Source organism: Netta rufina (genome assembly GCF_964035555.1).
Source record: "Netta rufina genome assembly, chromosome: 15".
NCBI lineage: Eukaryota > Metazoa > Chordata > Aves > Anseriformes > Anatidae > Netta > Netta rufina.
The window spans coordinates 13,729,324-13,779,969 of NC_140138.1; the positions used below are offsets into that span (position 1 = coordinate 13,729,324).

Genomic DNA, 50,646 nt, shown 5'->3' on the forward strand with positions numbered 1-50,646 from the left:
TTCAGTCACCTGTAACCTGCAGGTTGCTGGTACCATGCTGACCTGGGTGTTGCAGGTGCTTCACTGCCTGGCAGTCCCGCCTTGTTATTTGCCCAGGCATGATGGGGATCCTATGAAAGAGCCATCTCTCCATCTTTGTCTTTCTGTGCTTTTTGTGTCTGCAGTTTGGAAGAAAATCAATATTGCTGTTTGTTGCTAAATTGTCAGACAGCTTTTGATGCTAATATCTGATGAAGCAGACATGCTGGTGTAGATATTTACTCTCAAACAGGTTCCCTATCACCCACCATCTGCTTTTAAAGGGTCTCTTTTTTTCCTTTTTTTTTTTTTTTTCTTTTTTTTTTTTTTTTTTCTTTTTCTTTTTCCAGTGACTAATGGTGCATTTAACCCCGGAGAGCCTGTGATCTGAACATCAGAAGGTTTCTGCAGCAGAGGAACAGAAAAAAAGGAGGCGGGGGAGGGAGGGTGGACGAGTTTCCTGTTGTTCTGAACTTGGCTTACTGGTAGGGTTCTCAAATCAAACTAGAAATCTCACCACTTAAGGCAGCCACCACTCAAATCCTTGAGAGTGCTGCCAGACTTGCATTACGCTCTTGTTCAGTCTTCAGGCCAGAGCAGCGCAGACCCGGAGCCAGCTCTGTGCAGGGTTTAAGGAGCCAGCCCGTGGCGCTACCCTGGACAGGCCGGCCACACCAACCCTCTGTCCAGTTCCTCTGTTTGCACAGGAACATTAACAACGCCTTCTTCGTAAAGAAACATGAACATTACAGATGAAAACTGGGATGGGAGGCCTTCCATTTGCTTCTGTAGGATCAGAGGGGAAGACCAAAATTTTTCACTAGAAAGATGCGAGGGAAAGCCCATGAGGATGGCACAGATTCTTTTCTGGGGGGTAAGGGCTGCAGAGGGCTTTGCAGAAATATCGAGTGTGATTTCTGGGAGCAAGGCAGAATTCTGCGGTTCCTGAAAGATTCAGGAGGAAATTTCCTGTCATGGTCTCTTGGCTGAATTAGGTTTTCCGTTCAGGAAGGTGTCAGACAGAATAAGTTACCCCAGTTCCCTCAGGTCCTGCGTGGGCAGGACTCGCACCGCGCTGTCAGCGTAACTCCTGCTGTGCCAGGAGTTCCAGCCAACAGCTGTGCTGCTAGCCAAGTGCCAGAGCCAAAGGACCGTATTCACTGAGCTTGAACCAAGAACCACACTGGGATTTGGTCTCCAAAGTCAAAAGGCACATCGCACTGATCCACATGAGAGCCTCCTTTTTCTTTTCTTCTGGGGACGAGCCCAGTAAAGCACAAGGTTTTTCTTGAATTACAGTTTCAATTTGCACATTAATCATTCGGTGCGCTGGACATGACTGCATGGAGCGGTGTTCTGAGAAAGGAACTCAGGCAAGCGAAGTGTGCTGCAAACCCTGATTCAGCCTGGGCATTACATGGAGCAGGGAGCAAACAAGAACCCTGGAAACTGAGCAAGGCAGGAGATGTGGGGAAAGCAGAGGAACTTATAAGAAAGGAATCAGCTGAAATCCTGTGTACCTTTTAATGACAAACAGCACAAATAGCACAATACCATTCAGTCCTCAGAAGTGAAAAAAAGCAAGGGAGATAGCAGCTACACCAAGAGGGAACACATTTGATAGGCTTCACAGTATAAGCTGATTAATGCTGAATGATTCAGAGTACTCAATTCAAATAATTGCAAAATCCTAGAATGTTGTTCTCCCAGAAGTCCCAAATCCCTAACTGTGACTTGCTTTTTGAGTCTACAGCAGCCAGCACGGTGACTGCTGCTTGAACATCTCCCCTTAGGTGACCGAGCATTGTACCCTCACAGCAGCTCCAGGGTTCACGCAGTTCTGGACCCCCAGAGCTGAAGTTGGCCCACCTGAATACTGTCTCTCTACCTTCACCCTTGCTACAGAGTTTTCCAACCCTAACCCATGAAAATAGCTTGGCATAAAAAAATACAAATACTTCTAACAGGTTTACAGGCATTTTTCCAGCTTTGGCAACTATCTCCACTTAAGGTTCATAAGCAAAAGTCTGCTTTGTGTGTGTTCCTACCCCCCTGCAAATTGTGCTGCCAGAGCTGTCTGTGCTGCAGACAGACCAATTGACAGCTTAGCCTCCAGCCAGAATTCTGATTCAAAGGAATATCAAATTCTGTGTAATAAAGTTTGCATGAAATTTTTACCTGCAACAATTCCCAAATGTGCTGAACTGCATGATACTGACTTATATAACACATCATTTTAGCAGCAGAGTTAAATATAATGTAAAGCCAGATTCAGTGCTTTTTTTCCTTGTGATCACAGAAATTATTCCACATCTGATAGCTATAAGGCCTTACTTCAATTACTTTGTAGAATATAAAAATCAAATACAAGATTTTCTTCAAAACGTGCTTGAATCAAATTAAATGCTTAAATGTAGATTTTTAAAAATACTTCGACTATAAAAAAATAAAAAAAAAATAAAGCCAGAAATATTTCTAGGTAAGAGACTGAAAGTATGTGAAATACTGAAAAGAACTACTTCAGTATTACTTAAAAACTTTTTTTTTTTTTTTAATGAAATGTCAGAATTAAAACATTTTTACAGACAATTGATTTGGATGAAAACACATTTTCTAACAGCACAGTATTCCATTGAAAAAATTTCCAATTGAATTTTCTAGTGGCCAATTTTTCAATGACATTTTCCAAAGAACAATCCACATCTAAAAATTTTTCATCCACCTCTTGTGAGCTCTTAAATGAAAGAAGTAGTTTTCCAGTAATATATTACGAAAGACTGTTATTATTTAATGCTTTAGAACTTCTGAAAAAAAAAAAAAAAAGAAGCATACTGAATACGGGACAATTACCCTGATTTTCTGATAATTTCCTCTTTAGCTTAAAATACAGATTATGGAGAAATGTTCACAGACTACAGTTAGAAATGTTGTGAGGTTTGTTTTAAAATGGATTAATGTAAATGTTTCTTACCTCAGACAGACAAATACAACTGTTATCCACACATGTCTCTGTCAGATGGCTTGATCTGAACTCTGATGTCCAGCCATGGCAGCCAGCTGTAACGTGGGTCTGCAGCTTGATTTTATTAGTCTCGGATAATTTGTCTGAATTACAGTGGTACCTGCAAGTCCTGTTGTTGATTGCAAATCTTATACCAAGTGCTGGCTAACAATACAAAAATACCCAAAGAAAATCCAACTGAAAATTTGTCAAATCCTTACACTTCCATGAGATCCAGCGGAGACCTTGTTTTGGACTCAGTTGTGACACTGCTTACAACAAACATTTACAGTATTTCCAGTTTCGATTGCCTTTTATTAATAATTTCTTCCAGTTTCTCAACAAAATGATCATTATTGATCCTTGACCAATAAGCTGACTGTGCATGGGTGGGCATTCGTTTATGTGATCAGAAGCTCAAGAAGCATATTACATGTGCATGTGAAGAGGGAAGTGGTTGCTAGATTAAAGTCATACCTCGTAAGTAAGACTTAGCAGAATCAAGAATAGTGAGAAAATCTACAGCCCAAGTTCAAAGTTTGCACTTCAGATCTGCCAGTTCAGGACTTGGAATTCACACAGTCTCCAATACTCTGCCATTTAGGGAAATTCATGGCCTCTTTTCAAGCCTGTAGTTTTGAATATATTTCAAAAGACACAGAGGTTAATTTCTTCCAGTTTAGATGGACAGCATTTGGAACTACATCAGAAGCACTTCTTCAGCTAGTGTAAATGATGATGGCCCTTACTGCTCTGCTGCACTTCTGGGAATGTGCTCCAGTTACAGATTTGCTTTTTGAGTTCACATCCAGAAGTCAAGGGGGAATATAGTTTCCAGTCCTTCTCCACTTAGTCAAAGAGAGATGAGGGTTATGAATGCCACAGCACATAGCTCTGCCAGTGAACTTCACTTAAGAGTCTGGTTGTCTTGTGTCAAATGAGTAGACAACCTCAATGCCTTACAGCATCTGCAGGACTGGGATTTTATGGATTTGCTCAGATATCGAGAAGAAGAATGTGTTCTGTGTATTTGCTCCTCTCGTTTCACAGAAATAATTAGATTTGTCATTGTTCCCTGCCTCCATCTCTAGTCCCACCTTTTCCATAAGGTGGGTTTAGCTGTCCTAAAATACAGATCAAAAAGCTAAATGCTAAAGGCCAGGCAAATTTTCTAGTTTTCTTCTGTAGTCCATGAAAAGAAAGAGACAGTTCAGAGGGCAATTTATCTCATCCTAAGATAGCCATCTACAGTAAGTTAGACAAATAGCTCTTGGGAGGTGTATCTCCATTCACTGTGAAAGGAACCTCCTTCAGACTTTGGCATCCACCTCTTCCATGTCTGAAGTTAAGTGAGATAAATCACATCCACAGCTGTTGTTTGTGTAAAGAGGGCTCAGAACTAAGGCAGTGGGGAGAGAAGACCACTGCAGGAGCAGCCATGAGAGATGAAGATCCTTCAACCCCTCCTTCCAGCTCCCCGTCTGTCCCAGCCACCCCGCCGGCTGTTCCTGATCCCTGCAGCAGGGACACGGGGTGAGCTCTGTCCTGTAGGCAGGCAGCTGGCTGCTCCTGCAGGCTCTGAAGCTGATCTGGCTGAACTTTTTTTGCTGAAGCAGCCCAGGAATGTTCTCGCAGGCCCACCCCTTGCTCAGCTGCGGACTCAAAACTGTCACGGTAACAAAGCACAGGCAGCTGTCGCACAAGGTTGCATGATCAGGACATTAGGAATGTCTGCAAAAATGCTCCTGGAAGGCTCAGCTTTCCCAGCCAACACTTTGTTTTCTTGTTGAGCTACAGAGGCTCTATGAAGAATCGTCCAATTTGTTCTATATATACCCCCAATCAGCTGTTATTCTTTGCCCTGGAGGGAGTTGCAAATTGCGGATGCAGCCTGCACTTTGTGAAGAGATTGCAAAATAGGAGTATCCCCCTGCTTGCGCAGTCCAAACAGATGGCATTGGGAAGGTAAAAAGCTATTCTCTGAGAAACGCTAGCTATGAGCAGTCTTTCAAACATTAATAATGTGAAAAACACAGCAGCAGAAAGTTAGATGTAAGCTGACATAAATGACTTCTGGAAGACAGCATTAGTTAAAAAAATGATATGCATAAAAGTAAGAGAAGAGCAGAAAAGCACAGTCATGTAAGTTAACATGAACTGACCCAGCCCACCTGGGAGACACCCCCAACATCAGAAGCTTGTCACCACGACAGTGCAGCAGTTAATGTAGTGAGGGCAACCAGGCCAGATGTTTTGCTTGGATTCTCTTTTTTTATTGCAAGCTGCTGCATGCTGGCCTGAGCTACCAAGACAGGGGACATGGGATGAACACAGAGGCAGAGATAAGTTTGTTTGTTATTAAATGCATCTTAAAAAGGAGGGATATGGCAGGGGATGAAAGATCTAAGGATAATGAGATGTGTACCTCTTCATCCGTAGGTCAGATTTTATTGCATTTCAGATCAGCAACTGTGCAAGTCATAATTATCTGATCAGTTTTATTGAATCAATTTGGCAGTCTCAGTGCAGTGTCTGATGTATAGAGGAAAAAATGTAAAATCCCTAAGAGATTTAGGAGTCCTAGTCCCACTCATTTTTTGGTGGAACTTAAACTCTCTGAGGAGTCGAGTGCTTTTGAAAATGGGATGTGGTCTTCTAAGTCATGTACACACTTTTGAAAATATTATACTAGCTGGCCACAGCACAGTGTGACACTCACTGGTCTCCTTGCTGTCAGTCATGGCAGAGAGGTCAAGGACTGAGTGGCTCACAGCGATTACTGGCTTATGAAATTCTCCTTTTCCTCTTCTCAGAACAGTCCCTCCTGTTGAGAGCAGGCATGTTGGCAGGCAATGATGTTGTACAGAAATACAGATTTCAGTGGAGAAACAGAGAACCTTGCTGCCTAGAGAAGGCACAATAGAATTTTCCACAAGTAAAAAAGATGGTAAAAATTGAGAGACATACAAATTAATACAATACAGAGGCAGGGAAAAACTAAATGAAACATTGGCAGATCTGGAAAGATCTGATGTGTCACTGGGACTGTGGAGTCTTTTCATTTTTTCTTTCTGTAAGTGCCAAGACTAAAAGAAAACCCACAAAACTGTTAAACAGGACTGGATTTAAAGAGGAAGTGAAAATTGTCATTTTAATTAATGCCAGGAATTACAGCTATTCTCTTCCCTTCTGATTGAAATGGTCACAGAGAAACAGGGCTACAGAGCTGCCTCGGCCACCAGCGGTAGTGTTTCTTTTGCTACCATACAGCTTCCTTACTGGAGTATTTTTGGAACCTCACCTCGGGATGGGTGCAGGACACGTCTCAATTCCATATCCTTTAGTCTAATCCTCATGCTTTATTTCTCTTAGATTTCACTTATTTGGTCTCATCAGAAGTGTTTGATGGGCCAAATGTGAACCGTGTCTTTACATAATAAATTACCCTAAGCTTCTTTGCAAGATCTTTGTCCTTCTGACTCGCTAAACAGCTGCTGTCCATTAAAAGATGCTGGTGGGTCAGAAGCTGTGGTGGTGGCTGTGGTCCGATCCACACCCTAGATCCCCAGCATCTGAGACGTTGGCTGTTCAGCACAGTTCCAGTTCCATTCCATACACGCATTCTGCCAGTAGCAAGTCCCCAGCCAGCAAGGGTGAAACAGAAGAGAGCACTGGGCACTGAATCAGAGAATTCTGTGAGCCCCTGCTCCACCTGGATATGTCCTCTTGTCACCAAAGAGCTTCATTTTACTTATTTTTTTATAGCTGATCTTCATCTACCCAGATGGTTTTACGCTGCTCTTCTCCGATCTTGTCTTTTATTACTCGGATAAGATCCTCAATACTGCTCCATGCATCTGCCTCTACAGAGGCATAAAGGCATGGCAGTGCCTCCAGTTCTTTCTCTTTCAGACGGCACATTCGTAAAAACTCATCTTCGGTCTCTGGCTTTGGCAGTAGTTTCCTGTATCAAATGAGCAGACCAAAAATAAATGTCTTGCACTGTAAGTGAATCCCGTAGTCCCGGCTGCCCTATCAAGAATTTATTTTCTACTGATTATATACAAGCAATAAAAGCAGTGGAGAATACAGCTACTCCAGGTCTATCCCCCCCTCACCTCCATCCTGCCCCCAAGGAAAAATACTTGCTATGGGAAAATAATTTAAGAGGGCTGAATGTAGGGAGAGTGCAAGTGTTTGTGAACTTTCCTCTTACAGCTAGTGTTACCTTAAGAAATGCTGTAGGAGTGTTAAGCATAGAGAAAAAGACATATTCTTCAGTTTTATCCTCCCACAATGATCACTGCTATCAGGCACAGTGAAAGAATGTAAAATTTGGGGAATTCCTTCTTCTTCCTGGTCAATATTTCAGGAAGGAGACATGGTAGGAAACAATGCACACACAGACACCAGATGAAGAAAGAAGAGCACCTGCATTTCTCTCAGTGATAACATTATTGGACTTGAGAATCACTCACTGAATAAGACAGAATATCAAATATGCAAAAGGTTTGATATTTTACCTGAACCTCTTGATGTTTTTCTCTGAGACTCTGATAAAGAGAACAATAGGATATATCTTGGCTTTGATTAAATCCTTTGTGCAGCTTATTCCAGCTTCCAGTAGACAATGCTTATTCTAAAAACAAAGTCATAACAGCGTTACAAAGGAACATTCATTGCTGTAGAATCTTGAGATAAAGGTATCCATACCTTATGGGGTCAGCTGAAAAGCTCTCCATTTACCATTGAACTGATTTAAAACCTTTTAATCAAATGTACATTTAAAGTCCCAACTCCTCCTACTGGTTTACAACTAGCCAGTCAAATAAAAGTGAAGCTTAATAGCTTTCTGAAAAGGTTTTAAATAGAAATTGATTGATCTAAAATTGAAGAGTGTGATAAAAGTTTTACATATATACACAAACACACACATGGTCTTTGTTCAGAGAGAACATCTACTGCAACTACTTGTATGAGAAAAAACATCACTTTAATTCTCCTTTTCTCCATGCTGTGCATCAAATCTACTCTACTTGATATGAGATCTCTGTCTTTGACATCGTTATCTTTGTACTGTACACCCCTGTGTCTGTGTTTCAGGCTATCCTTTCTTTTGTCTCGGTCCTTGTATCTCTTACTCTCTCGCGCATTCACATATACTTACAATACGAAAAGGAACTGAATAAGGGATGAAGCACAGAAAATGAAAGGATATTTTGCTGCATCAATGTGGGTCATCACAGGGAATGCGTGAGAATATAAAAGGATATAGCTGAGGATGAAAAGGAAAAGGAAAAGCAGGAGCACAAATAAAAGCCATGTGAGAGAATAAATACAAATCTAAGATTTAAGGTGGGCAAGAAAAAGAACATGCAACTATAAATTGGTCAATCTCTCATTCAAGAAGAAACACACACTGCAGACAGATTCACAGACAGCCGATGCAATGGATACAGAGTACTCTCAGCACCTTGGCAGTGACAGCCTCAATATTGGCAGGTACAATGCATTCGTATGTGTTCAGATTCTTTTCTCTGCTGAAGATGATAGTCTCCATCTTTTGCTTCCTTAAGAACTCTTCCTTTGTTACAATATCTGGTAGGAGAAGTGGATGAGGACAAAAATCATGATTACAACAGCAGTACACCTAACAACTGTCCAATAGTACTTCACCCAGGATGTCAGGATGGTTCAGGGAAAGAAGATGAACAATGAATTGTCTTCTTAACAGCTGCCTCATTTCTTCCATTAAATTCAATTAAAGCTTAATCTGATCACAGCTGAGCACCTCAGCTATATCCTGCACCAATGAGTCCTTGGGCAATTACCACAACACTATGAAGGCATTAAATTAAAACAGTAAATACAATTCCAGCACCTCATGTTACAGAGTAACATTACAGGGCTAAAGGATGCTGAGAAATGCTAAAAAAAGAAGGTCGCTTCGGTACAGGATCCTAAAACATGGATTTAGTGTTCCAACATTTGTGTTTAAAGTTTCAAAAAATTTTGGCTTAGGTTGCAATGTGTGGTACTGGTCCCCTTGTGAATTGCAGCTCTACATCAAAGCTTTTGTTTTATATTGCAAGACAGGGGATATTTATTATGATACTTAACTTTTCAGTTTCTCTGTCTGGATAACTATAAGACTGTACTATGTGGTGGGTATTCAATATTAGTGTAAAAATGAAACGTCAGCTGTGTTTAATGCTGTGTTGTATACAATCCTGCCCTACAGCAATCACAGTACTGCATATTGCTTTAATAGTAAATACTTAGAATGGAAGAAAATCAGTCTTTCAAGCAGATCAAATGCACAATCTTCACAGCCTTGGACGAGATAGAAACATAAAATCGCTCTAGGGAAGATATTCCTCATAATAGCAAATACTAGAAACAAATTAATCAAAATTTCACATTGCCTAGATATGCAGTATGCAAACAGTATGCAAACAGAAAGAGCACTCACAGCATTTCAGTCTCTGAGGGGCATCCTAGCAACCACACAGCATACACATGGATAATATTCACAGACACAGAATCTCATAACTGTGTGCATTGGCTGTCTCAAAAACATTCAAATATCTCAGTCTCAAAAAACAAGATTTGTAGTTGTACACCACTCTGATATGACTTAAAAACCTCATGCAACGTGCAATAGGGCATGCCTTTGTGTATGTGCACATACGTGTATGCTCGTATCTCCAACACCAAGGGTTGGCAGTCTTTATCCCATTACCTGGCTTGCATATGTTGAATTCCAGGGCGCCTCCAGAGTTCAGAAGCTTCTGTACCAAGGTCTTGGCAAGCATGGTGGGGGTGAAAAGAACGGGGCGCCTGCGCTCACAGTGGATGGGTCTCACCAAGCTATAAGGGATCAGGCTGAGCCTCTTATTGATTTCACTTTCAGAATCCAAATCTGAGTAGAAAACAAGACATTCATGCTGGCATTTCCTCTCCATCAGTATTTGGAGAAAAAAAAGAAGAAACTTGTGAACCAGAAATGACATGGTTATTCATGCTGGTTCTCCTCTCTCTAATGCCAGGGTTATCCTTACTATATATCCAGTAGTAAAATGTCCGGTCTAACACTAAATAATTCAAGTGCGTTTTGCTTTCATGAGAGCATTTCATTAACAGAAGACTTGCTAGGAGAATCTTTCTGCTAATAAGTTAATTGCTTTAGACAAAGAGCAAGAGAGAACCTGGGAAGAACTGCCAACAAAACAGGAAGTTTCAGTGTTGTAAGCTTGCTCATGAAGGCTTGGTTCCCCAAAGTACTTTTAGTAAAATCAGTCTTTTGGTAACAAACACTGCCTAATTTTTGCACAGAGTAGAACAGAGAAGCTAGTAATAGGGAAGTCCTATAACATTTTTTAAAGCCATGCAGTTAGTTACACAGTAGGCCTTCATACCAGCACCCCATGTGTAAAAGCTATCATTATTTTATATCCATACCTTCCAGTTTATCAGGTGAGGGTTTCTTTGCTTCAGATGAGGTCCGTGCCAGACCAGAGGGCCAGCCAGTGACGATACGGACTCGCTCATTGCTATTCATGCGCTTATATTTGTTTTCAGACCTGCTGACAAACTGAAAAGGTGAACAAAGAGATTTGACCCTCATTACTTATGTTCTTTATTCTCCTATGCATTCATCAGTCCACGCTTGTTATCTATGAGATCTGAATTACCTATGTCTATCAAAGACAAAACTCCATGGATCTGCAGACTAAATTCTAAGTCTCTTTAAATATCATAGATCTGATTCACAGCCTTTGTTAATGCCCTTTGGGATTTCTTATTTTCTCCTCTGCTCTTAAGTGGCATGCTTTTCTTTTCCTTGGCAGAGCTCGCTGCTATCATGAGTCAAAGCACTGATGTATCCACAGCAGATTAACACACACACACTGAGTATCTGCACAACAGCATTGCAGATCATACCCACAGCTCTGCCCCTTCTGTGTACCACAGAGAAGTCTTTATGCAACCTCTATACCTGAGGTAGAGTTTCTGGGGAGATTAGGATAGCCTGAGAATATCTGTTATTCAGATCTACTATTTTAGACATGCCACTGAGTGTTTAAACTTTATTACCTGTAATATTTGACCCAAAAGAAAGCTTGCTCTGGACAGGCGAGGGCTGGCTTTTGGGTCATTTGGTGGTGCAGGCTCCTCTGGCTGCAATGTATTCTAGTGAAAAAAATATATATTTTTTTTAATCATAGCATCAGAGAAACAGAACAAGCAGAAGCAGATATTTTGTATTTCCAAGTAAAAGGGATAGTGACTGATTTATATCTACCCCAAATACAATGTTCTAAACAAGCTATAGCACTTCGGTTACTGCTCTTCCACATTCCTTTCTTCACAGGAGATTGCACTCCACAGTTTATGATGGAGGTAATTTCTGTATCAAGAAATAGCATGCAAAGCTTTTGCTCTCACTGGCATCGCTGCTGGTGCTCTCCATCCCTTTGATGAGTGAGGACTGGAGTACAGGATGAATGCATAGCACAACCTTGACTGAAATCAAATAATGTGGCTCCAGTGTCTCTGCAAATGTTAGAAGTGTGTATGTCTCCTAAGCTCCATTAAAAGTTCTAGAAAAGAACTCTGGTAAGTAATACATCGTGAAGTTAGTTTTTAATTGTGGAAAGATCGAATCCTTGGGGTTAAAGAAAGAAAAATAAAAGTTCTTTCACTGATGGAAAAGAAGAAACTGGCAGGGCTGTTGTGTGTGAAGACTTGAAAATCCCACTTTTCTCCATGGCATGTAGGTTGGGAGACAAACATTTTTCTAATGTGGGACAATAACAGCTCTTCGGATTAGACAATTGTTCACAGCAGGAAAGAAATAATTCCGATTATTAACTCCAAGGACACAGCTTCTTCCTCATACGGATGTGATGTTGTGTTAGAGGTTTATGGGAAGAGAAGAATGAAAGGGATTAACTATGACACAGAACAGATACTATACTTTTAAAGTGTTCTACCTTATAGCAGGAAGGGTTAATAGTGCACTGGAGGTAGGTACATTGCCAGAGACAATATTATTTCAAGCAAACGTAGGTCACCCATTACCTGAGACAATCAAAACCTACACAGAGTGTAAATAGGAATTCCCATAAAATTAACATGATGAACAACAACTACCAGTGGAGTAATGGATTTTAAGAAGACCTTGTTTGTAGGTCCTTACCCGGAGTGCCCGAAGGGTATTATATGAGCTTTCTGTCTCATCTCTGCTTCCTCTGTGCATCAACCGCTGCAGCTTCACCAGAAGAAGTTGCTGGGCTCTGAAAGAAAGAACGAAATCTCATAGATCAAGAAACCTTTGAAACCCCTTAGAAGAAAGGCTGAACTGCAATGGGTCTGTGCTGACAGAAAAGATTAAATAGAAATAGCAGTGAGGACTGAATAAATGACATAGTAAATACAGGAATAAAATAATGAGCAGGACTGCAGTACAGTTAAGGATTAAAGAATCTCCATGATGTATTTTCTTATGCTTCTTTTTCAGAAACCCACATTATTCTTTTGGGTGAGATGTGCAGCCTCCTTTCTAAAGTTTTACAGCTCATATTACAGCTTAACACCACCTGGTCTTTTCCTAAAAATGAAGACATACACTTCTTTTCTACAGCAGCTATTAACTTTCCTATTTACAGAACCACTGCTCTCAGTCATGGTCACTCTGCATTACACTCACCTGCTGTAGCTGGGGATGGTCCCTGTTTCCAGATCCCTGTCCGTGAAAGGATCAACTCTGGCACATAGCCACTCATACTTTCCCTGGTACATGGTGTCAAGAATATGAACAATCTCATCACATTTCACTGACAGGGAACAGCAGTCCAGCTGGCTGGAGATGTTCAAATTCAAGCGGATATGGAACGAGTCCCCCGATGTGATAAGCCCTTCTTCCAGTTCTGACAGCAGCTTTCGGTAACCTGCAGCAATAAGGAAAGGGGCAAAGCATGATCAGCCACTGGTCAAAACCTCAGCACTGCTGTATTCTGGGGCATCCTCTGAGAGAAGTCCAGCAGAAACTTCAGAGACTCCTCTGAGAGAGGGTTTGTACCTCTAGAGTGCTAGTTGCACCAGTTACAGCAAGGTTATGGGTCTGCACCTTAAAGACACCAACAGGGCATTGGTTCAGAAACAGGTCATGCTGTTAGTATCAGAATCTGTGAGAATATTCCCATTGTCGTGATACCTATAACAGATAACCCTACTTTCAGTGCTCCAAACTCGACCTGTAAAACAGAGAACTTCTCAGCAAAGATGCAGACATAGCTGTAACTCTATCCTGTGAGTACAGCTTGAGTTTTGCCACCAGTTTTAATGACAAGCTATTTCCTTTATTATTACCCCTAATTGGCACTCCCACAAACTATAACATGCTTTATCTACCATTAAGCAGTGCTCAAAAATTTACAATATTTTTTCCTACCTTTGAAAACATAAAAGAAAAGCAAAGACATCACTTCCTGTGTGATTTATTCAGCTGAAATTCTCTAACCAGAATAAATAAATAAAACCTGAAAACTCATATATACCGGTAAAAAATGGATTTGGGAATGTAATTTTTGATTCACAACCCCAAAGTATCATCACAAGCCTTGAACACTAAAATCAAATTCTATCCATCACACACAAACTCCAGATGTTAAGGAAAAGATAAAGCCACAAAGGTAATAAACAGGGCAACTCCATCAGGTAAAATGCTAAATGGACTTTGGCTAGATAAAAGACGATTCAGGTCACCACACTGTATTACAGAAAACGGTATATAAAAATAAGTTTCTGTTTTGTGAGTCATGTAGTTATTGGCCCACCATGTAAATTCTTCAGTCCTGTAGTGACAAGCATACGGGCTTTTTTTTGTTTGTTTGTTTTCAGTTCATAGCTAAATCTGGAGCAGTTACACAGGATAACTAATATGGGTGGACATGCTTCAGATTTATGCCAATATAAAGGATATTTTGGTTCTGTTATTCTCATCTGCACTAGTTAGTACAATAGACCTGGAGCTATTAGAGATGAGAAATACTTTTGGTCTTACCTTCATGATTTGATTTATACTGGAGTGTTACTGGACCACTGCATCTCTGAATTGTCCAGTGAACTTCTTCCTTTGTGCAAGTATCCAAGGGAACACTCTGATTTTCTCCTTTGATGCAGCCTTCCAACTAGATATGAAAGAAATATTACTATCCAGTGCAGGTTCAATCTCTGAGTCCATTATACCATTTTTAAAGTGGCATAATCTTCTCATTAATCAATCCAGACATTTTGCCATCAAGATGCAGATTATGTTCCAATTACGTAGTTTCTTTTCTCTCAAATTAGGAATGTTAGCAGTCATGGACTCAAGCTGCAGGTCTTTGATAAACTGAGTAGTAAGTAGTGCAAGAATATCAGTTGTTTTTTGTTTGTTTGTTTGTTTATTTCCCTTTGAGGTATTTTAATGGGATAAAAAGGTTTGGGATCATTGGCAATGGAGGGAAAACTCTAAGCAATAAGCAACTTAGCAGAAACATCACTGAAGTGCTTACATGATGCTGGGTACAGCTATGCAGCTCTGCAGCCCTTCTTCCCATTCATATTGCAGCTGTACACATTTCTGTCTCATTGCACTTCCAGTGCCAGGATAGACCACTCTAAATAATGGTTTAGGAGTCATCATGCTGAGCTAAGTAGCATGAGCTTCCTTTCAGGCAACTACTGGGAAGCTGAGAGCAACTCCCACTCTACTCTTTTCAGAAGGGCAGAGCATTTAGGAAAGTGTCAGTTACTCTCATCTCTTCCATACAGAAGTAGTGTAAAGTGAAAAGGAGTATGTGTCTCTGTGTTGGATGACCATAAATAATATTCTCCCATAATTTCATAGTCAATATCAGATTATTTTTTTCTCTAAAAGAATTGTATGGGTTGCCATTAACACAAGGTGAAGGAAGACAGGAAAGAAAGTATTGTGATGAGCGTGATGTGCAGGTGCACAGACATTTAATGCTGTGTGTTGATTATTTTATGCTTACCAGTAGGAGTTGGTGTCCCTCCCGAAGACCTGCTTTCTCTGCAAGTGATTCTGTCTTGACAGAGCTAATAAAGCTCCCTTTATCGTTACCTCCAACAAGAGTGATTTCTGAATTGAGACTGTCTCCATTCAGTGTTATGCGCTGGATGGTATGGCAGGAGTTTCTGATGCGACCAACTGATGTGACAGAGGGACGAAAAGGTCTGTGTTTGTGAAAGGAGGTAAGAGTTACACTGTTATCTCATCTTTTAACCACCAATCCAGAGTTAAATGCATGCATGATAAATGAGAGACATATAAATAAGCTTTTAATGTTATCAAGTATTGGAATATAAGGGCTCTAAAAGAAATTCTTCTTATTACTGCCTAAGTTCTAGAGAAGAGCAACTGCTTCAAGTACTCAGATGTATAATGGCAACCTCACCTAGGAACTTGTGGGAGAAAGATAAGAAGAACACAGGGATAAATTTAAATTTCCAGAACATGTTGTCCGCCTTGAAGTTTTTGAAATTTTAAGGTGATTTTCAATGTATTACAGGATATGAAAGTGGTTCAAAATAATGTTATACTGCTGTCAACATAAAGAAGTAAAGACTTAGCACAATACCATGAGATCTTTGTGCCAAGTGACAACTTGTGACATGGTATTCCTGTCAATATATATCTCCAGTAACTAATAGATCAATGGGGGTCTCTGTTTTTGACAGGTAAACTGGCATCTCAAATACCTTTCCAGAGAGAATTTTCTAAATATGGAGTTGACATGCTCAAGCTCATAGGCATCCAGGCCTTCTGACTGATGAGAAGAGGAGGAAGAGTGAACTGAAGGAGCTCCATGTGAGTGTCTGTCATGACTGTCATCTGAAAAGAGTAACAAAAATGAAAATGAGTCCAAGACAGAGTGACAAAGATGGAAGAGGTGAAAATGGAAGTTTGATCCTAGCCAAAACTGAATGAGGAAATTCTTGATAAGAGACATGATTCACCTCTATAGACCATGGCAAGGAATTCCAGTCTTTCTTACTAGACCTACCCACTCGCTCTTACAGATCCATTCAGTTTGGATGGGATCTCTGGAGACTGCCTGATCAACTCCCCTGCTCATAGAAAGGTTAAACAGAGGGGAATGCTCAGGACTTGGTCCAGCTGAGGTTTGTGTATCTCCCGCCACGGAGGCACCTCAATCTCTCCAGACAACCTCATTCCACTGCATGATTGATCTTGCAGTAAAAAAGTTGGTTTTTTTTTTTTTTTTTTTCTAATAAGTGTAAACGCTTAAGTTTGTATCCCTTGCTTCTTGTCCTCTCACTGGGTAGTTATATACTTCTCAGTGCTGTCTTTATATTTGCCCCTCTCAGTCTGATGCTTTCCTTATTTTAAGGTTTGCTTTCTTTTTATGATGATCTGACTTGATTTTTTTTTTTTTCCAGACTATGTGTCCCATCTTATCTGGTATATTGATAATTTGACAGTACCTGTAGCAGGTAAACTCATCACATCTCACAGTTAAACTATATGATATCCTCTTTCTTACCATCTAGCTCCAAAGCATCAAATCCAAAGCTGTCATTGTCTTCTTCAACCAGGCTGGAATTAAAAACAAAGGTAAGATAACAGAAGAGAGAGAAAAAGATGTTCACTTTCCCATTTTCAGCAGATTTCATTAAGTTCTGAAGGAGGAAACTTTTCAGTGACAAAGAAAAATGTTGGAGGTGTTAGATAAGGCAACAGCACAGCTTAAAAAAAAAAAAAAAGGAATAATGACATGTTTAAGAGCAATTTAGCTGCTTGTTTTAAAGTACTTGAAGGACTTTATAACAGCTTAATGGTACCTCACATGGTTATTTAGATGCCTACAGTAACAGAATGGCAAGGTGTACCAAGTGTTTGCAAAGAAACTCATGCCACAGCTCTAGTCCCAGCCTAGCTCCCACTAACACTACTTAGATAAAACCTTTGCTTTTGAGGGTGACTGGAATGGGCAGCCTTATAACTAAACAGAAAAAATGCACCAAAATTTTGCTCTTAAGGGGATATTGGTGATGTCCAGCCAAGTGATTTGTCTGCTTCACCAGAAAGACTTCATTAAAGTGTGTCCTTCAGTTACAAAACTGTCTAAATAACAGCTTGTTGTTTTTCCCATTCAGAATGATTTGTAGGTCTCCTGTGGAGCTGATATTCTTCATAGTTGGCTTTAGGTAAAGGGTGAATTTCTTCAGTCAGTCTGGGGAGAATCAGCTATTTTTACACCATGCATAAGCAAGGAAATAATATACCATTTCTTACATATTGAACTATGATCTCACCTTTTTCACACAAATCAAGATCAGATGAACTGTGAAAACCACAACCTGGCATGCGAATAGCAATTATTTTGGATTATGTTAACAAACAAATTTAAAAAAAAACCTCTGTAGGCTGATTATAAAGTTATAAACTACGGTGGAATTTTGGGCATACTCTCAAGATACTTGACTTTAGTGCTTACTAGCTCAAGAAAATAACGCCACACTCGGACCTTGCTAAGCCAGAGTACTGATATTTCTGATACAAACACCAATGCTGTTGACACCAACACCAAAACACTGTTTCTAAGTATCACTTTGCTATAAAGCTTTCAGAGAAGGGGTCAATGCCATTCAGATGTCTGTGAGACAGACAAGATTAGGGATGAATGGCCGCAGCCCAAAAGCATTTAGGAAGTTACCCCCACTTCCTAACAGAAACTCTCCAGCTAGAGACACACAAAAGGACATTTAAGGCCCTTTTTACTCCCTCATTGTGCCACCAGGTTTTGGACATACTTTACCAGCTACCTACCTGCAATGAGGGGCATCTTCTTTGCAGCGTCGGACAATTGAGTCATTTCCTGGAGGCTCAGGAGTGGTAGACATGATACTGTCATTGCGATTTCTCAGGGTTTGCTTTTAAAAAACATCAGCAAAAGAAAGGATGTCTGTATTAAACATGGTATCATTTTTAATTTACAGAAGCATTAGTCTGTTAGCTTGCCAGTAGTATTCTGCACTGAGAAACATATCCAAAAGTACGAAAAAATGATTATAGACTCACATTCATATGTTCCAGCATTATAGCTATATGTTCAGATTGTATGATGGCAAAATACCTTTTTCTGTGAGTGGATTTACTGAAGAATTTTAACTTTATCCTTGATATGCAGAATAAATATTGCACAGCTGACATACAGGATGAAGAGGGTGAGAAGTAGAATGTAAACACATATATACATATATTTCTAGACATACACATAGTAGGAATGAGGAAGAAAAATACAGATCTCTATAGAGTCAATTATTAATCTAGTACACTGGTTTGGAGTCTCAACTTTAAATTGTACTGCAGGGATGATAGTGTAAGTCATCGAAGTATCCAACAGATATTCCAAAGAATATTCCTAAAACAGCTAAGCTTATTACGAGTGGCAGGGAGTTCTTTCCTGGCTATTCTTGGGTATAATTTTAATTTCCTGGGGGCAGCATTTTTCATGGTGTTCTAGAAAGATGTTTTGTTCTTTGTTATTAACACTCTGCAAGAGCACTCTCTCTGTCTGCTTGTCCTGCTGTGTCAGTGCTCACATATGTATAATGGAATATCTACCTTGAGAGATTATGGGGATACAGCAAGCAGGGAAGAAATGGTTTGGCTATGGCATGCAGAAACTTCCAGCTGTGATCTGCACCCCTTTTCTCACTCACTGTTACTTACGGACAGAAGAAGCATTAGAGAAATCAAAAAAAAAAAAAAAAAAAAAAAAAGTATAACCTGAAAATTTTCTTACATTACAAAGCAGCTTTCAAAGAGAATCTTATCTTCCTAACAGCAAATGTGAAACGGTATAAGGAGACAGTGAGAGGTCATAAATACCTCTAAAATAATTGTCAATAAACATAGAGCAGTTCTGTAATTTTGGAAAAGGCTAATCACATGGTTCTAACAAAATGCTGGTAAAAGGATTAAGAGAGCTTCTGACAAAGGTCTTGAATTTGATCACAGCTGGGATGCTAGTGAAGCGATAACACCGTGTTGCAGAAGCTCTCAGCCACGTTAGGAGAGAAGGTTGCAGACAGGCAAGGGGCATCGGAAGGCTCCTTACAATTTTGCTGACTTCACAGCTGCTGATGGAAACAGAATTAGAGGAACTAGTGTCTGTGCGGCCATTGCTGGCATCAGCCCCATCTTCATCCTGTGCTCTGACTGCTGCGCTTACAGATGACAGAGAAAAATACAGACAGCAAAGAAAATGATGTTAGATCACTTTCAATACAGAATCTTTCACAGATTTGCAAAAACACCTAAGATTATCTTTCCATTTCAGTTTATCATGTTTGTCCTTCCTGTACTGGACAGAGGCTGCAGGAGGCACTCGGCAGCACTGGCACCCTTTCCTGCCCTGGGACAGAAATGCACACCATGCTGAACAGCCTCTTGCCAACCATTCCTTTCAATTCTTTCCTGCACTTTTTTGTTAGCTCTACGAATACTAAATACCAGATTAGAGAAGGATTGTTTTATTCCTTTGTGTTTTACCTTCATCATCTGGATCTGACAATCTGCATTAAGGCTGACTCACTGAATTAATTTTTTTTTTTCTTTTTTTACAACCAAAAATTTACAGCTGGGACCAGGAAGTCTGAGATCCTTCAGCAGCCCCAGGTTAATGTCTCTGTGGATTTCCTCCCTTCTCCAGCACCTCTAATTCAAACTAACTTTGCCATCACCTAATACTAAACATACATACGATGTGTTACAGTAGGAAACCACGTTTACCTTGTTATTTTGTACAACAGCTACCATGCTGCAGCAGATAAAAATAAAGGAAGTGCCGCTTAAGATCTTTGCTTTGAGAACAGTGTTAGCTAAATAAGAGGAATTAGGAGTATACAGCAACTAATTTGGTAACTTGGCAGCTGGCTGATGGGTGGGTCAACCCTCCCCCACTCCAGCCTTTGCAATGCTTTAGATTTAAAAAATAATTTCTAAAAAGTCCTTCCTTTTTGCTGAAGGACAAGGAAACTCATTAGATGATCACTAGATTGGGGTCTATACAGCTCGAAGGATTTTTCCAACAGCCAAAAGAGAATAGTATCACTTTTAGTACAGGTATCACAAAACAGCCTTTACAATTTTTATAAGCTAAAAGGAAAATTAAGTAAACTGAAAATTTAGTTACTGAATGCAATATTGTGTGTTTGTAGAGGTATCTCTGGATGGAGAGGTTGATTGAGTAGAACACTTGACTACTTCAGATTATGACATTAGTCACTGTGAGATACACTCTCTGTTTTACTGGCTTGGACTTGGTTAAGAACATCCAGAATTGGAATGTTTGTTAAAATAACTTAAAGAGATGGAATGAATGAGACAAAGCAACAGAAAAGGAATAATGACATAGGTGCTCTTTCTGACCTTGAAACTCTGATGTTGTTTTCATGCCGACAGGGGATTTAGCTCTTGGATTTATCTATAAGAAAGAGGACAAAAATCAAAACAAATGCAGGATATTTGCCACATACTGTAAAAAAGAGATTTTCACCCCCCTTTTCACTGTTGTGCTGCATATTTGTCCTCATTTAAACAACAGGACCTCAAACTTTGAAGATATTTAGGTATCTAAATGTCACTTCCATGAATGGGATTTATCTACCTAAGTACTTTCAAAATCTGGCCTAAATGTATTGCAATTTCCAGAATCTGCTGAGGGAACAAAGTAAGAAAAAAAAAGCTAAGTGGGTGCCTTGGGACTGGTTTCAGGCAGCTGTTAATACAACAGGCATCCTTTTGGAGCATGAAATGTAAAAAATGCAGCTCTATTGCCATAAGTAATAATGACAGTAAAAGCTCAGAAAGGTTATGAAGGGCAGGGAGAATTCAAATGCAGATGAAAGGGAAGAGAAGCTCAAAACCCCAAATGTTAGACTGTATATTTTTTACAATTCATGAACATAGCATCAGATAATAGCAGTGTGAATGCAGCTAGTTGGTGAAATCATGGACCTAACTCATGCTACCCCTTACTTTTGAGTGAGAGGAAATTGCCATAATTTAATTCTAAATTAGACAGTTAATTTGACTCTAGATTGTGTCCATTTCTTTGTATTATTTCTACCTATTGATGTGAGCTTTTCCACCAATGCTTCAATTTCCACCTTTAGTTCCTTGTGTGCTAGACTTCTGGCATTATGTCATTTTTTTTCACTACTGTTAAGGAGGCAATGAATCAATTTATTGACAGCGCTCCAAGAATGTGAATGAACAGCAGAAGCAAGGAGAATATGGAGAAAAGGGACAGAAAATGGTCAATGAAACCTGATTAAATCTGCTCCTCAAGACACAAATCACCACAGGGTAAAAACTGACAGTATTATACAAATCTGTTCCTATCTTTATAGCACAGTGCTCCAGAGGCATAACCACAACATGTATCATCTCTTTGTTCTAACAGTCCCTGCACTGTACCATTCCAGACTGATATTAAAACATACCTGGATTCCCTTTAGGTTCACTCTTCTCTTGAGTCGAGCTTGATCAGGCAAGAAGAATTTGTTGTCTTCTGGAGACTCTTCAGAAGTGGAGGAGTCATCTGCTTCCTGACCATTGGCTTTTGGGCTAGAAGTCCCAAAGGTCTGGGAGATAATGGTAATGGGTAGATTCCTTGGCAAACTCTAAAGATCAGAGGGAAACACTACTGAGAAGAGTTTGGTACAATTGCTCATGACTTCCCTTTAGAGTAATCTGATAGAATTTTCTGTGACTTGAGTGCTTCAGCTCACATAGAATGTGGTCCAGTCCCAAAAAAGTAACTCAGATTGACATCTGTGGGGATTTTTGTCTACTGGAACAAATTCCTCAAAAGAATTCACAATTTCTACCCCAGTGCAGAAATTCATTCTTTCTACAATTTTTCCCATCCATTTTAAATCAAGATGTGAAATTCCAGCCTTTGAGAAGCTATGTGTGTGACGTGGATAACTTGAACCCCATTGCACTGAAAAAATTTTCAGAGCGTTGGCATTTAGTAGAAGTAGGTTTTTTAGTTAATTAATGGAGGAAATAAATGGAGTCCTCTCTTCCTTCCATACTATATTGTTTTACAAGTGAAGTCTTAAATAAATAACTCATGTTTGTCTTTCTCAACCCTACCTGGTCATGAAAATTATTGTCCTTAGAGAGCCGTCGGAGTTTGCACTCTAGGTTAACAATGCAAGCTTCTTTCCGAACCACTTCAATTCGGAGTTCATCATTTCTCTCCTCCAGCTCTCGAATCTGCTTCCTGTATTTATCTTTTTCAATCAGACAATGTGAATACTGTGTCTGAGCCTCATCACGTGAGCGGAATGCCTGCAGTGGAGAGAAGAAACCTGTTTTGTATCTGGGCACCAGATACTTTCTCCCGGTGGTTTTGTTTGTAAGGCATTTGGAATGGGGACTTCAGAAATTGTAACCATCCACCAATTAACACAGCAGTGAAGACCAGGACGTGCCACAGTAGTACCATTTAAAAATATGATGATGAGGGTGGTTCATCTCCAGTTCTCTCTGGGTTGGTGGCAAAATACTCCAGAGTGCAAATTGTATGGACACTAATATGAAGCCTGCAGTAGTTGTTAAGATCTTAAGAGGATGCTACTCTGTGGTAACAACCCAATATCATCCTGCGTATAATTATTATAATGCAAATTCCAATGAGTAGAGTTTCTTGTAAATGTTTATGCTTTAATGGTATTTTGGGTCCAATTACCCACAGTCCCCCAAAGTGACACAGAAGAGATACGGGCTTTTGCTACTAATTTTCCCCACTTTAACTGTTAGATACCTGGTCTCGCTCCTTTTCCACCTCTTCTAGCTGTATCATCACAGTGTTCATACGGTGCTTGTACATCTCACAGTCTTTTCCTAGCGTTGAACACTTTAACTCCAAATCTTCTTTCTCTTCAAGATACTGGAAAATGGCAGATCATTAACTACTACTGCTCTAAAAGATCTTTTGGGTACTAGCCTGAAATATCCTGTTTCTTTCCATCCTTTCGTTTCTCACCTTATCTCTTAAGTCCTCCACATGACGAATCTCCTCTTGGAGATTAAAGATCTTGTTGACCAACTCATGACGATCTTCTAGTGCCTCCTTACGGTCATGTTCCAGAATATCCAAAATGGCTTTGTCCGAATCTGGTAAACTCCGCTTGTCAGCCTGATGAAAGACATTTTTATGAGACAGGCCAGGGAAAGAGAAAAGAATATTGTAGGGGAAAAAAGAAACAAAGATGGTAACAAACAAGAGGAATATAAAATGAACATGGTATTGCAATGGGAAAGCAGCAGAAGAGATGGACATTTGTTCATATTTTAAAATACTGCCAGAGAAGATGAATAAAGTCTGTCTTGCTGTCAGAATAGTCTGATGAAGGAACAGTTTTACTGTTTTATTGTACTGGCTATAATTTGATCCATTTTGGATGCAGTCACAATTCTTCACTCCAAGCCCTGCATTTAAAATTCTTCTCTATTAATCAGCTCTCACTGAACACAAAATTCACCCTTTGCCAAAGATCAGGGCCTAAGAAAACATTCAGAGGAATTTTTAAAGCATGCATAGGCTTTAGAGGGCTATGCTTAGAGAATATTAAACATGCCCAAATTCGCTTGTACCACAGCTTCATTTTCTATGGTGTCCAGCAATATTTTTTCTTTCAGATTTAAAATTAACAAGATTACCAGAGCAGGTTCCAACAAATAAACTGTCATCCAAAATTAACAATGAATGCAAGATGAAAAAGGCACAAAATGCAAGCAAGTAACATGCATATTTATTTTTAAAATACCTAGACTAAGTTGGAGATTTCAGTGACATTTCGGTTACCTAATAAAGTAAATATTTCTAAAACAAACTGCCTTTTGTTCATTTATATTTTCACTTAGGAGAATTACAACCCTATTTTTAGACATTTCGTGATAATTCATCTGTTACTTTAGGTGCTACATGTATAAGACCATTTCAATCAATATGAGAGAGTCTACATGGACCAGAACTCCCAGAACCTTCTACACCACATGCTTTTTCAACCTTTGAATTGGATTTGTATTAAAACTAAGATCTGTTAGGCACTGCTAAAGGCTACGGCCATGTTCTGAAATGTTTTCTATTGATAATTTTTAAAGTGTTATTTTAAAAGGCCACTAGTCTTGCCCAGCAAAGTGCTGATCACTTTCACATATACCCTAATACTTGGCTATGCTCTTCACAGTGTAATGCAGTGCTAAATTAGCTGCGTATCAACCTTGTTCCCAATTTTGTTTCCCAAAAAAGGGCTGGTTAAGCTCCTTGTGCAAGTTACAGCAGTTCTTTATGGGGCATTCTGGAAATCAGTGACCACCCAAGTTCAGAAACCTTTATTATGCTTTGCTTCATCAGGACTTTTTGGCACAGGTGAGGCAATAGCATAGAACAGGGTACACAGGGACAGTGTCAAAAATTTCTAGGCTGGCTAATAGGCCCAGCTTTGTACTGACATACTGGTAAAAAGGACCACGGCAGGATTAAAACATGGAGTTGAATGCTCATTAATTAAACAGCTGCACTCTGCACCTTGAAAGAGCCTATTTCTCAACAGCTTGACTTATCAGACGACAATATTTTTTGTAGCAGAGACCATGCCAATTTCTCCTGTTCATAGTTTCTAGTTTCCCCACTGTGGACTCAACCCCCTATTCCTACTAAAACTGTGTGGGAGCTGTCACCACCAGCTGCTTCTCTGTCTACACTCCCAGCCTCCTCCAGATATTTAGATACTGTGAAGCAGGCTGTGAGAAATGGAGTATGTGAGACAGTATGGGAGGTGAGTGTGGGGATGCCTGGAGGCAAGGAGCAGTCAAAGGCTGCTGATTCCATCATCTGGGTAAGCAGGGAGGGTAAGTTGAAGTGTGTAGCTTTCTTCAGTGTAGTACTCTGCATTTATACCTGAATGATGGACTGTAACTCCTGGATTTTAGTCTTCATCATCTCATTTTCCCGCTCCAGCTCCAGCACCTGTTCCTTTTTGGGTCGGTTTTCAATATCGTTTTTCAGTTTCAGTGACTGGTTCCTCTCCAGTTTACATTCTTCTTCCACCTTGTTCAAGCGATGTTTCAGCTGGTCAATCTAGAACAGCCAGGGAGCAGTGAAAAGGAGAAATAAGAAAGGAAAGAAATCATTTCTAGCTCTGGCAGTGACTGTTTTGGAAACACTCTCACTTTCAGGTGAAAACATACTGTCATAGGTGGAAAAAATAACTTAAACTGCGAATGCTAACAAGCAGCAGATAATTGTGTATATATGTGTGTGTGGTGAAAGTCCAGTATTGAACTTTTGAACTCTCAAGCAGAAGCCTGCTACTTGCTCGCTGTAACTGGTATGGACTGGTTGCAAATTTTGATAAATTTGGGACTAATAAAGCATCACATCCTTGATCCTATAATAAATAGAGATTCAAGACAGAACTACTGCTTAGGAGGATGACCACACATTGTGCTTCTGCACATAAACTATTTGGATTGGGAATAAAGGGGGGCTTGGGATTCTGGATAGAATAGAGGGGTTCCCAAAAAGTAACTTGAGAAGGAATGGAGTGTGGAAAGAAGAAGGTGATGATCTTGGCTGGAGGAAAAACCTGGAAGTGGTGGAGTATCCTGGAGATCAGAGATGCATGGATATGAATGCCAGGGAAAACCTGAAAACCCAGCATCCTTGGCCAGTAACACCTGCGACTGGTGACTGCAAGCAGCAGAAACTGACACAAATTTCTGCCTGAGCTTCCTGCACCAGCAGCGATCTCCATGCAGAGTAGGAGCACTGAGCCTGATAAAAGGCAGCACCAAGGGAGGGGAACAAATGACTGTGTGAAAAAGCAAAGTGGCATAAAATGTCTAATCTCTTTGGTTCTAAAATAAACCTCAGTATCCATATCCACTGTGGGTAGTTGTTTACTCTGTCTCACCTGTGACACACACACAAGAATAAATTTTAGTGCACTTGAAACAATTCTGTTTTCTAAATGGCCCCAAGATATTTCAATATTCTATGTGAGACTTTTTCAGTAAAACACTGTAATGCAAACCTGGATAACTGCCTTAATACATTATTGAGCGAAAAGCTAAAATTATTATTCTAGCAAACAATTATGTTTTTAAAATTTTGCTTTTATGAATGTTATTTTCTCCTAATCCATTATAAGTATGTAAATTACCTGCCATTAATACACATCACTGCAGTAGGCATTTCTGTACAGTGGTGCCCCTAATCATCTGGACAAGCAAAGCGAATGAGAGCTCTACATCTCTCTACTGTCAGGGAAGGTCTCTTTTTGCCCCATGCCACTGGCATCCTCCATTACTATTCCTGATTAAAGGTACCCAGAGCATTTCTCTCACCTCTAGCTGGAGGTCTCGGCTTCTTATCACAGCCATGCTCTTCTCGTCACTCAGCTGGGCATATCTCATGGCCAGATTGTAGTTCTCATCCTTCACCTTGACCAGCTCATCATTGTAGTTGTTCCTTTCCTCCTTCATCTTATTGTATCTCTCCTGAAAGGTCAGCAGCTCTATCTTGTTCAGCTTTAGTTGTTTTCTCTCATCCTCCAGCTGGCGAGATTTTGCCAAGAGTTCATAGCGCTGCACATCTTTTGCCTTTACTTGCTGCTGAAGCTTAATGATCTCATTCATTAGGAAATGGGTAAGACCTTCATGTCCCTCCTCCACTGAAATGTGTGAACAGTTTATCAACTTCTTTTAAAGTAACTTAAGTAGGGTCAGCAAAACTGAATAAGAAATAAGTATCCCAAATTATATACAGAGATGTAGCCTATGTACAAATACATACACATTTATATATCTAACTGGGAACAGTACAAGTATTACACAGCATACTACTACCAGAATCACAATATACATGCATACAGCTTTGCTTAGATAGAATATGAAGCCTTAAAATTTGTCTTGTTGCAGCTGAGCTGACATGCCTATGGAAATAGCACAAACATTGTAAAATGGATCTGTACAAATACAATTAATCTGAATCCTTCAGATTTTCTGCATGTGTCACTCATCCACGTAAATTAAGTCTGCTGTTCCAGTGCTTCTTCTCTTGAGACCTCTTGTAATGGCTGTCACTTCATTGGAAGCTCTACAGCCCCATTCATACAACTGGGATCTTCCTTTTCTTTGTACCTCAGCTGTTGCTCTTTCCTTGTGCATTGAAAAGGACTGAAAAACTGCACAATGCTACTAAAACACTAGCTTTTATTCGCACTTCTTGCCTAAAAGATCAAACCCAGTCTTCAAGATAGTCCTCATTTCAATAGGCTTTGGGACTGATTTTACTCACCAACAATAGTGGAAAATCTCCTTGTGGGTTCCTTCCCTGTCACCAGTTTGTAGAGCTCAGGGTAGTAAAACTCCAGACTCTCCAAGAAAACCACATAGCCCCTTTGGCCCTTGGTGTGAAGAATGTCCAGTAGCCGCCCTGAGAACAACCCACAGGGAACAGACTGAGAGGTGACTTAACAGCACTATGAGTAGCATAAGCAAGCGGCGTATCCCTGAAGTTAAATCTCTTTAAGGTTTGTCTCTGACACAGCAATGCACTGTGGAAAATCTGGCTGATTAATTGAGTTCAGCTGAACTCATGAAGTAATGCCACACATTCTTTATGTTTGCGCTGATCGTTATTCTGAAGGTGTGCAAGCAAATTTGTCGCTGGAACAGGAATTTCAAAAGATGCCTTATTCAGTGCAGCTTTTACCAGGCAGTACTGAAATGCTAGGATGGCAGACCCTTCGGTGACAAATCACAAAGCACCACAAGACAGCTGAAAATCTACCCTTGGAATGACAAGGGCTGCTGCTTGTGTTAAATGAAATATTTGCCAAGGCTGTGATGGGAACATGTACCCCACAAGCTCTGGTCTGCACAACACTGGCAAGAGTCATTGTTATCAAAATAACAGCAGTAGATTCCCCCTCTTCACATTAAACCTCCCATAAATGGGATATATGGTTTCCATTTGACAATCTGTAACTTGCTACGGGCTCCCTCTAGACTTAGCAAAGTAATACCATTCAAACAGGGATACAGATGTAGCCATTCATAAAATAATTACCTGCTCGGTTAATTTTGGAGGGCAGCATAAGCGAGTTAAGCACCTCATCTTCATCTTGCTCATCGATTACTTTACACTGCCGCAGGTAGGGGGTCAGTTTGGCAGGATTGATGTACCGGCTCAGCATGTGCCGGTTGCATTCCACGTTCTCCCACAAAGCTTCCTCCTCATCTTTCAGTGTCTCCAGGCAGTCATCCATCTCCGGCTCTCCTCCTTAACAAGGGAAACAATTGGCAAATGAACATCAAACAGGACAGTTTCTATCCTGTTTTTGTTTTGGTTTGTTTTGGTTTTGTGCTTCCATGTCATATAGAATGAGCTTAAAATCACTTCTGACTAATGCTGAGTCTGCCCTATATTGAAACTCTTTGAAGTGCAGCCTGTCCACAGCTCATCTGGAAAGTGACAGTTCAGACAAGAGCTATCTTGAGTCTATGAACTATTGTGTATTGCTCTCTGGTGATGAATCTGTAGCTCAGCTAACTCCATGAAGGTCTCCTGAAGTCAGAGAATCCCTCTTCATAATAGAAGCAATAGTAAAGGACGTGGTGCGATGCAAGAAAGGGTATGAACATACAAAGCTCAGAACAAAGACAAATACTCACTGCAGGAAGCTACGGCTTTCATTCTCATCTCCCCTGCTCCTCTCAGCTGTACTGATTTGAACATGCAACTTCCCTGCATATCTGTGACAAGCCAAATGATGAAAATAACTGTATCTAAAGAAGAGTTAACTCATAGGCAAGTAGTTATGCCTGCCTGCCTCCTGGAGCTGTGTGTGTACCGATGGACATGTGGGCACGAATGCCAGTACCCGTGAGTTCAGACCTTGCCTCTCTCTGCATGAGTGGATAGGTATGAGCATTGTATCACTGAAGCCTGAAAACGTTCTTGGCTCATGCAAAAGCTATCACATGATCTTTGAGTGCTTGCTAAGCAATTTCCTGCCAACTCCTAATTTGTAACCATCTCATTAGAGAAGGTTACAAGGCGGGCAACAAGGTGAAAAAAAACTTGTAGTAAAGCTAAGTTAATAGTAAGGAAACTGTAAAAATCTTTCCCTCTTAAATTTGTGATAAATGTCAGATCTCAAAAAAGTCTCATTTTTACATTCTTGCTTTTTCAAGATCTTGCAATCCAGGTGGCACATGGAAGTTAAGCTTCTGTTTCAAGAGTTATTTTAGCCTATCAGAGACCATGGTATAAGAAGAATGTGCAGTTCTTAGGTCATAAGAGTTGAGATCAGTGCTTTATGAGGCTTTGGTGGTAATCAGTAACTAAAGCAAGGTGTTTTTCTTGGACCAGAAAAGCTCTCTGCATTGTGTTATAATTTCCTCAGCTTCCAACTTTAGGAACTGCAAAGCATGATACATTACACTGAACGTCACTGGGCAGAACCAGCTATTATTCTGTATAGCCAGAGGCGATTAACTCCTCATTTTGGAAACTAAAAATGCAAGTGCTAATCTTCTAGATAATGTGTTTGTCAGTGTTCTATCATAATAAAATGCAAAATAGTCCTACAAAAACGCATGTTCCTTGCCTTATGCTTTCAAATGTCTTCCCAAATTGTCCAGAATTCTAGGCTGGGGTTCAATGTCTCTATGAGAAAAAATTGAATGAGTTCCTCATATCATGGACAGGTTATGGGAGAAGTGCCAGAAGCTTTGCTGTTCTCTCTTGTACTCCAGTAGCTCTTGCAGAATTCTTTTCTTTGTAATTTCATATCCCAGGAACCATTTTTTAGCATTAGCTCTGCTGCTTGCATGTACATTTTACTACTCCACTGGCTGCTATTAAATGGGCCAGAAGAGACAGCCATCCTCAGAGGGCAGGGAAGACCACATTTGCTTGGTGGGATCTAGGATCATGGGGCCATGGCTGTCATTAGGAGAAAGTCTCTCTGAGACTATGAACTGCTTACAAGACGGAATAAATTTTTACTGTGTACCAGCATTTGCATGTGGTAAAATTGACACTGGAGCAATTAACAGTATTAAGGTAAAACAACAGATAAAACTATATAAAGTAGGTAGCAGTGGGAGGAATTCTGATGGTGAAACATAGCTTCATCTGAAATATTCATACATTCTCATGAACCTTACTGTCCACCAGTTTTTCTGGAAAAAAATGTATATTTAATTTCAAAGGTGAATTTAACAAACATTGTATAAAAAAAAAAAAAAAAAAGAAAAAAAAGCTGAATTATGTGGAGAAGGCAATAAAGCAGAAGGTCACAGTATTTTAGTCATCTAGCCACAGCTACTGCATCTAAAAAAAAGGTATGTTGCAGGCCCTTTGCTTTTCCAAAGCATTCCAGTAAGCTCACAGATGGACCTCAGAAGCACTTGCCTGAATTTTATAAAATGCAAAGTATCTTGCAGTCTGCTGCACTGAACCAGAACTTATTACACTCTCTGTCAGCACTTCCCTTAGGACATTAGTAAGGGATTTCTTCATTAAATGATTCAAAGAAAAGTTCACTCATCAGCATAATTCTCAACATGAATACATTTTTTACATTACATTAAAAATACCTTTAACAAATAGTCCTTCATGTACGGGCATAACATATCTATACTGTTATTTTGAGGATATAACATTTAATGGGAAAGTAATAAATATATTGTACGAGTGGTTAAGAATTTTAAAAGCGCATTTCTGGTAGCAGACTTATTAAGCACGGCCTATTGTCAGGATCAAGCCCTTAGAAACAATGTTCAGTGGAGTAGTCTGTCATTGCCATGTAGCAATGTGAGAATCATCCTTTTGCTTTCTTCTTCACATTTTCAAGATGGAAATACCCTACCAGAAGCACAGCTAAGCTCTCTCCTAGTTCTCCGTGCTGTTACTCACCCCCTTTGAGGGATTACTACTGCAAAATGGGTAGCACTCTTCTCCTTCCCAGAGCTTGGGTATTGCCTGTTGTGTTTCCTTGGCTAGACTGGTCTATGAGTATATAAACTTCACGTAACTCCACTGTGTTTTGCAGCTTTTCCAGAGACAATGGAAACCAATAGCTGATACTAATAGAGCAGCCTTCATAGTAACCACTTAATATTTAGATTTAGCACATAACATAATATTGAATAAGAAATAAAACGCTTATGATTAGATGAAATTTTATTATGCTGGTACAAAACCAGATGTGACAACTGAAACTCAGAGGGAAGCTAATAAAGGTATTGCATTAGTGGCTTTAATTGTAAAAGGAGATTTTCAGCAGCACATGTATATTGCAGTCTTTTAAAGGATCTTATTTCCTGCTTCCTTCCTGTAATGACATTGCACAGAAGTTGTTTTTACTTATCAAATTAAAAATGACAGACTTAAAAAGTTTTCAACTGTGTAATCATTTCATCTGACCTTCATTATCACTATCTAGTTAGTTTCTGACTCCAGCACCTCTCAAGTTGTAACCTAACACATTCAGAAGTTGTGATATGTCAGAAATACTACAATGTCCATTACAAATCACAGGTGTGAAATCACAGACTTGGACTGACTTCAACAAACAGTACCCAAAAAGAAATAAGAATTGCCACAGCAGTTAAAAAATTGCTCTCCTGCTGCTCCTTTCAGTAGTTAGTATACAACGTAGCTTTTAACCGCAGGAGATCTTAATCCAGTAATAATCTCAGCTAGTCCCATCTATTTCAAAGGTCTCTATAGATGCAGACAAATAAAAGAGAGAATCCCTTTTTTACACTGAAAGAAACGCTCTACTCCCCTCATCTCCTTTGCTCTCTCGGGGAATATTCTTCTCTTGGCTGTTACACACAAATGAATCTTTCTATGTGTTTGCTATTTTTTTGTTATATTTTTCAACTGAACAAATCACCTTGCAGTTAAAGCTGTTCTCTGTTCTCACCCAGACTCCATGCTTTCATACGTCAGTGACACTCTCCACTGATCAAGGGAATAAAGCCTCTAGGCTTCAGAACCAGGGGTTCTATAAAGTGCTCTTCATCAAGGCACATCCTGAGGCTTCATTTTTGGGATTTAATTTCATGATGGTGCAAAAATTAACCCTTCAGCTCCTTAATTATTTGCATGCCCTTGCTGTGAATTCTTGACAGCCTGTCGATACTGAGAAACCACCATGTAGCAGACTGCAAATGAGGGCTTCAGCTAGCATTGCTGATTTCTTGATATGCCCTTCATGAAATACACACACACAAAAAGGGTATTGTACTCATGGTTAGGAGCAGGAGGAAGTTTGTTTTGGAAGGGTGAACTGTTCTTATGCTTGGGACTTCTGCATTTGTCACAGATGTTCACAGACTAACAGTATTTAAAAAGAAACCACCGTGCAAAACGTGCAAATTAAAAGTTAATATGAACATAAGTTTGTTCGTGTTAAATACTAAATATGTGCATATAAAAAAGAAAAGGATCACATATGAATTAGCACACTAAAGCAAAATACAATGATGCAAAAAGCTTTTAAAAACTATGTATATTATCCCCAACATTTTGAGGCTATTTGTATTACAGCTTTTTCTGTGCATATCTCTAGACTTCATGGGGTGATGCCCTTTCTCCCTCAAGTTTGTGTAGCAACTCATATGATATAAGCATAACAACAAGGAAATTTTCTCAAAAGCTGCTTGTATGGATAGATGTTGATTTGTATATCAGAGAACCACAAAACCACAAAGGGATTTAGTGCTATTTTTAATTTTAGAGGAAAGCCACAGCTTAAAGTGTGATAGGGAAATTATATTCCTTTGCTTAGGGAGACAGGAGAGCTCTATTTACATCCTGGTTTTCTCAAATGCTCACTACCAGCAGTTTCCAATTATGCTAGCTGCAGTGCTGAATGTTCTACAGTACTGCAAACCATTTCTGAAAAGCTTAAACATTGATTAAAACAACAATTTGTTTACTTACACTTTCAAGTTGCTTTCCATACAGGTGCCTAAATCTGGACTGCAAATGAGAGGAGACAAAGCCTTAACCCGCCTTTGAGAACCAGCACTTTATATTCTTTCTACCTCAGTGTCCACACCTGAAACTGAGGCTGGTAGCAAGTATTTCTGTGACAAGGTAGGACTCATTCAGTAGTGACTGCAAAGCACTTGGAACCACTAAGATGGGAAGGCCATAGAAAAACGTTTATTATTAGCACAGTTTTATTACTTCAGGTTTTCTAAGCCTTAGAATACTTTCTGAAGCAAACAACACTTGAAAAATAGGGCTGTATTTCTGTTTCAGGTCACTGTGGCTGGACATGGAAAGAACCGCTTTGTATATAGCAGAACTTCCTCTTTATATGAAAGATTCAGACAGCCCACAGACCACCATGAACCCAATAAAACATAAAAGAGAAATATAGACTAAGTATACCAAAGTAGAATTCCAAAGTAGAAGAAGAGCAGGAAGCTTTAAACACAAAGTAGGATTATTTTAGCACAAATATTTTCTGTCCATTGAGTCAATCTTCCTGTACATACAATGTATAAAAAAAAAACAAAACCAAACCATTACTAGACATGCAAAGCTTCAGCAAGGTAAACCTGGATCTTCAGTGAAGCCAGGTGATAGCCACAGTCATAAATACTACTTCCATTTTTGAAATAGGAGAGAGACAGAGATAACCCAAACAACCTGCCTAACTTGTTCAAGAGGGATATTCATATTGCATTTACAAACATAAGAGGGAAAGAAAATTCCCCTCATTTTCATAAGTATTATCTCAAAAACAACCAAATGAGAGAAAAAGAAATGAAGAATTCTATCATGTTGCTCCTTCAGTATCTCTGCTCTATGAAAAAATGAAAGCAATAGAATAAATCAGAGATTTGTCTCTAATCACTATTCCTCCCCTAACACAAGAGGGCCAGAAGAATTAATGCTATAGGAATTCTCTTTAATTACCTCTTTCTTTGCCTTTAGTTACTCTACTAAGAATAGACCCACATAAAACTATCTCAGTGAAAAAGAAATGTGCACAGATAAAGCAAGGATCAATTATTAGTATTGTTAATACAGCAGAACCAATGGTTTATTATCACCTAAACCAGAAAACGTTGTATACAACACACATACTAGTTTTTCAGAACTGCAGGATAATATAGCTTAATACTCTAATAGTCCTTGCACTGAATTCCACACTTACTACATGTAGCTTTAGCCTGCTTTTGAAATTGCACACAAAAGGCTATAAAGTACCTATCACTTCCTGAAGGAAAAAATCTGTTTGCATACTAAGAATGTTGTTTTGCCCAATGAAATATTGTTGTGAGTCCTTAATCACTCCAGCAGTATTTATTAGGATCCTGTAATCATTGGGGCTTCATAAAAAGCACAGATCTATGCTTTACCACCTTGCTCTCTGGCTGGTGAGAATATCTAAAGCCTATGTCCTCCTCAGGTCTGCCAGCTTAGAACTTCACAGCTCTTGTCATGTTATCACACAGGAAGGAAATGACTAATTTTGTCTCAATAGCAAACCAACAGCAGGTTGTGCTACCCTGAACATGCACGATCCAATCAGATTTGGTTGTAGAACATATATTACCAATAATAAACATAGAAAATGGAAAAATCCTCCTCTACAAATAGCTTAAAGAAAAGTAGCAATGATGTTTTGACGACACTGTCATTTTTCTGTGTCACTATTTTCTACATACCATGAAAGATGTTACGTGCTAATTCCAGCACCCTCAGCAGCATACCTGCTAAGCACCACAGATAGAGGAATGAATTTATAAAAAGAGACAGAGGGTGGAGTCATCTCACCAACCTGGACAAGGCATCCAGTTTAACTTAGAAATCTAGTTTCTCTCTAATGAATGGAAAAGAAATCCGTCTATTTAGAACTTCATCTCATAGACTTCTACCTTAGAACTTTGGTCCTATCTGCATCTAATTGTTGATTAGATTTCCTTTGGGGTCAACAGAGTGATTTGCCTCTTTCAATGTCATTGTCTACGCTGGTCTTGGTATTGGTCTACTATGATCTTCCATATTTTTAAATAATCTGATGCTCAGATTTCAGAAACTATTAACACTAGCATTATTAAGTGGTAATATTTGTGAAAGTAAATGAGAATTGAGAGAGATGAGCAATGAGAAATGGTGAAAAAAATCTGAGAAGAAAGAAAGACAAGATTTAGGGATGAAAAATAGTGAGGACATGGGAAAACGAGACAAAAAGGGAACAGGAAAAAAGAAAAAGAAAGATAAAAAGGAAATCAACAGAATGAAAGTGAGGAGCAGAAGTGAGATAGAGATGAGAACAGGAAAAGCCTTTTTAAAGGCCAAAGGAAAGAATGCGGGGTGTAAAGCAAATGAAGGGACAAATAAGGAAGATCCTGCCACAAACCCTGATACATCAGAAATTGATGCTAGTTCTGAGCATGCAAATCAAGATAATGGCACAATAATTTAAATAAATAATTTACCACAGGGATTTAGTGCATCTATTTAAAAGGATTTGAAAAGTAACAGTGGAGAGCTGAAAGCCTGACATTTAATAAATGCTTTAATCTACACATTCTCCATGCTGTTATGCATGATGATGAGGACAACAGAAATCACTGTGCTAACGTAGTACAAATATGTTTATATGTCTGGCCTTTCTTTCTTGAGTGCAACATTAACTACTGACATGAGCATTTCCTCTCAACTAATGTGTGCTAAAAGCAAAGATCTCAAGAAGAAGCAGTCATCCTCAGGCTGCCAAGGGCTCATGAGAATGCTGGTCTAAGAAATGCTTCAGGATTAGTTATTAGGTCTCAGGTTAATTTTTTCTTTGAGATTAACTCACTCTGTTTTTACAATTGATAATGAGATTTTCACTAGCTCAGGAGGAGGAGACACAATGTGGGGCAGGGAGGTAGTAGAGTGTAATTAGGAGAGCTCCCGCCATCAGATCTGGAGTCTTGAATTCAAAACTCAAGTTAGCCCAACATGCAAATGGGGTTGATGATTGCAGGTAAGGTCCCAGCAAATGTGTGCTCCCTGTACAACAAACAGTACATTCCTTGGTTCAGAGAGTGGGTGTTCCTAGGTAATTTGCATGCACTGAACTACATAACAATCTGGTTAGGACAATGATTCATATCATTGATACATATATCTGAAACTCACACAACTCTATCACAGATAGCCTAGTTCTCATCAGTGTTATTAACACTTCACTTCTATTAATATAATGAGTCACACAAAACAGGAAAATAGAAGTGTTGCTGTGCCACCCAAAACCGCTACTCATTCTGTTTATTAAAAGATTGCACTTTCTACAAGCAGCTACATTACACAAGTTAAAACAATAACAAAAAACATTCAGAGAAGGACATTTTCCATGCAGTCAGATGATGATTCCATGTAGGTGGTACTCTCATCCCTAACCAGTCAAATGCTAATGCACAGCGGATCAGATAGGAGGACTGCACTCTAGTTTATCAGTCTCCAAATTCAGCAACAACTGCCAGTAAATGTGTAGGCCATTCTTACAACAGAAAAGGTTACACTCCTGTCTTGAACACTGTCAGATAATCTCACCATAATTCACCATGGCCCAAGAAAGCTTGCAAAAAATACTTCATTCAGCAGGCTTTAAACACTGTTCTGAATGAACAGAAAAATACAACAGAATCCTACACTGGGAGTCCCACTGTTAAGTTGGTCTAGGCAAAATAAACAAAATTCAAAGAATGGACAAATAAAAAACTGTCATAAGCCTTTATAAGGATGGACCTTAACAAACACTACTACTCCAAACACATGAAAAATAACCCCTGTGCCAACTGCATACTGCATTATGACAGCAGCGCACATTTTGACTTACACACAGGATGAGAGTATGAATCACTTAACTATCTCAATGCACTATGCAAAGGTATAATAGGTCTGTACCTAGCTCTGTGAAGACATGCAATCTTGTTTAGCTCTTAATTGCTTAATATCTATTCTTTTTGATCAAACACTGTTTGGTCTCCTTGAGGTGATGATGGCAATCATTCACATGCATTTTGTTCATTTTATGTAAACGAAGAACTTGATGTAGATAGAACACAGGCATATATAATTTAAGCCACTTTGTAACCTCTTTAACTATTACTTTAAAACACTTGCAATTTTTAAAGAACAGAGAACTCTCTCGCACATGCTAGTTTGCTGCTTGAGGAACACCATGCCCTACATAACAAGTACCTGTAGTTTTTGCACCTCAAAGCCCCCTGGAAAAAGCAAGCTTCCCTTCTAGTCAGAGACTGCCACTGAAATACTTCTTGATGCTCTGTCACTTGCCATTGACCAAATCCTCTGTCCTATTAAGCATGCCTAAAGAACTTCTCAGCCAGCCCAGCACAAGACACACAAAAGAAAATTGGATGCCATTTGACAAGAAAGTATACAAAAGATACAAACAGCCCGGCCTAAGAACAGAACCTCACCAGGAATCAGAAGGAGCTCACTATTTTATAGCTGGAAATCAAAATTCCCCTTTCACGTGGAAATGGTTGTACTTCCTTTATGATCATATTTTTCCCAGTTCTGCTTCCTGGTCACCTCCTTTTCTTGCTCTGTGTCCTCTCCTTTCTTGTACTGGTGTAGCAGGACCGTGTCACGTAGCTCCGGAAACATACGCCCACCATCCTCTTTCTCAAACTCACTGTCTATATATAGCAGATAGAAAGGTGCTGGGGGCTGCCTGACTTCCCTTTTCTTCTGAACAGAGGTTGTGGGTGACTTTCAAATTTGTCAACATTGTAGAGGAAAGTCTTAGAGGAAGTGTTCTCAAAGCCACAGAGAGCTGTGAGCCCAGGATGGAGCAGGAGAGGCACTACCTCGTACAGACCCTTGTTTCCTGAAGATACTACAGCTGGGGGCAGCTAACAGCTCTGCATCATCAACAAAGCCTCACTGCAAGGCGTGCAGTTAAAAGCAGGAAAGCGACCTCTGGAAAATAGAGACAGTCCACTTTGCCTCCTGCAGGAGGGCTCCTTTAAGTCACATCTATAGCAATTTTGAGCAAAAATAATCTGATTCCGTGCTTAATAGGATTGTACTTTATTTCTGTAAGTGGTAACCTCTCTGCGACCTTGTCTTGCTGTCTTGGGGAACAGAATACCAAATACTTAGCAATTCTGTAGTATTTTCTACTTCCAAAGCATTGCAAGGAGAAATTAAGTATCTTCTGTTGCTTTATCCAAAACTGAGACCATTGCTCTAACGATATAGAATAAAATGCTATAAAGCTTTGGTGTGGAAAGCTTATCCCAGAAGAATTAACTAACCATACGAAGACACTAAACTCTGTTCTCATCAGGAAACTCAGGGCAGTTCTGTTCATGGTCAACTTGTATTTTTGGAAAAGACTGAAGAAGCAAAGTACTAAAATAGCAAGATATCTGTCTCTCTCTTCACCTGAGTGTGGTTCTTCAGAATGAGTCAACATAAGAAGTATGAAGAAAAATCAGCATGAGGGACCATATTTTATTGAATTCTCTGCTGACTGTGGAAATAAATATTTGCGAAAATAGAAACTGTAAAGTGATGCAAGAATTACACTCCATCTGTGAGCATCCCAGTCTTTAAGCATGGGCAGCTGCTGTAAAGCAGCATTTACGAGCAATATTACAAAAGCAAGATTTGCAGGATTATATTCACCCGAATCCCGATCTTTATGAGATGCTTCACAATACAAAGGGTGGTAAGGCATCACAATCAACTAAAAGTCAGTGGGAGCATTTTTTTTTTCCCCCATTCTCCTAATTTATGCCTCTAAGCATAACAATTCTTCACGTGCTATTTGCATTAACTGTACCTTGTAGCTTGAAGTATTGCAAGCTAACAACACTGCAGAAAAGCATTTGTTTTAAATGCAGTGTTGTGTGTGCATATGAAGTAAGGTTACATGCGACATGAGCACTAGTTAATGGCTCTGATTCCTGGGGGTTGATTTCCCCTATTTCTCATTCCCACTCAAGGGCACAACTTGTAATTAGGGTCAGATTTTCAAAGAGTGTAGATGGACTATAGGCATTAAAATAAACGGCCAGATCTTTGCAAGACTTGCCTCAGAGTGTGGGATAAGATAGCGTTATGAATCACAGAGCTGCTGAGTGCTAAGCACTTTTAAAAATCAGGGCTTTCTTACATGCTCAGATTGAAGCTGAGCTCTTTCAAAAATCTTTTGTCAACTGCAGCATTCTTTGACTGCTAAAGTATTTGAAAAATGGGCCTTTAAATCTTTGTGAAATGCTAATTTCTACATTAATAAGAAACCTCTCTATATAGCACCTATAAATCTGGCCAACAGCAGTATTTAGGTAGCTCTGATTCCCCACTATTGTACAAACCACCCAGGAGTACGTGCTCCATGGGGAAGAGGGCTGACACCGTGTTGTCAGTGCTTACTCATGCTAATTCTGATCCTTCTGAATCCATGAAATACATATTTTGCTAGTTAATAAATGGTGATAAATACTACTGATAGATCAATCTCTTTTCAACATATCTCCACCTACAATTGAGATTTTAAGAATTAGATTAAATTTGAAGCTTTGAACCCTCTGAGACATGATAAAAGAAAAAAAGGTTCATTTCCACATGACTATGAAATTCTATGAATACATGACTACATGACTATGGATTTCTATGAATATTTCTTCTAGGAGAAAAAAAATGAAGCTATTTTTCTTATGCTCAAAAATTAATACAGTGTAGAAACAGTATGAGGTTTTAGATTAGATTCTCCTTCTATCATTATTTGCTCTATTTATCTTATTTTTTTTCCAAAGCCGGTAAGTTCAGCCTTGCAGACTTTATACTGCTGACTCAGCTGACTGAGCCAAAACTCATAAAAATCTATTTTAAAAAGGTCCAATGATTTTATTTTCTAATCATAAATATGAAATTTAATTAGCATCTCATTGCTAATGAAGTCACCGTGGAAGGCGAGACTGAGGAATCAGGCACAGAGATGGAACCTCAAGCGTAAAGCAAAACAATTGTTATGCAGGAGCTAGTTTAACTCCTGCTTTCCTTCACAGAGGTTTCAGCTCTTTTAAGAACTGTGTACTCTGTTCACAGGTTTCCTTCTTTGATGGCAAGGCCTTTCTATCTTCTATGGCAGAAATTATTCTAGCACGATATAGCATAAAACAAAATAATAAAATAACATCATACAAGGTTCTATTGGGATTACAAACAGAAGCAAAGTAGAGCAACTTGGATCTGAATTCAAAATCCTGTTTTGTCATAAGATAAACAGGTCAATAAGTGTTTCAAATCCTATAAAAGCAATACACTCATCACCTGAGAGAAGAACTCATATTATTCTCCAGGGTACTGCAAACATCAGAAAGATTAAAGGATTTTTTTTTTAAAAAAAAGCCCATGGAGAATTTAAAAAGCCTCTTTAAAAATGAAACTTGTCCAGCCTTTTTATTATTAGCATTCCTAGAAGAAATGTCCTAGACACCAACCAGCACTGCTGCTGGCATTACTGGGTGAAATCCTGTCTATTGAGAGCTACTTCTGAAATCTTCTCTCTGCATTTTATGAGAGGACAAGAGCTCTTGATCTGTCTTTGTCCATCCTTGTCTGTATGACAGGGTTACCTGTGTGACATTTCCCTACCCAGCAACACAGACGGTTACTTGAGAGGAAGGAAAAAAGAGCCAGGGGTTCTTTTATTCCTGCTCCATGAGGTGCCTTGGTGAAGGAGCACAAAATGCAGAACATCACGGAAGAGAGAACTCGGTGAGAAGTGGGCAAGTACCGTGGGAGAGCTCTGAAAAGGCTGATGAACTACAGTAACCACAGAACTGTACTTTCTCCTTATACTCACACTGAAATTGTTCACAGCAAATGAGTGTGGGAGGTAGTGTTTGCAGGACCTGTCCTGAGAGAAAGTAATCATTAATGATTCCTGGTTGCTAGTAAAGCTTTTGAAGTAGCTCTGGGTGTTTGCATGTCCTTTGGTTGCTCTCAAGTGACAGCCCTCCCTAGGGTAAAAAGGGCTTTATTAGTGCTGGCCATGGCTGCTTCTGGGTGGACAACTCTTTTATTCTTCTGTGTTCCCTGATGTGACTTGAAAGCTGGAAACATCCAAGAATGTGGTTGCAGCATCCTAAAAACTTACTGTCTTGCAGTTTGACAAAACCTGCAGCTCTTTCTTGTTCTCAGTAATGGAAAGCAGAGGTTATACATCAGGCAGTATTCAATAGAGGAAGGCAAGAGCAGTTCAGGGGCAATGAAGGTTTCTCAGATACTCTGACTAATTTTCTCTTGAGAATCACATAACCCTTTAAAAGCACTGTTCAGCCTTTAGGGCAGCCCCCAGTGAGTACAGCAGTATTTTCATACCGGTTGTAAAGACTGGTGGAGGGACTGGTTAGATGATACTCATGTGTCTGCATTGCCAAAACCAAGTGCACTCCACTTCTGATGATCGGCTGCCCTGATATACCTCAAGTATCTCCCTCCATCTCTTATCAAAGTGTCTCCTTGCAGAAGCGACAGTCTATTTATATTCTGATGAAAAGCAGTAAAAAGCTGCCTTAAGAACTGTTTATTTTCTAGATCCTGTCTTCACCTTTTTCCTTGCATATTGCAGGAAAAATTATGGCTCTCAGAAAGTAAAAACACAGAGGAGAAGCATATACCTTGTTATGACATCCTGACTGCTCCTCTCCCATAGCATTAACCCTTTCTGTCCTAATAACCCTGCCTGCTTGGAACTGAGGAAGCTGTTAGAAGGAAGACTGGTGTAACAGGAATAGTGAAAACAGAGCTACCAAGGACAGAAAGGACTTTTCTGAAAAGAATAAAATTCAGCAAAACTTTTAAATAAACACCTGGAAAGCTTTAATTATAGTGAGATGAAATCTGACTTCAGAAAGTAAAAAGCTACAAAGAATATCTGTTAAAAATAGAATTCTTCCTTTCGTTCTCACATAATTATTCACTTGGAATGGCCAACAACTACAACCCAAAAATGCTATCATCAGGGTTGACTTCATAAACACTGGGCATTTCTTAGCAATGGCAGTGATGAGGTGAGTGGTGGACGTGAGGTAAGCTGAGTGAGGACTCACTCAGAAAGTTGGTAACCTTTCTTGATGGGATCAGAACCTGGCATTTGCAGCCCCTGGTATCTCCACTGGGGTGCTGACATCAGCCTTAGTAAGTCACATTTATCTCAATTCAAATTTCTGGAATAACTCTTTACATTTCTTTCTAATATTTATTATATCATTCACCCTAGCAAGGTAAAAAAGAATTAGACTTTCTCACTTCACAGTTTGAGGATCTGAGTTGGATAATTCTAGTAAAACATGTTTTAAAGCATAAAGGAAGTTTAAAATAACCATATTCTCCTCTCAGATTTTTATATGCAAACTTCTAGCTCTCAGCCAAAAATGTTACCATACGTTTTCAGGTCAGAAATGGTCCAGCTGATTGCTCATAACCCATATCCAGACAGAAGACTAACTCAATTCACTATGATTTTCTCTAGGTTGGTAGTGTGGGCTGCAGGCAGCTGCATGTGTCCTCTTGGGCTTGTGTCAGGCCAAACCCAGGGAAGAACAAATTTCTGGTTTGAGACTACTGAGTTCACTGCCTCCACGTGAGGGCAGGAGGAAGGTGGGAAGAAACCACTTCTAGACACGCAGAACGTAACACAGAATGCCAGGATGTGGCATTGCGCAGCCCACAGGGTCTGATGATCTCGTGTGGCTTTTTATACATGTTAAATGCAGGACCACAGAGAACCAATATTAGACCATGTTTGAAACACAGCACAACCACCTCCCCCCACTACAGTTGTATGCATTAAGTATTCTCCATGAGAGCGAAAGAAAACAATGCACAAGAATCCCCCAGATGAAAATACAACTTCCACGGTGAGGTACAGAAGACTTATTAAAGCACCACAGCCCGTCTATGCCTTCCCTCTGATTTTTGATTTTTTCATTTGCTACGCTTTATGTATTGCTTCATTTCCTTCAGGATCAGTAGCAAACCAGAGGTGACGGATATCCTCAGCTCTGAAGTGTGCTGTGCAGGGAGAAGTTTGTTAGCTGTTTTCACTCACCTGATGAAACTACCGTATATGGATGATAACAAGAATCAGAGAGGAAGAGGAAAGGAGATATAAAACAACATAAGTGAGGGAAGTCAGACAAAAGCATCAGACTGAAGGTAGAGAGGACTTGGGATGTCCAGTGAGGACCAAGATAACAGCAACTAACCACCCTCCACTTTTTTGCATGTTCTTCCTTCAAAGTTTTGAATGTTCAAAGGACCTTTACTATACTTATCCCTTTATACAGAGACTGCACTTAGATATGGGATGATCACATTAGCTGTTTAATGGGTTTGCATCCAATATTTCTAATACTATCCTGCTCAAATAGTTTTGGATTTATGCACAATTATCTTATAATGATGCAATTGCAATGAGTTTGCATTTTTCCACATTGTAGAAGTTCGAAAAGGTATCAGAGCTTGTCATTAAACTCTCAGCCTTCAAAAAGTGGCATTCAAATCCTGACCATTTCTGCCTTACACCTAGCATTTTCCAATTGTTCTCTGTAGGTGAAAAAGTTCATTCCTTCCTGATACTGTATTCTCATACAGCTTCTAAAGTAACTATTGAGCCAGACACTACTCTCCCAGGTGTGCAACCCCAGTTGTTCAGTGATTCAGTGAAGGTGTTACTGTCAATAGCACTTACTCCAGCAAAGCTGACTGATATTGCTCTCACTATGGATACGGGCAAGTCACAAAAACATCATTCTGTTTTGTAACACTCCATAAGAAAATGCCCAAGTATCATTTTTCCTTCAAACCATTGAATTTCAGATTAAAAAGAAACTGACTCAGTGTTTCCAGCCTTACAGGAAATGTAATACTCCTTCACTTTTTTTTTTTTTTTTTTTTTCTAAAAAATAAAGCAGAAGAAAAACACACTCCTTTCTGACCTAAGACAGAAGTTTAGGTATATATTTTTTTTCATACTGCATTCATAGCTTTCACGGCTTAAATTGCAAAAATGAGTGAATAAAAGACAGAAGGAAATTAAACCTTCTACAATAAAACATGTTAGCCTTGGATCTTCCTGAAAAATACATAACTGAAAATACAGGTACTGGAAGGATGCAACATGTCAAAAATATTCTTAAACTAATCAATATTGAGACTTATTCTGTCCTGTTTTGGCAGGAACTGTGAAGGGAAACTACCAGAGCAGTAGCAGAGATTATCTTCCCTCCTCTTCCCACCCCCACCCCACCCCCCTGACCCGAGAAAATCAGCTCTGCAATAGTAAAGAAGACAAGAAAGTTTATGAAATTTTCTATTTTCCTTCAGTGCAAGGCATTAGTGAAATGAGTTTAATGATCTCACCAACTACTTCATTATAAACTATGAAAAATGTACAGAATTGCAACTATCTTCACAAAAAGCCAAGAAATAGAGATGCAGGCAGTAGCTGCTGGATAGACCCCACACCTTGTTCTTGTAAAAGACTGTAGGCACCAGTCTTTGCATGGAGATGATCCATGCAAAACTGCCATGGCTTCATTCAACAGGCCAGTATGGTTAGTGAATTCTAAACATCCCTGGTAGTTTAACTGAGATGTTAAAAGCCAAAAGCCTCAAACTGATCTTATGTCATATTCTCAGTTGATGATTAAGAAGAAAAGACTCAATCACCATTTGCACTGCAGTTTGGAAATTAGGAGTATTTAGTGCTAGCTTTAGAAAAAGAATTGAAACAACTTTCAGGTGTTTTCCCAGTTCTCTCAGGATTCAGAATTCATAGAGGAAAACATCTGAAGGGAAAATCTTTTGCCTTTTAATGGTGTTTAAAACTTCGGAGGAACTTGGTTTTGTGCTCAAATATATTAAATGTGTGTAACAACCTATTAAGCATGCTCACTGATTTCAAGTAGGTAGCTTAGAAATGTTTATACACATACAGAGCCATAACAAATGAAGTGGAAACAGCCTATTAACTGCTATTGACAACCATATATGTCCTGCTTGCATACAGTGTTGTCTGCATTCATATGGATAAAAAAAAAAAAAAAAAGGATCTCATTTTAGACAGAAAGCCTACATTAAAGTTTCAGTGCCTCAGTTACAACCTGCTGAAAATTTGCCAGCAGACATCCAGCACTGAGGGGGCTGGCGGGGATCCTTTCACTGGTTGCAATGAAGATGTATTCCTCCCCTGAACTACAATGAACAGGGCAGACTTATCAGGCTTGAGCAAACAACAAGTATCTTTGTGTAAGGCCAAACTGGCCTCAGGGACCAGAACAAAAATATCTGTTAATACCACACCAGTGCTACTTTATACAGACAGATTCACCAAGGCAACAATTACTAGCAATAATATCACATACACAGCTGTATATACATTTACCCTTTTGACGAAACCAGAATGTTACAGCATTTACTTTGACATTTCTGATAGATTTCCAGTGAGATTTGACAAATTCTTCTTTCCTGTTGAGTTGCTAAACAGATTCACTGAAGTAAACAGCATTAGAAAGTAAAGCTCCATCCAGCACTGAAGATCAAATAGGTTTTGTGGGACTAACGTAACAAGAATATTCTCTTCACTACACATTCACCAGTGATAGCAGACAATGTACAACACATGATCAGCTTCTGGTGCTGTTGGTAATACATTTCCATGAGCTGTGAAAAAAACCTTGTGTTTGCCTTTTGTATAAAAGAGCACAAAGGCCTTACCTACTGGTAAATTTTTAAACACCCCTCCTGTACATCAATGAGCATGTGAGAATTCATGATACTCACAAACTAGAGCCCAACTACGTGGCGGAAGAGTATGAAGGAAGAAAGGTGCCCAAAATAAAGTTCAGAGAAGACATTTATGTTTAAAGTCGGTGTGCAAACCTTCAGGCAGGGAGCAATCCACTGCTGCCCATGGCTGGGACACAGCATGTCTGGGTGTATGACAGATTGGCCGTTCTGTCAAATCGCACTTTAAACAGATTAGCACTGTATTCTCCTTTTGCCTGAGAGGAGCAAAAGTGAGAGGGTAATATAGGGAGAGAATACTGACTGAAGAAGCAGAGAGAAAGAGCCTTTTATTACTTGTTGGATGTGTGCCACAGAGACCAATTATATACTTTTGACATCAACCATTATAATTCCAGAGTCCTTGAACAAATCACAAGCAGAAAGGTTACCTTCCTGAAAACGTTCATTGCCATTAAATAACTGACCCTGACTAGAGGGTGAAGGCAGCACTTAAGTGAGAGTTTGGGGGAAGAGAGGAGATGGAGAATCTTATTATACATACACCTGAGAAAACCCCATCATTTGTTCTGAAAAGGGAATTGCAGATTCACTGCAGATACTCTGTTCTCAGCAAAGCGGACAGCGTTCTGAGAATGCAAATCCTACAGACAGCAGTGATAAACAGCCAAAGCAAAAATCATATCTCACTGATACCAGTGGCAAAACTCCACTAAACTTGGTGAGGGCTAGAGTTTTACCCTCCAGTTTGAAAGCCACAAGACCTGAACCCATATTCCTTACTCTTTTATGGTTTAGATCACTGTGGGGGTTACTTACAAAGAAAGCTAGGTCAAATTCCACCACCTGTTACACAACCTTAATGACCACATCTAAGTGAAACTTTTGTTTCTCATGAAACATGCACTTCAGTACCAAAGAGAATTGAGACACCTGATAAGTGGATAGCTTGTTCTCTTTCAATAATATAGACATAATATTGGGAGAAAGAAAGATCTTTATACGCTTCATCCTCTGTGAGTCATCATGCCACATAACTCATTAAAAAATTGACTAAGTGACAGTATAAAACTAAATCATTTGGTATACTACATTCAGATTTCTTTCGCATATCCCAGTAATTTGGGATGCATCCTTTTAGAGAAGGTTCAAGTTGCTTTTAATTTTAAGAGGTAAAACTGCATTCAAATGGTTCTCTTCTCACTCATGCTGAATTTTTACTTTACTCTTAGTTCATAGTTAAATATAAATGGAAGTAACTATTTGCGTAAGAATGAGGAGTCCAACATGTGATTCTGAATGTCTGTTCCAGAGGTGCCCCTCCCAATACAGCAATTTGCTGGGTGGGTGGAAAGATTCCACGCTCTTTCCAGCTGAAATTTCACTCCTGCCAGGTATATGACTAAAGAAACTAGAAAAAAATATTGAATTCTAGCTCCACATCCCCTTGTATCTGTCAACCCAATTTTGACAATGTCCATTTAAATTCAACCCACAGCAAACCACGATGATGAGGGACGATGGTGAGAGGGAAGGGATAAGGGGCGAAATGTTGTCTCAGCCAATTTATTTCTGGGAGATATCAAGGCGTCACAAGAAGAATTAGTACTGGGGGCATAGGATTCCAAAAACACAAAACACAAAATCATCATGCAAGTTTTGCAGAATGACTAAAAGGAACACCAGAACATTTCATGTCACAAGACAAGTTGTAACAGAGTAAGGACTCATATTAAAATTGTACGAATAAAACTAACATCTCTTATTTTATTGTTCTAGGCTTTTGGACTTTTCATCAGATCCAAAAGACAAAGATATTTTAATGTACCTGCTTCAGTATTCAGAAGAGAATGCTCACAGCTCAAAGGCCACAGTTTGCTAGCTCTGAATCAAAAAGGATATATTATAATTGCAAACATAGTTTAAGCTTCTTTCACTCATAAGGAGATAGACAATTTGAGAGAGAAGGGTAGATTGTTAAGAGAATTCTCTCACATAATAATTCTCTTATTAATTCAGCTGAGTTTAATATGTGATCCTTATTCAGTCCCCAAAAGCCCAAACCAGAACATCCCTAGAAATAAATCTTCAGTCTCAATAGCCCTGCTTAAGAAGGTGAGGCTAAAAAGCTTCATCAAAAAAATTACTGCTTTGTCATATCTGGTTCAAAGCTTATAAACTTAAATACACAATAATAGCAGACACTACCCTTGGATGCAGTTTTAACCATATCTGATCCTGGCAACTTCTGGTATTTAAAAAATGAGCTGTCTCCAAATCCACGGGGCAAAGTTACTCCCACTACAGCATTACAGCAAGGAACCTCTCTCTACCCCTGAGATTTGAAATCCTGTGGGATTCAATGGGACATAAACTACCTTAGTGTCAGATCAGGAGTTCTGTATCTAAGAGCTTTACAAAGCTCTTGCTCTGCTCTAGCCTGCCTATGCTGTAAAGGAAAGAGGAGCTGAGAAACTGCAAAAAGTCCTCCAGTTCCTCTACAAGTATGTGGGGAGATGCCAAGGCAGCAGAGTAAGACCATCTGCTTCAGTGGCTCCTCCCATCATAAATGTAACATCGAGATTAAAACAGATAGAAAAATCTAATGGAGGGTTGGGGTAAAAAGAGTGGGATGATATAAAGAGCAGGGATAGAAAAAACAACGTCAGGGAAGGCTGTATTTGTGAGTAGAAAGGAAGCTATGGTGTGTTATAGGCGTTAGAAAATTCTGTTGTGAGAGAGAAGGAAACAGAGACAGGATGACAGTGGTTATTTGTTGTGAATCTCTAAGTATGAGTCTGAGAATTGGAGGGAAGCTACTTAAGAATAAAAGTCTGCTACTTTGGGATGCATCTCCAAAACTGCAAATATGCAAATCCTGAATATGTACGTGAGCAAAGGGGCAGATATAAAAGCAGCATATGTGTACAAGGACAGTCCAGTGGAAAGGCAACACCATGGCGTGTGCAAAATCAACTTTGCAGGGCTGCAGTGTATGCTGTGTGCATGAGAAAGAGGATGGAGCAGGAAGGAGGAGTGCATGTGAGAAGCAACAGGAAAGGGGAACACAAGACAGAGAAGGAAATCACAGAGGGGAAGGAGAGAAAGACTGAAAACATGGGGGAGGATGTACAGTCTGTTGCACAGACAAGAAAAAGAAGGTGGAGGGAAGAGAAAGAAAGGAACAAGGGGAACATTTGTCACACACAAAAAATATGCTTGATGAAAAACAGGCATAAGAAGATGGTGAAAAAGATAGTAAGAGATCCACTAGTGTTGAGTAAATAAAGGAAGTGAGAAGAACTAATTAAAAAAAAAAAAGATTTTATGATTTTACTAGTTAATAGAAAGCATAAATCCCCAATGAAAGGATTTTAAAAAAGAGCTAGGGTTCAACATACTACGAATAGAAGCAGAAATTCCCTGGAGACCAGTGCTGACAATCAGTCCTTTCATCTCCCCCCGCTAGGCCTCCATTTCAATCCTCCTTCCCAGCGCACACTTCTTGAAGAAGATGTTTTCACCTCCAGCTACCACCTGTTTACCTCGCAGAAACCTCAGCTCCGTGTACCCGCGCATGCAGAGTACAGTTAGACCTGCTGAGGGCAAGGAAGACACGAATGCAATCATTCTCAAAGAAACACGCTCTTGAAAATGAACACAAAAAAGAGGTGAAAGGTGAAAGTGGAACTCGTAGTGATTAGAGTCAAACGCCATCCTAGCCAGCAGTGAGGTGGAGCTGATCTGACAGCTGCTTTCCTTACCTTGGGTGCTCATGAGTGACCAGGCTGTCTTGCTGCAGCTGCCGCAGGCTGAGAGTCCCTATGTTGCCTCCATGCAATTGCCACCGTCTCTCCAGGAGTCCTGGAGAGGTTATTTGCGCTCTGCAGCTGTTAAAAAGTAAAGGAAACACAAGGAGCAAAACACCCCCTGGCCCCAAATGTGCCGAAAGTTTATGGAGAATCAGGAATAAAGGAAGCAAGTGCACCAGTGTCAGAATGAGCAAAGAGCGACACAGAAAGTGAGAAAAAGTGTGTCAGAGGCTGGGAGGGGCGGAGGAGGAAAATGCAAAGATCTGACAGGAAACTAGACTATAAATCTGCTTAGGGTTTAAAAAAAACATATTTCTGCTCCCCAGTGATACAGCCTGTTTGCAAATGAGTCTGCACGCAGGTGACAGCAGAGCCCTGAAGTACCACTGTAAGCAAATACAGAGACACTTCTGCCCCTTCCCCAGGAAGAGCAGTGGGCAGAGCAGGCAGCAGCGCAATCACAAACAACTGGCTCAGATAGAAAAAGCAGATTGTCTTTGCTGCCTCACTTCTAGTTTCCTGGACTTTTAGGGCATGTTTCCCTGTGCAAAAGGGGACATGCTGAATGCCAGCCTTACTGGTGCTGTGCCTCTCTGAGCACAAAGCAGCAGCCTTTGCTTCTCAGTACACACGCTGGCTAGAAAGCAGGCAAGAAAGAAAAAGAGAAAGGAAGGACTGAACAGAAGAGAGTTTCAAGAAAAACAGTTCCATGCAGAAGTTCAGTGGTTTCCCAAGGTTTCAAAGGGTTTTCAAGAAAACATCTATTTAATTAACAGCTACTGTCACTAAAAGGGTAGTCAATGAAATTTCATGCAAGTATTAGAATATTGTAGAGTTGAATGGTACTTAAAAACAACATATTTTCCAA

At 39.6% G+C, this 50,646-nt stretch overlaps 1 protein-coding gene across 1 annotated transcript; it reads right to left on the bottom strand.

Annotated features, from left to right (window-relative positions):
- Positions 1-6,503: 6,503 nt before the first annotated feature.
- Positions 6,504-49,833, bottom strand: CARD11 (caspase recruitment domain family member 11). Its single transcript, XM_084295811.1, has 24 exons — positions 49,731-49,833; positions 28,213-28,425; positions 27,439-27,576; positions 26,487-26,812; positions 25,039-25,218; positions 23,119-23,271; positions 22,897-23,022; positions 22,224-22,421; positions 21,566-21,745; positions 20,490-20,544; positions 19,177-19,280; positions 17,883-17,986; positions 16,597-16,649; positions 15,791-15,923; positions 15,064-15,265; positions 14,088-14,214; positions 12,732-12,972; positions 12,222-12,318; positions 11,117-11,212; positions 10,481-10,613; positions 9,762-9,941; positions 8,493-8,617; positions 7,543-7,658; positions 6,504-6,983 (listed from the first exon to the last, which is right to left on the bottom strand). Exons 1-24 carry the CDS (start codon positions 49,741-49,743, stop codon positions 6,779-6,781), a joined length of 3,498 nt encoding a protein of 1,165 aa, XP_084151937.1. The 5' UTR covers positions 49,744-49,833; the 3' UTR covers positions 6,504-6,778.
- Positions 49,834-50,646: the final 813 nt, after the last annotated feature.

Coding starts and splice junctions, on each gene's coding strand:
- CARD11 (XM_084295811.1), bottom strand. Junction 8,618..9,761: donor ATTCAACATATGCAAGCCAG/GTAATGGGATAA, acceptor TTCTCCTACCAG/ATATTGTAACAAAGGAAGAG. Junction 6,984..7,542: donor AAAAACATCAAGAGGTTCAG/GTAAAATATCAA, acceptor CATTTGATACAG/GAAACTACTGCCAAAGCCAG.